We start from the raw sequence: 69,960 nt of genomic DNA, 5'->3' as shown, positions 1-69,960 counted from the left end.
GCCGCCGCCACAGAGCGAGCAGGCAGCGCCGACAAGCAAAAGATGCAAAAAGGCCATTTCCCTCCAGGATTTTCCTCTCAAACCTGGCAACACGCGGAGCCTGTTGGTGCGGCCGGGCCGCGGCATCCTCTCCAGATGGCGGTGAACAGGGAGGTGAGGGCGGAGATTAGGAAAAGAACGGTGGCCGATTCCTCGCTACACATCCGGCCCGATCTGCCCATTCTTCCGCCCATTCATTCTGCCAGCGGAGGCTACAGAGACCGGATGCTGTACCCTGTGTTTGTGCCTCAGCGAGGTGATAAGCCGTTCATTAGTAACGTGACACGAAGCCGTGGGAGGGTTGTAAAGTCAGCAGTCGGCCCGAACCCATGAAATCAAATACGACGCGCGTTGGAAGCTCCAGTTCTGATCGTTGTGGTGGCTGCGAACATCTGAACGCCTTTGATTTACTTCTCTTTGCACGTTTCCACTGCGCAGCATCCACCTGCTTGGCTCTTCTCGCATATTCTCGCTTCAGGTTTGGATGCAACGGCATCGGTTAATCTTTCACTGCACACAGCTGCTTTTGGATCGGATTAACTTTATTGCTCCCCTAAAGGGAATACTAATTTTCCACCACGGACAGCACTAAACACAAGGCGATTACAAGACAACATTTAAGGACAAATAATGGCGTGCACGCGAAGAAGAAGAGGCGCCCGTTAAAAAGACGGACCAATTTAGTCTTCCCGTAAAAGATCTGGGAAATAGGATGTGTTTATTCCCGAGTTTCATCCATCCTGTTGTCCGTAATGACCTCCAGAGAACCAGAGACTAATAGCAGATGCCTTTTAGAAAGGATTCTAAATCAGATCAATACAATAATGCGTTCAGACTTAACGCAGCCTCACGTGTTCTGCTCTATCTTTGCAACATGTGATGGGGTTTTTTTTAGATTTAAACATACTGTATGTGAAACAAGACGCCCGTATAGTCCCGCTCTCTATAGGACATCAAGCACGAACTGCCACGTATGAACAACAGTCCCCCTAAAGGCTGACGTAGGATGTGAATTAAAATCCATTGGTCTTTTATGGGAACTGCTGTGGTAGAGTCCATTATAGTTTAATTGGAGGCTCATTCTTGGGCAAAGGAGGAAAATATAACAGAATCCAGACACAAACACTTTCACTGCACACTCGCATTGGACCTAGTGACCATAAATTGTCCATCTTCAGCCCTCATACCAGCCTGCGTTTAGATGGCTGCATCCTGTCTCGTTTGTTTTGGAGAATCCTCTTACCTTGAACCTAAAAGCCCACTCTTCCATCCCTGGATTTATTGGTTTGACTTTAAATCATCTGTGGTGGCGGATAGGGGCAAAAATATAAAAACAGAGCCACCATGCAGAAGCTCGGAGAAGTAGAAGGAGGAGGAGTGGTGGAATGATTCCAAGTCAACAAACAAAAGGTACAAAAGAGTGTCGCTGCATATTTCACGTTTGGAGGCTGGCAGAAAGCGTCGTCTGGCCTAAAATGCTAAACTCACATAGCGTGGAAAGAGTTGCGTCAGCTTCTATTTTCTGAAACTTTTGGAGCGCTTTCAAGAGATGCTCCCGCCAAACTCCCGCTATGCGACGCTGAAAGAATGTTAGAACACAGTCGGAAACAAAGAATCACTGTCTTCCCTCTTGTTTGGAAAAGTTGACGATACCAGGAAAAGTGGCAACTCTCGCAGAGGAGGACTGCACGCCCGCAAGTGAGCTATAAATCATCGGAGGCAGCCGGGCCTCCATCCCCCCCCCCACCCCCCCCCCCCCCATACAGTCGTGTCTCAAGATTACGTAAATGCGAGGAGTAGAAAAGTGCAGGATAGAGTGGAAGAAGATGAGCTGATGAGCTGCTGTGTTGTTGCGGCTCTGCAGGTTGATTTATGACTCCCTCATTTCTGTATGAAACTGCAGTTCTTATGTAACAATCTCGCCACCGAGCAGCAAGAACGACTCCCATCACGTCAACGCCAGCTTTCCTCTGCCGCGTCCTTTGATTTCGTAATCATTTCACACACTCAGGTCTGCAAACCATTTACAGCCTCTGATGCAGCGAAGGACGACCGACAGCCAGATTAAATTATAGATAATATCCCAATTTCTTCAGACACGACGCGTATTAATGTTAAACACTCAACAATGGGCTCGGATAGGCAAAGCGACGTCTCCGTGTCACATGGGAGGGATAATTATTGAGTTTAAACACCTTCTGGTGATGGAAAAAGTCAGATCCTTTACTGTTAAATCATTGCTGAACATGGTTTAATGGTGACGGTTCAAACCCGACGGTGGGCGGTCCTGGAGGCGGGAGCAGAGAAGTGGGCGGAGCCTTCATCCCAAACACACCCGCTACTGTTTTACTTTGATGAAGACAAATTAGCGCTCAGTTTCTGAGGCTGTGTCACTCATCTGAACTGGAAGACAGAAAAGCCACTTTTGTTTGTAGTTGTATATCGGCCCCCTGCTGGGCCACATTCAGAGTTCCTGTCTGAGTTCTCTGACTTCTTATCTGACTTGGTCCTTAGATCAGAAATTTAGCCTGACTTCATTTTATTACTTGGGTCAGTTGGCATTTTTCTCTTTGATCTTAAGTTGGCCTTTTAGTCTTTGATCTCCTTTGAATCAAACACATCAGCTCTATCTCTTTCAGCACACGCCTGAGGAGCTCAACACTCTTGTACCACGCTGGTGACCAGCAGACGCATCAATGGCACAGCGAGGAACCCAGCAGCTGAAGGCAGAGCTCAAACCACTGGAATCATCAATGGAGACTTGGAGGGAAGAGGTCCAGCACCTCAGAGAAGCCCTGGCAGAGAAGGAGGAGCAGCTCAGCAGGGCAGTGAAGAGGCGACACATGAGGACTGTGGCCGATGTGGAGACCCTGACCCAGCTGAACAGCACACAAGCTGCTCTGAAGGAGAGCAACCTCAAATGTGCTTCTCTGGAGGAAACCCTCCACAGTCAGCAGCAGGAGAAAGAGGAGCGACACAAGAGAGAGCTGATGGAGCAGGAGGAAGGCTTCAATCAGAAGCTCCTTGTGAATGAGGAGGAGTTTGAGAGGAAGCTGGAGGAGGAGAAACAAAGGTTTGATGAAGAGAAAGAGGCCTTGAGGCAGCAGCTCTTTCGACAAGACGACAAGTTCAAGAAACTTCTTGAGGAAGAGCAACACAAATATCATGAAAAGATCTTTGAAAAAGAGGAGTCAATGAAGCAGCAGCTGTTGACTCAAGAGGAGACCCATAACAAGATGCTGGCTGATGTTTGTCAGCGGTGGGAGACGACATCTCAAAAATGGGTCCAGATGAGGGAAGAGCTGGAGCAGAAGATCCTTGAGAGCCAACGGTTGAGGCAAGAGGAGCAGGAGAGGACCAAAGAGGAGCTCCAGAGGCTCTCTGAAGCAATCCTCCAACTTGAGGTGAGATGCTTTCGCCTTTGTTCCTCTTCCAGAAGATTTCAGATGATGTTCAGTGAAATCTAAAACACAATCTCTCTTTTCTGCAGCTTCAGATATCAAAGAAAAAGAAGAGAAAATGCTTCTGGAGATGGATCTGCAAAAGGATGAGGTTCTGGAAAAGATGAAGGAAAGAACAATTCCAGAACTCCCGAAGCCCTCCTCCTCCTCCTCCTCCTCCTCCTCCTCCTCCTCCTCCTCTACATCCTGACTTCCACAGCGTCACATCCTGTCTTCAGTTTTATTTTAAAAGTATAATCATTGTTTATGTTCTATGTTTGGATCTATGATGTAGAAACAATAAAACTCAAAGTAAACTACCAGATTGTAGATGTTGTCAATGGCAGCTTTAGAAATGGCTTCATTTCATTACTGGAGTCAGTTGGTTTCCTCCAGCAGATAAACCAACCAACTCATAGCTTCAACCACACCTTAGATCTAGTCCTGACGTATGGTGTTGAGGTAGAACATGTGTCAGTGTTCCCTCAGAACCCCCTCCTGTCAGACCATTCATTGATCACTTTTACATTTCTGATTAAGGATTCTTCTATGCTCAGAGCTCAGTCTTACTATAGCAGATGTCTCTCAGATAATGCTGTAGCTAAGTTTAAAGAAGTGATCTCTGTGCTGATCCCAGGACCACCGTGTGTTTCCCCAGGGATCAATCATTATGATCTGAGCCCTGCTGAGGTCGACTCTATTGCTGAAGGTGCAGCAACCTCACTGAGAATCACGCTTGATTCTGTTGCCCCCCTGAAAAAGAGAATAGTAAATCAGAGGAGGTGTGCTCCCTGGTATAATTCACATATCAGGACCCTCAAGCAGAAAGTGTGAAGACTAGAAAGGAAGTGGCATTCTTGTAAAATAGACAGCTATCATGTAGCCTGGAAAGACTGTCTATTAGTTTACAAAAAGGCCCTCCAAAAGGCTAGAACATCTTAATTTTCTTCTTTGAGGAAAATAAGAACAACCCCAGGTTTCTTTTCAGAACTGTGGCCAAATTAACCAAGAGTCACAGTGTTGTAGATCCACGTATCCCTTCTTCCCTTAGTGGTGAAGACTTCATGAGCTTCTTCACTGATAAAGTTCTAGCTATCAGAGAGAAAGCTAACCAGGCCATCTCAACAACTGGACCATCACCAGATGTGCTGACTGTGGGAACATACAGGGTCTCCAACGAGCCCTTAAACTCCTTCACCCCTATATATTTTTCTAAGGCATCATCGCTAATTCAGAAATCCAAGACCACCACGTGTCCTTTAGATCCCATCCCAACACACCTGTTTAAGGATGTTTTACCATTGATAGGCAGCTCTATCCTGGACCAGATCAATGGTTCTTTAGTGACAGGTTATAGACCCCGGTCCTACAAGGTGGCAGTGATTAAGCCGTTGCTTAAAAAAACATCACTGGATCCTGACGTATTAGCAAATTATAGGCCAATATCCAACCTTCCTTTTATCTCTAAAGTTCTAGAGAAGGTGGTGGTGACTCAGTTACTGGAGCACCTGCAGAGGAACAGCCTGTTTGAGATGTTTCAGTCAGGCTTTAGAGATCATCACAGCACAGAAACAGCACTTCTTAAAGTTACCAATGATCTTCTCATAGCTTCAGATCATGGACTGGTCTCTATGCTGGTTCTGCTGGACCTCAGTGATGCTTTTGATACAGTTGATCACAGCATCCTGTTACAGAGACTGGAACATGTGATTGGGATTAAAAGGACAGCACTAGACTGGTTTAGATCATATTCATCTGATAGATACCAGTTTGCCCATGTCCATGGTGTTCCCTCCTCATACAGTAGGGTTAGCCATGGAGTTCCTCAAGGTTCTGTACTTGGACCAGTTCTCTTCACCTTGTACATGCTTCCCTTGGGGAACATTATTCGGCAGCATGGGATAAATGTTCATTGTTATGCTGATGACACTCAGCTTTATTTATCCATGAAACCAGAGGAGACAGAAGTTAGTGAAGCTCCAGACCTGTCTTAAAGACATAAAGTCCTGGATGCCTTCAAATTTCCTCCTCCTTAACTCAGGAAAAACTGAGGTCATGGTGTTTGGTCCTGAACCTCTCAGGGATAGATTAGATCACATAATCACTCTAGATGGAATTCATTAACATCTAGTCTCTGTGTGAGGAATCTTGGAGTAACTTTTGATCAAAATCTCTCCTTCAACTCACACATTCAATTAGTCTCTAGAAGTGCCTTTTTTCACCTGAGGAACATCTCAAAGATCAGGAAACTACTGATGCGGCATGATGCTGAAAAGTTAGTCCATGCATTTGTTACTTCCAGGCTGGACTATTGTATTGTCCAAAAAACTATTTAAGAAGCCTCCAGCTGATCCAAAATGCTGCAGCCAGAGTTCTGACAGGTATTGACAAAAGAGATCACATAACTCCTGTAATGGCATCTCTTCCTTGGCTGCCCGTTAAATTTAGAATAATTTTTAAAACCCTTCTTTTGACCTACAAGGTCCTCAGAGGCCTAGCTCCATCCTATCTGGAGGAGCTACTGACACCTTACCAGCCCAATAGACCGCTCCGCTCTCAGAATGCTGGTCTACTTGTGGTTCCCAGAGTCTCTAGGAGTAGAATGGGGGGCCGAGCATTTAGCTACCAGGCCCCCCTGCTATGGAACCAGCTCCCTGTCCAGGTACGGGAGGCTGACTCCATCCCTACTTTTAAGATCAGACTTAAAACCTTCCTCTTTGAAAAAGCTTATTGTTACTAATTCTGTAGTTCCAGTTACTATTATAGACAGACAAATTATCATACTTAGGGGGTCGTCTAATCATTAGGTCACATCTTAGCTATGATGTTATAGGCCGAGGCTGCCGGGGTCCAGAAACATGATCACCTGACAGGCCTCTGTCACCCCACTGGGTCATGGTTTCCTCTCCTCTCCTTTCCTCCTCCTCCTCATCAAGTAGACTAGTTATGCTGATTCTTGTGTAGTTTTTCTGCCCCCCCCCCCTATTCATTTACAGGTAGCGCCGCCTTCGGAGCTGCGTGATGACCTCCGGCCCCGCTGACCCACTCGGCCGGCAGCTTGCATAAATAGTGTATTTTTGTATGTGTTTCTGTGCCTCCCCTCTCCCTCTCCTCTCCTCTCTCTACCCACCCCCCCATCAGCAGGAGGGTCCCCCTACATGAGCCTGGTCCTGCTCAAGGTTTCTTCCTGTTAAAGGGGAGTTTTTCCTTGCCACTGTTGCTTGTCTGGGGTCAGGCCCTGGGATTCAGGAAAGCGCCTTGAAACAATTTTAATTGTAAAAGAGGCGATATAAATAATGATTGATTGATTGATTGATTGATGGATTGATTTTTAGGAGAGGGCCAATACACCGGTGACTTCATCGTCCATGGGCCCGTGTTGACAGCGTAAAGTAGGATTTGAACCTTGTAAACGTGCAACTGATATGTAAACAAATGTAGACGCTTGCTTGGCTGTGGGATGTTGGGGGGGGGGATACTCTGCTGTAGGCGTCGGATTCAAACGATGCTGGTGTTTTTTCCACCCTCTAGTGGCTAAACTTGATTACCTCAGCAAAAAATTAAAGTCATATTATCTGAAAAGATGACTTCCACAAAATACTGGATCATTTCTTCTCAAAAACCCTAAAGCAGTGCACAAAGGTGAGCATACATCACAAGAGCAAGATGACTGAAGATTGAACTGGTTGCCCGTGATTGACTGGCGCCCGTCGTTCTCCAACATTGGACGCCTCAGGAGAGAGCGCCAATCTGCCCAACATCATCTCTCCTCCAGAGATTCATCACCCAGGCTTCAATATGAAAAGCCCATCTCTATTATTTTAGTCTGTTTTATTTTTATATTTCCCTCCCCCCCTGTGTGTGTGAATTAGACTGTGGCTCAGACTGCTTCTCACTCCTACCTCCATCTTATCGTTTCACCAAACAGAAAGCAATAGCACGCTCGGCGGCACATTTCGCAGACCGTCCGCATGACCTTGTGCAACGCCAGACCCTCAGCTGCTCGTGGAACAGCAGTGGCCAACAAATGTATGGAAATTCTGCATTAAAATGATCGCTTCCCGCTGCGGCTAGGCTAAATTTTACCCGATTGCACGTCTGGCCCGGTGGGAAAAGAGGACCTGACAAATTCCTGCACGTTGCAAATGGGTAGGAAGTAGGCCAGCTGAGAGGGTAGCATCCCCCATCTGGGATCCTCTCTGTAGGTTATCACCATATGTGAACATGTCGGAGGCGCCCTTGTGTTACAAGACCTCATCCTACATCATCATCACCGGTGCCCTGCTTAAAGGCTGCCCCAGGCAAGTCACTCCATTCCTTTTACAGATCATAAATCAGGAATAATGACTCTGGAAATCTATTCAGAACAAAGGGCGGTATGTTCTCCTTTCCTTTGGAACGGCAAATCAGCCAAGGATTAATAAAAGAATCAAATAAAATGAAAGCTTTGGGTGCCTGCGCTCTCAAAATCCAAATATTTTTTCCATTCTTATTCAGTTCTTGGCTCTAATGACCCTCAGGCTGCCTGCTGTCGGTGTCCAGAAGGCAACGACCACACAGCACAAAGGTAACGTAAACAGCTCGAGCGCTGGCTTCCAAAGCAGGGCAGGAAGTCAGGGGGTTTATTTGTGGGTGATTCACAGAGCCAACACTGCCCGGCCTTCTAATTCCCAGATTATGCAGTCGCCCATCCAGCTGTTCCATTAAAACATGCTATTCAACAAACGGGGCGACTGGTTGGGAGAGTGTTTGTGAGTGCTTACCTGCAGAGTTGTGTGCCGTCGAGAATCCATCACGGTGGGCCACGGGTTGGGCGGAAGGTGGGGGGGGGCGAGGGAGAGGAAACAAAGGAAAATCAATGAGACGTCCGATAGGTGTTACGATGAGAATAAATCAGTCAGTCGGATCTCAATGGGTGACGGGAGGTGCTGTGAGAACCATTACAAATCAATAGCATCTGTTTACCCTGAGCCACTGTGGCCTTTTCACAATGTCCAAAGATTTCTGCCCACATACATTTTAGCCATGATATAAAATAAAATCTGGAGCACAAAGCTATTTTATCAGTCCTTATGAGGGTCTGACACCTCACAGTTGTACAATACAGGCAGTCTGGTCAGGGCATGCATATTTTCCATAGGAGGTTTTGACCCCAAATAACTATTTTTCTAGGAAGGAAAAGCAGAGGCTTTGTGTGATTATGTGTCAGAACGAGAATGAAAGATTACCATCACTTCCACACACATTAGGTTTTCTATTGCACCAACACAAATGCGCACACATATGATCAGCACGGACAGGTAGCTGTAAGGTTGCAGAGTTTTTTATGCCAATTTGAACACAAATTTCTTCCACCTTCTCCCGACAGAAATCTGCGTTTGAGTGGGTGAGACTTCCTCCAGATGGACGCAAGAGCACAAATTATCTTGGACGCTCCAGCAAAGCTCCATAGAAACGAACGGTTGACATGGAATCGGTGCGTTCGGTCCTCCGTCGTTCTTGGTAGGACTCTGTGTCCGATAACTCGCAGTCATCAAAAACCACTCCATGTTTGGCTCTGCGGTGCTTTGAGTCAGCGCAGGCAGAGGCGTTGCATTGCTCAGCACGGGTCATGTGCAACCGGAGGAATTTTGAATGAGTCACCAGCATAAGTGCTTAATTCACACAGAGAAGCACCTAATAACATGCTCAAGTCCCCTTAGAAATCAACCGTATATGTTGAGACATACGTGAGGCTTTGTCTGAAGCGACTGGACATTTCCCTGATCTTCTCTGACTTCTTTGACCCGAGGCAGAATTGAAATTTCCCGAGCGTCGTTCAGAGTTTTCCCTCAGCTGAATTACTTCATTTATCCGCACACACCAGACCAGTAGCTCAGGACAACCTCTGGGTCAAACCGCCCTCGGGGGATCCTACCTGATAAGATCTGAACTTTTCTCTGCAGACAAAAGGGTCCGTGCAGAGATAATTACCTGCACAGAGGCCACGGTCATTTCAGGAGGCAAGAGAGAGGAGAGGCGGTTATGATTGTAGAAAATTGCACAGATCAATTAAGCGGCGGTGTTAAAAAGGGAGGGAGGGAGCGGACTGAACCTCACGACCTCAGATCCTGACCATCGGGACATGGAATCACTCCAGTGCCTGCATTAGCCCCCTGTAACACTCATATGCACACAATTTCAGATGAGGGTAAATGCCTGTGTTTGGGTAAACTCCAACACACACACACACACACACGGAAACTACTCCAACCACCTACTTGTGTTACATAACAATCCCTCTGCCTACCCGGGCCCCCATCTGCAGCCCGCTCACCCACCAGAGACACCACTCAAAGATTCTCGTGAGCACGTTCCTTCTGGGGAGACTCAAGGATGGCTCCTCTGGGCTGCTGATTTGAAATTACCTGACACTCTCCTTACAGGAAACAGTGAGATTAATCAGATGGACCATTCCCAAAATCAGCTCCTGGCAGGGACATAGAGGGTTGGTGGACTGCTAATTGTGGCTAAGCATTCACCTGCCAGCCCACTAAAGTGTAGGGGGCCTAGGAGCCACATTGGCACCAAGGCAACCACGCAACCATTTGTTCCATTGCGCAAATAGACAGAAATGTTGCTTTGAATTGACTTGGGCCCAGAACGTCTGCCAATTTTTCAGCCTGACGTCCTGCCAGATTCTGACACAACGGAAGACACCTCTTCTGAGCGGAGGGTCTCTCAAAGCCAAACATGTGAAAAGCCACAATTTAGCAGTGTGGACGTGTTTAAAGGGGCCCAACGCTAACATTTGTTTGCGGGTTATCCCTTGGCGTTAACATTTTTGGTCCAACACTCCTGTAGGTCAGGAGCGCGCTGATGAAAACAAAGGCAACTGTCGAGGAAATTCAACCTGTGTTCTGCAAATGCCTTGTAAAACTGACAAAATGTGTCTCAGAGCAGCAGCAGGTTGCATCTCCAGACACCAGTTGGTCAATTGCCACGATGGAATAGGCCCAATGGGACCGAGATCCGGTCTGCATGTGGAAATGGGAGCTTTAAAATCCTTTCCTCTAGCCCTTTCCGAATTTATGTGAAGCTAGCAGTTTTTCTTTTTGTTGTTTTTTTTTTTTTTTAGTGAGCTAATGCGGAATCGAGTGCAGCGCTCATCCTTCTGAGAATGGTGTCAGCCTGCTGAACGGTGCACTTTTCACGCCAGAATCCTCGACGAGGAAAATCTCATCATCCAAACCAGAGCTGCTAGAAAACTGTAGTGACGCAGCCCTGAGCGAGAGCTGCACTGCAGAGCGTCCCAGTGCGCCGAGGGCCCGGCAGCTAGTTTACAGCGCTGTTCTGGATCAGAGGGGCCGCGCTCGAGCACCGAGAGCCCAGCCAATTCTTCATGAAGTATATGGTATGTACGAGTGACCTTTAAACCTCTGAGTTCCTGTGTTTGCCTGGCCTTCTGTGTGCTGCCTCGCTGTCGTGTTGCCCGAACACAGAGGCTTTCGTTGATCACCCAAAGCTCCTTTTCTTGACTTTATATCATCTTTTGTGCTTCCATAGGCTCTTTGAAAGATAATTACAACTTTTTGTGCATTGGTTTTAGACCAAGGGCAGGAAAAACACACGTATAAGTCATTGAAGTTGTCTTTTTTTTTTTACTCATTTCCACTTCAAATGGAAAAGAATGTCTCACTTTTGGGGTATTACATCACCTATGGTGTGTGTACTCTAGGGTCCATTCAAACACTCATGTTGGGAAAAAAAAAATCACACCAGAGAAGCACTTGGAGTGTGAATGAGGCAAAAAGTGCCACAGGAAGTGAAGCGTGACAACTTGGCACCGGTGTAGAAGTGTGTTAAAGAAGGACACCCTCCCCCCTCAGGTATCGGGTCCAAATACGAGACCCCCGATTGTGTTCCGAGCCGCTATAAATGCAGTTCCCATGGGGCCTGGGTCACGGCCAGGGGGACTCTGCAGTGGAACAGCTTAAGGTTATTCCATTTGGGGGAAAGCAGGAAACGGGGGTATAAACAGTAAACGGGGAGGGGGGGGGTCACATTACACTTCCTCTCCAGTGATTCCCACAGAATCAAGCATCCCCTCGCAACAAACCTTCAGAGCGACAGAAATATCCGCGCTCCTCCCAGCTGGAGCTGAAGAGCAGATGTGCGAGTTCGGATCCAAACTCCAAACACAAAAAAAACCACCAACTGTCTACTCTCCGTCCACAAGAGTGTTTCGGCTCCGCGATGTATTTATGACATATTTCCCCCCACAGTGTGCAACAAAAACCACTGCAAAACAAGCACCTGGCAAGCTGCCCGAGCCTTTTACAGGCAGCCAGCACCAGGCCAGAGGACAAGTCCGAACACCATTAAAACAATGACATCTACAGCAGGAATGCAGCGACCTAGTGATAACGCTCATCTGGCACGTGTTAAACGAGCCTCACAGACAAGGGGCTAACCTCGGGAACGCAGCGACCACAATGATCGCACTATCCTCGGCGAGCGCAGATGTGATAGGACGCGGCCCCGCGAGGATTTTCTATCTACAGCCGAGTGGTGGCAAATGTCAACCTGCTGCGTAAACGCCCCCGGCGTTAAAATCTACAAATACTCGTGGTCCGACCCGGAGGGGCCATCGAGACGCCGGTGCGACCGAATCGATGAGAATTTCAAACCTGCGCTCGTTCAAATGCCCAAAGCTGCTCGCACGTGTTGGTGAACACTGAGAGAAAAGTAAATGGCCCTGATGCCCCCCCCCACCTCCACTGATAAGTGGATTCTTAAAAGAGAACTTTAAAGTGTGTTCACCATTAGGGAGAGTTTTCAGCTAAACTGCATGCTGTCGTCTCAAGAATGTACTTCCTTTAAGTGACATTTCTTGGAGGAAAATGGGCTCCCTGAAGGTCAGGAAAAAAAAGATTTCACGGTTTTATTTAAAAAGGAAGTTTGCTGCTTACTAAAGGTACTCAAATGTTATATATTAGTTGGATGGTTTTTTCCCCCTATAGACTGGTCCAACTATTCCTATTCAGCAGCTACCTCGCTCTCGAGCGTGATCTTCTATCCATCCCCAACCTGGATGAGGCCAGAATCTTCCCACAGTTAGTCACGGGACTGTTGGCAAGCTGAGGGGACTTGGAGGCATATGCGCCTTTCCATCTGTTGCTCTCACTGCTTTCCAAACCCCTTCCTCTGTCGGCAGCCATCTGCTTCCAGCCCTACCCCACTGGCAGGAAACATGAGCACTTCCACCGTAGGACGCGGGACGCGCACAAACTAAAGAGAAAAGAGCCCCGGAGCACGTGATTGACCACTGGCCGGGCCTCAAAACAAAGCCAGATAAAGTTGCTGGACGGAGATGAAAATACAGAAGGGCCGCAGCATCAGAGCGCCACCAAAGATCTCGGTTCCCTTCCAGGAATTGCTCAATTAATAAAATGAATTGTTTTGTTTTAAAGAAAGAGAACGAACGTGAGAATAAAACCGCGTACGGGACGCCGGTCTCATTCAGCGTGAGGTGTAAAAACCCATTCATAACGCTGAATGTGGCTCTTTACTTCAATGAAGAGAACCTCTCCACACTGTCATTAACACTGTCAGTGCATGGCAGGGTGAACAAACACCTCTTTGCTCCCGAGCAGATGTTGAGGCGAGCGTAACCCCCCTACGCTGACTGGAGCTTTAAAACGCTAAAAAACACGGACGGCTCACCACCGAGAGAAAGGCAAAAAAAAGTAGCTGTCCGTCAATGAGAGAAAGGGGGCTTTGTTCCGTGGCACAATGGAGGACATTCTGCCGCAGAGGATAGCGTCACATTCAATAAGCCAATACTGGAACGCTGCGGCAGAGACGGGACCGCAGAAGTGGCGCTCCGACCCCGTGCACCTCTTCAGAACTGAGCCTCCGTTTACAGCCGGGGTGACCCGCGGTCAACAGGCCGGGCGCCACGCCGAGATTCAGATCAATGGAGGGTCAGAGAGAAATCTTAGGAGCTAATCACATCACGGCGAGCCCTCGCAGCGCCAGCCGTGTGCGAACCCTGTTATCTGGAGCGCATCTGTCAGGGGTGGCACCTGCTACTACGCCAATCTGTGACGCGAGCCTGAGGTGGAGTGCTTTCTCAACACGCCTCTCAAGGATCAAACACGGGCCAAACCCGAGACCTGGACGCCGGGAGGGTTCGGGTTGCAACGGGAGCATCTGAGGTCGTCCTCGGCTGAACGCTAAATCAAAAGGGAGCTCGTGTTTTCTTTTTTTTTTTTATGCGAGCGTCCACCTGGATGACAGGAACTGGTAGCTCCAGAGCAGGTCAGGCGCTCGGATCCTTCTGGTGTATCACATCAGAGGCTCGGCTAACAGCCTCGGCGAAGCGCTTGCAGACCTGAGGGACCAAAGATAAAGAAAACGGACAGTTTCCTCCTACGCTCGCTCCTCAGCAGGAATACAATTGGAAGATTGAGGTTGCGTAACCTTCAGAATCCTCCACGTATTTCGGTTTTATAGACAAATCAGACGCGCGCTTCACAAGATCTATTTTACAGGATATAATGGGAACCCTAAAGGGGGGCGGCACAGCCAGACACCAAACAGGAAATGGATGGATCGTCTTGAAAAACAACACTGCACAGTTAATGCTGTTGGTTAAATCTGGAATTCCGACATCTAAGCCATAAATAAACGCCTTTGTCTGCGTTTCCTGCCGTTACTACATGCACAGAGCTGAGAAATCATACGGAGACGTCGGCAAATCTTTCTTCAGACGCTCTGACAGCGAGTAAATAATCACCGAGCTGATCTGAGCGACAACTTTCTACAGGCAGATGTTGCCGTATCACGTCAGTCACCGTCGACTGACTCCACACAGATGGCCACAAGTGTCACATGCAATTCCTTCCCCCCAAAACACGCACATATCTTTACTTTAAAGTGTTAAACCTGTATAATCAACCGGCTTTGACTGTAGGAGAGTTGCATCATGTTCCAGGAAGCGGCTGAGGTGACACGGTGCCAGCGCAGAGCTCTGAAGCATCAGTCTTTGTGGTTTTTTGCGACTCTCTGTGTCATCCCTGCTTCCTCTGTGACCACACAAGTGTCTGACTGCGGGCTCAATCCTTTCTGGAAATCCTAATCCCTGCTGGAGTAGCTGTGGATTTAGCTGGAAATCAGTGCAGGCTTTCGCAATTAATGAAGCATCTTTTATTAAAAACACAAGCAAGAGTTTAAAAAAAAGCCATCACGATAGCTGCTCTGAGGAAATTCTCCCAACATGAGTTTTGATGCCGCTTTGGTTCCTCTCTTAACTGGGCCTGGCCTGCGTGTTCCATGTTTTCAGTTGTTGTCATTTGGAGCTCTCAAAAACAACAAATGAAAGGGTCCCCACCCTCCGGCCGTGGAAGTGGAACCCACCAAATGAACAGCTAAAAATAAAGCCCCAATCACATTACAGATGCCACCATGGCAGCTGTCTCCGTGGGTTCAGCAATCTGAATTTTAGCTCAAGGTTCCAACGCTTAAGGCAGCATAAATATGCTCGCAAGAAATGCTAATTATGATAATTATTGTGATAATTATGCTACACGAACACAGAATGGCCTACAATCTCTGACCCAAGGACCCCTGGAAAGTTCTTAAATCAAGCCTTATGGCCTACAATCTCTGACCCAAGGACCCCTGGAAAGTTCTTAAATCAAGCCTTATGGCCTACAATCTCTGACCCAAGGACCCCTGGAAAGTTCTTAAATCAAGCTTTAAGTCTCCTTTTCCAGTGTTCATGTATTCACCACTTCTAAAGTACACCCCTCTAAAGTTGCTCAAAACTATTTGGAATCACAGCAGCAGTGCCAACAGCCCCCCCGTCCCTCCTGTCTGCACAAATACCATAAACATATGACAATCATCAATAATACTGTTACATCTATTCTCCATGCCTCCATTTGTACCAGGCTTTTATTAAATTTCTTGCTGCACTCACAACTTCACCTTAAAAATGCAGGTTTTAATTGTTTTTTCCCCCATTAAATTTCCCCCAACACACACAAAATAATCCTAATGTCACCCTTTTTTTTTTTTGCTCATTAGACTGTGAGGATACCAGCCAAGTCCTGGATGTGGAGGAGGAGCAGGGGATGGTAGCAGACAGGTGCCAAGCGGCACACCATAATTTGAGCTCATCCGTTGAGTATTTTCCAGTGATGTTTGTGGTGGCAACAGCGCATACTTTCAAGTTTTCCATTGTGGTAGAGGTGGTGGCAGGGGGAGAGGAATTTTTAATGTAATGTCAGGACGGAGCTGGATAAAGTTTCAACAAATTTGCTTTTCCAGATTGAAGAACGCAGCGTTTTGCAGCTGCGTCCCTCCAGGCCGCCGCTCGTCCCCGAGCCTCATTTAAACCAGGCAAATTCTAATAAAACACGATTACTAATCAACGCCGCGACAGAGAGGCAACAGCGGAATTTCTTTTCGCGCGGCTGTGATCTCTGCTCGCTCGTTCCTCAGCATTTTCTGCGAGATGCACGAGCCCCCGGTTCCTTAGCAACAGTCTCTGCGCTGATACGAGATGGAAGGCGAGCGGCGCTGCGGCTCTGCGGCGCAGGTGAGGACTCCTGTTGCGGCTCTTTAAAGCCTCTCGGAGTTCCGGGCCCCGTGGCACGTGCATCCTATTAAACGCCGGCGTTTGGGATGGAATCTGTGAGATAAACCGCAGCGGCGAGCGCGCTCTGCCTCCTTTGGGCTGTGACATTTTGACGTCTTCCCGTTGGTTCAATCCTGCAGGTGTGGATACAGAACAGCAGCCCTCCGCAGTGGCGGTCTGGTTCCAGCACCCCTGCTTTCGGGTTTCTGTCAACAACTTGTGGCAGGTTTACAGAACATCTAAATAAAAATGATGTCACCGGGAGACCTGGAGCTGCACACACGGAGCCTCCGGAGCCTCCGGAGCGGCCTCCCGGCCCGACCCCTTCGCTCCGAACGTATTCGGCGGTCCAGCGGTCGATGGTTGGAACCAATCACCGAGTCGACCGTTGTAAATTCAAAGCGGGCCGTCGTGAATGAAGACACGAGGCGTGAAAGGCTCCAGTGTGGCCCCGTCAGGATCCAGACACATGCTTTCATGGAGGGGAAAAACTCATCCCGAGGCTTCGGGAAAATAGAAAGGTCATTGTAGCGCTTGAATTCGGAACTGTGGCGCACTGCAGCAACTGATCTGTTCACGTGGAAACCGCTTTAAGACTTTTGCACCGCCGTTCTGCTGGGGTTTAGCCAGCGGAAAAACCTTTGATGGAAATGGGAACGTCTGGAGCGTCGGCTGGATATCAACATAACAAGAAGCCAAAACTCGTACATGAAACGTCAGATCAGACGGTGCGAACGTGTGACCGACAGACACCAGCCTGGAGATGTTTGGGCCGGCGCTCAGGTCTGTGACTGGCGGGAAGAAAGCGCCGAGACGCGAGCCTGACAAACGTCTCACATACACTTCCGGCCACAGTCGGCGGTGACGGCGTTCCCGGTCACATGCCTCGCCTGCGTTGCCCGGGGACAGAATCACTTTTGATTTCACATCATGAGCATTGGTTCAAAATGTCAAACACCATCTGAACGGCACAAAGATGATCCCCTCGCTCGATGGAGTGTGTGTGTGTGTGGGGGGGGGGGGGGGGGGGGGGGGGGGGGGTACAATCTGCTGTGAGAGGGTTTCACTTCAGTCCTGACTGCAGTGGATGAGGAGCAGGGGGTCATCTATGCCCCCCTCCCAGCCTGAAACTGTGATTGTTGTCACCGTGTAATGGGCCCATGGCAGAGTAGTCATATAAGGAAGTGGACACACACACACACACACGCCAAACGACAGTGGAAAACAAAACAACAAGAATAACAATCCCCCCCTTACACTCACCTTCAATGGAGATCACATGTTCTCGGATCTGGTTCTGAAGGGCCAGGTCATTGATGCGCTCGATCAGGTCGTAGATGGCGTAAATGTTGGGATGGACCGACTCGAACCGCTGGATCTCTGCCCTGATGGCCGCTGAGTTGGACAAAAACTGCGAGCCCGGTGGGCCGGGCTGGGCAGCCTGGCCTGAAACAGTCCCCGAACCGAACTGGCCAGCCCCCGAGCTCGCAGACGATCCGGATCCGAACTGGGACGGGATGGACTGGGGCACCGGAACGGCGACGGGGACCGTGCCTGGAGTGGGCATGGCCGGCTGAGAGTGCTGCGAGATAGCGGACACCGGGACGCTGGACTGGTAATTCATCTTCTCCCCCTTTTTTTTTTCTTCCCCCTGGGAATTCTCTTGTTGGGAGCGACTGGAACTCGCGGTTCACGGCGGCGACGCGGAGGTGCGGAGCGGAATTCGGGATCGGAGCGACGCGAACAAAAGAAGTCCGCGCGAACTCGTGCAGCTGTGGCTCAGCGGTCGGCGCGCACGCATCAACGGTGGATCGCCAATTTGCGACGCAAACGCGGCTCTAGCTCATATCACCAAAACTTGACTGTGATTCATTTTCCGTCGGCGGCCAGATCTGCCCGGCCCCCCTTTGTGCGGTGGTGCAGCCCTGCAGTGCCTACCACTTCAACACTCCTTTGTGGGCTGGAGCGCAGCTCTGGTCAGCCCGTTTCCCCCCTCGGCCGCTCTGTTATGGAGACAATGGGGCTGGAGGCGTGTGCACGGCGCCCTGGTCCTCTGCCGCGAACGCGTCGTCTGCGCTGGAACCAAATCGCGTTCAGTCCTCTTTGGTCCAAGTGGTCCCTGCCCAGCGCCCTCCTCCTCCTCCGCATGCTGAAACGTCACCCATCACGTAATTGTACTTGAGATGGGGGAGGGTGTGATTGGATTCGAGGAGAAAACTCGCAACGTGCACATTTTTTTTTTATAATATCCTACCTGCGGGTTATGCAACCGCTAAATCTGCCCACCGCAACCAGCAGAAAGATGCTGTGGTTCGGGAGAACCAGTGATGGATGGGTCTTACAGGCAGGCCTGCGCGGCCATGAGTGCGTGCACGTGTTAATGATCAGCGCTGCATTCGTTCAGCTGGTGTCAGACTAAAACTATAAGGTGGCGGCGAGTTCTACCTGGAATTCAAGGTGCTTGGAAATTTGTGCACCACACCAGTGACTGGTCCTTTCAATCATTGTCAAATGTCTCTTCCCCCCTTGAAATGCGGGATAAATGTGCTTTTTAGAAGGATTTCTTCAGTGATCAGTTGCGATTTGATTCACGGGAGTCACGAGGGGTAACAGCGCCCCCAAACGCCGCTTATGCGCATTACACCAACAGCTGCCCGAGGCCGAGTCAGCAGTCAGTCAAGGTCCTGTTGGCACAGATAAGACTGAGCAAACAGCACTGAATAGGAAAAGAATGTTTTCAATCATTTCAATTTTTTTTTAAGTAAACCTGATCACTGGAAACCGTGGTGTGCTCATTGCAACTACGTCACTTTGCATTATGTTGTAGCTGTATCCCAGAAGAGGGAATCAATATCTGAAGGATACATAGGCTGTATTGTGTGTGACGTGTTTATTTGGAGAGAGCTTAAACAACAGTTAAGCGACTCTGCAGCCCACCTCAGGGTCGATCGTCTGGCTTCTGGCTCCCTCTGCTGATCACATGTTGAAGTTTCCGGGTCATTACTATGCTCATCATGTTGCTCTGTGAGCTGCATTTCCAAGCGAGGGCTGCAAAAATTTGCCTTTTTTGTTTTGTTTGAGAGGAAAAATACCACTAATTATATCTAGAAGATCGATAATGTATCATATCATCAACATTTAGTGGATTTCATTGAAGTGGCACACAGAAACCAGGTCCGAGCCCATTTTCGCCGGACATTGTCAATATTTGAAAGATATTTAATCATAATTTGAGCTGTTAGCCACTGTAGCAGCTGTCCTGTATTGACTCGAGTCTCTGTCAGAGCTGCAGGATCATCATTGATCTCTGATCTGAGCGCTGAGCTCTTGTGAGCAGCCGAAAATCAGCCCAGTAATATTTATGAAACATCTCTGAATTATTGATTTTCATTTTAACCTGCAGACAATACGACCAAATGCAAACCTCCCCACCGCCACCAGAAGTGCACTTTGAAATCGAATCACTCTGCAGAAGACAAAATGGAGGCAGGATCAAATGATTGAGCATTTAGCCATCAATTATGGATGGAAGAATTAAAAAGACTTAAAGCTTTAATGTTTTAATGAGCATAGAAAATGGGTCCAGATGCTTCAATATGTATTGTGTCGTTTTAAATAGCGACGCACTTTTGTGCGTTTGTACTGATCAAGGAAAAGGAGCCAGATGTGCCACGTGTTGGCTATAATCTTGAATTAAGTTTTTCTATTTTACTTTCTTGTATTTGTGTTCAGGTGGAGCCGTGAGTGAAGATCTGGCACAAAAGTGTTGCACAATTTTGTTCACGTACAAGATGGGGATGATTACAATTGCAATTAGCTAAGTTTACTGACTATTTTCTTGATCGGGGGCACATGTGTGATGCCCAAAATCATAGTAACTTTCTCTCATTTGAGACATTTGTGTCTATTCTCCCACATGAAAAGGTTAAACGCATTATTTATTTATGTGTGACTGTAGGACTAAAGGGTCAAATGTGACATTCCATAAATTTTATTCAAGGCAAAGCCATCAGTAACTGGTTAAAGTGATTTTCCCCCCTGCAGTGTCGAGTCATCCTTGTCATCCTTTGTGCAATAGTGTGTAATCTAGACACATACGCCTAGTGTTGTACTTTTATTTATTTTTCTAAAAGTGGAACATTGTTAATATTAAACGCTAAATTGTATTTTCCTTGGCAAAAACGTCATGGAATTACACTGCCCTCTAGTGGCTTTACATGAAATCGACGCATGTAAATATCTGATCAGTCCAAATAAATAATTGTCTGCGTGATTTTTCCGCCCTTCCTCTGTTGTTCGTGATAGTCAACCAAAGGCAAGTGTGAATTAGCTTCTGCGTTTCGATTTTGGTTTGGTAATCCCCGTAGATGTGGAGATAAACCTCAACCTGCCGCTCGGACGCAGCAGAAATGAGCTCGTTCGCTGACTGCGGCCCGGCCGAAGCCACGCCCCCTCCCTGACTGCAGCCAGGCCGAGGCCACGCCCCTTCTCAGGTTGCAGCAAAACACTCAACGCTGCTGGGTCTTTTCCCACAATGCACCGGGAGGAGGGCAGTGACGTCAGCGTGGAGGGATGGGAGATCCGAGTGCGTTTGAGGAGTCGGTACTTTTGAACCTGTGGCAACAGGGCTGCAACGTCGCACCCTGTTGCCTTTTTTATTGCCATGTTCATCTTCACGACACCGTCATAATACGATGACCATAACATAAGTTTGGAAAAAACGAAACGCTATTCCTGATTTTGTTTTTAATTCATACGGGTGGAATAAACAAGTGCAATTATATCCTTGATAAATTCTTGAAACAAACAAACAGAATAGCTAACTCTTTATGGCTTTTTCCCCCCTTTTAATTGGCTCACAGAAGCTACAAAACCACAGGAATCACTGGTTTTGGTTTCATTTCTTAACTTTAAAATGCATCCAATGTAAGAACTCTGATCACCGCGGATCGGATCGGTTCGAATCGCCCACCAGCAGATGACAACAACAAAACTGTTCCTGGGACTGTTAGCGTAGTCAGCTACCTCAGATAAACAACCCAGCGCGTTACATCATCCGTACGCTCGTTTGCCAACTCCGAGGCTTAATTTAGTAAAGTATGGCATATTCGGGCGAGTGATTATGGTTGTCATTTACATTTTTCCAGGTTCAGCTATCATTAGCCAAATAGCTTGCTAAGCTAGATCTATGAATTCCAGGCTAAATCGGGTTAGCTAGCTAGCCTGGGAGCTAGCCAGCTCGCCTCGGCGAGGTGGAGACCAAGAACGGAGGCGATGCGAGCAAAGTGAGGTGGGGAATCTAAATGGTGCGTCTAATCCATTAACTGTATAGAGTGGTGTTTTAGAACAGCAGCGAGGTTTTCATCGCGCTGTCCATTTGGTGCCGTATTCTTGTGTTTGTGAAATTGATCGACGTTTGAAAGTTACGCTAGCCCGACAGCTGTGTTAGCTAATAGCCAGTTAGCGCAGCCAGTTGCGGGTCGTAGTTCACTCGCTAGCTCGCTACAGGGCCCCTCTGAACCTCTGAAAAACAGCCCGGAGGCCCGGGTGTTAACAGGATCCCCCGAGTATTCTGTGTCTAGAAACCACAGACAGGCGCATCGGGGACACCGATTGTCTAAATATTTCTGGGAAAAGTCAAACCAGTAGTCGGCTAAAGAGAGTCTGCGGTGGCAACTTAGCTGGCGGTGTTGTGATGGTAGTTGGCGAAAGCTCGGTAGTTTGTTGGATTGTTGCTGCTCAGCCTGGATAAATGCACCTCAAAGTGCTCCCCCCCGGGGTGCTTTTACGACTTTGTCCTTCACTTCTTCAGATGCACATTTCGCACAGTCATGATCCCCACGGTGACTCAGCAGTTTAATCTGACCTGTGGGACCACAACCTGCAACTTGCATCAAACTGCTGGAATTTAAAGGTGTTGGGAGCTCAAATGTCTGGGTGGCGGCCCATGGCAACCTCCACGGCAACGTGGACGCCAAGTAGACCACAATAAGCACGGAAGCTTCACATTTGTGTCTTCTCTCCTGCAGCCTGGGCTCCAAAGACTAAATGAGCAAGGCGGGTCGAGGCGCTGAACTCTGGGAGATCCAACATGAAGTTGTATGTGTTCCAGGTCAACAATGGCAGCACGTTGACGTTTGACACCGACCTCGCCGTCCAGACGTAAGAGACACGCGCACTTTTCCGTCTGTTCTGTCCCCGCTCACACCTCTCCTCCCGTTTCAGTGTGCTGGAACTCAAACATGCCATCCAAACCAAATACAAGATCGCCATCCAGCACCAGGTCCTCGTGGTCAACGGAGGCGAGTGCATGGTGGCGGAGCGGCGTGTGTGCAGCTACAGCGCCGGCACTGTAAGTCCAGGCGGCTGGCGTGGGCGGTCGGGCCCGACCTCTCGCTGACCTCTCCCCGTTGCTCTCCAGGAAACCAACCCCATCTTCCTGTTCAACAAAGAGATGATCCTGAGCGACCGGGATCCCGCCATCCCCAAAACCACCTTCTCCATCGAGAGCGAGATCCAGGTGAAGGTGGAGGAGTCCCTCCTGATGCCGGCTGTCTTTCACACCGTCGCCTCGCGGACGCAACTCGCCCTGGTAGCCGCCGCCGCCTTCCTTTGCCCCCGCCGGCTCATTCGTGGACGCTCCCTAACCCCTCCCCTTCCCTCCCTCCCCAGGAAATGTTTGAAGTGGCCAACAAACTGAGCTCCTTCTGCGAGCGGTTGGTGCACGACGAGCACCTCCAGCACCAGGGCTGGGCCGCCATCATGGCCAACCTGGAGGACTGCACCACGTCCTGTCAGAAGCTGCTGCTCAAGTTCGAAAACTCCTATTTAAGTTACCAACAGGACCTGGAAGAGATAAAGACCAAGCTGTCAAAGTAAGTGTGTGTGTGTGGGGGGGGGGTGGTGGTGTCCCGGCGCTCATCGCCTCCCTGTCGCGCCCTCAGGTTGGGGACGGCCGTGGCCGTCATGGCCAGGATCCCTCTGCTGGAGTGTCTGACGCGCCAGAGCTACAGAGAGAGCGTGGAGCGGTCCGGCTCCACCCCGGGGAAGGAGTCCGACGAGACGGAGGAGGGAGAGAAGTCCACGGATTCGGTGCTCCGCGCCGGCCCCGGGTCCTCGGAGTCGCCCGGCGGAGGCCAGGAGGCCGGCGAGATGAGCGACAGCGGCGGGCTGAGGGCCATCTTGGACGAGGCCGCCAACCCGACCTGCTTCAACGTCACCCTGCTGGACTGGATCAACGTGCAGGACCGGCCCAACGACGTGGAGTCGGTGGTCAGGAAGTGCTTCGAGTCCATCAACAGGGTGAGTGAGACAGGCACCGTGCGGCTCTGCCGAGGTTGCAGGCGTTCACCGGAGCTTGGTCCTTGCAGCTGGACCCCCGCATCATCCAGCCCTTCCTGGGCGACTGCCGCGACACCATCGCCAAGCTGGATAACCACAACATGAAGTCCATCAAGGGGCTGGAGGACCGACTCTACGCCCTCGACCAGATGATTGCGAGCTGCAAGAAGCTGGTGAACGAGCAGAAGGAACTCGCTCAGGTAGTCGGACAGCGACCCCCCCCCGTCCCCCAGATCTCCCGTGGATCCGGGTGAAAGAGCGGCCTCTTGTCTCCCCGCAGGGATTTTTGGCCAATCAGAAGCGAGCGGAGAACCTGAAGGACACGTCGGTTCTGCCGGACTTGTGTCTGAGCCACACCAACCAGCTGATGATCATGCTGAACAACCACAGGAAGCTGCTGGACATCAAGAAGAAGTGCACCACCGCCAAGCAGGAGCTCACAAACAACCTCCAAGTCCGCCTCAAGTAAGCTAACGGACCTCCTGAGCGCGGTTCCACCCGCCCAGGACGTCATTTCTGCTCCCCCCTCCCCCCCCAGATGGTGCTGCTACGTGATGCTCCACGCGGACCAGGACGGCGAGAAGGTCCAGGCTCTGCTCCGGCTGCTGACGGAGCTGCTGGAGAGGGTGAGGGTGGTGGAGGCCCTCAGCAACGTCCCGCAGATGTACTGCCTGGCGGTGGCGGAGGTGGTCAGGAGGAAGATGTTCATGCGCCACTACAGAGAGGTCAGAGACCCGTCCCGGTTCCCCCCCCAGGAGGGATCTGCTGTCCCGCCTGGTGTCTGCTGAGCTTTAAGATGTCCGCCGTGTCTCCTCAGTGGGCGTATTCGCTGGTGAAGGACGGGAAGCTGCTGTACGACGCAGAGAAGCTGAAGAGGGAATCGTTCGGGAAGCTCTTCCGTGAGAACTCTTTATTTCACGTCTGCTTCTTCCCGGGATCGTTGGCTCATCCTGTTTGTGTCCTCTCAGGGAAATCCTTCCTCAGGAACCGCCTGTTTAAAGGACTGGATTCGTGGCCCCCCAGGGCCTTTTGTGTAAGTTTTGTGCTGCCACGTGACCGCTTCTCGCTCGCCGCTGCGTTTTAAGGGCGTCTTCCTCTGGTTTTATCGGATGTTTGCAGACGCAGAAGCCCAGGAGGTTCGACGACGAGCTTCCTGACATCTCCGTCGAGGACCTGCAGTACCTGAAATCGTGCTGCCCTGTCGAGGTGCAGCCGTTCCTAATGTACGTCCCCGTCCTTGTTCGAGTCCACGTGCGTCGGCTGTTATTGGGTTAAGGGTGACCTCAATTATGTCCCATCAATCATCGTTGAATACTGACGTCACTGAATCGGCTGTGATGCGTGGTTCCGCCACGGGGGGGCGCGGTTTCACCGCGTACGTTCGAAAGGCTTCAGGTGAAACCGGAAGTGGAACGTGGGAGAAGCACCATGGAACAGAGTGGCCGGTTTGATCTAAAATCCAGCTCCGGTTGGAGGTGGTTGGGCGACCCCAGGGTCTGGTGTCCAGTCAAACATTGTTCGGCCCGGTTCTAGCGCTAATTTTGGCAAGCTTGTGTCCTTATATGTCCGTTTTGCTTTCACCGCAGGGTTCCCGCCGTGTGTGACTTTGAACCCTTAAATCGCCACGTCGACGCCCTTCACCACCTGGTCCAGGCTGCTCAGAGTGTGGACGAGATGTCTCAAACGATCACCGACCTGTTAAGCGAACAAAGGGTAAAGGGACCGCCTGACCCGGCTCCGGCTCCGGCCCGGCTCGGAACCCCGTTTACACCCCGTTGTTGTGTTTTTCCGCGTGTCGTTCTGCAGGAATCGTACAGTCGGAGCTCGCATAGATCAACCGCCGCGACCCCGCAGTCTGAAAGCATAGCTGGGACGACGGCGTCCGCGTCCTCCAAAACCCCCCCCTCGCTCAGTCTTCAGGGAACCAGCTGCCAGGCCCTTCATGTTCCGGTCCTGGCTCCTCTGGAGGACTTATCCCCAGACAGCATCGACGCTCAGACGTTTGACTTTGAAACCATCGGCCACCCCAACATGGATCCAGTGTTGCAGCAGGGCTCCCTGGATCTGGACTCTCTGGCAGAGAGTCCAGAGTCCGACTTCATGTCTGCCGTCAATGAATTCGTCATCGAGGAGACCCTGACCTCCCCGAACCCCATCAGCGACCCCACCAGCCCCGAAATGATGGTGGAGTCTCTCTATTCCTCGGTGATTAACGCCATCGACAGCAAACGCATGCAGGCCACGACAATCCTGGAGAGGGAGAACGCCAGGGTCGCCGCCTTCCGACGGGTCATCGAGAAGTATCAGTCGGCTGCAGAGGAGACCCGGAGCGGCGTTCGGAGCGTGAAGGACGACCTCTGTCACCTGAGAACCGCCGTGTTAAAAGAGCAGAAGGACTTTGGGTTTGTCCTGAGGAGCGTGGGCGCAGAGGTGCGAAACATCTGCCACGACCACCAACTGGAGACGACGGAGCGGCACCAGAAGGAGCTTCTGTCCCTCCGGCAAGAGCTGGAAGAGCAGGTCCGGACGCTAACGGAGGAAAACCAAGTCAATCGGAACATCGTCCGGGACGTCCAGCGCGCGATGCTCGACCTGGAGGGGCTCGTGGAGCGCAAAGAGAAGGAGCTGGTCCAGCTCGAGAATGAGAAGGAGCGCTTGGCCGAGGCGGAGAGGAAGCAGAAGGATCTGATCCGGAACCTGGAGCAGGCGACCAGCAGGCAGGAGGAGGAGATCGAGGTGCTCGCGGCTTCCAACGGCTCCCTGTCCGCTCGCCTGAAGGATCTGCACGCTGAGATCGAACGCAGTCGGAAGGAGATCCGGGAGGAGCTGGAGGTTGCGGAGCAGACCCGGTTGAAAGAGCTGGAGGACCAGTTGAAGCAGGAACACCAGGCGGAGCTCGAGAGCCTCAGCGAGGAGCACCGCAAGGCCCTGGAGGATCTGGCTGCTGAGAACGGCGCCAAGCTGATCGAGACTCTGGATCAGCACGCCAGCGAGCTCGGAGAGAAGGAAAGGCGGGTGACGGACTTGGAGTGTCGCGGCGCGGAGCTCGCAGAGCTGCGCTGCAAACTGGAGGTGGAGTTGGCCCTCAAGGAGGCGGAGACGGAGGAGCTGAGGGGCTTGTTTGAGGAGGCCAGGACGCAGCAGGCCGAGGCTGTGAGGTCCCGGGTGGAATCGGAGACCAGGGACCTCGGGGAAGAGCTCGCGTGCGTCCAGAAACAGCTCCGCTTGAAGAACGAGGAGTACGAGGTGCACCTGTCCGAACTGAGGACCCTCATGAGGATCGAGAAGGACCACTGCATCTCCGAGCTGGTGGACAGGCACGAGGAGGAGGCCGTCGCGCTGCGCAACGAGATCGCCTCCCTCCGGGAGCAGGCGGAGGACGCCGCGAGGGCTCACGGCGAGCAGCAGGAGAGGCTTCGGCAGGAGGCCGAGCAGAAGGTCTGCGCTGCGGTGGAGGAGAAAGGACGGCAGTGGAGGAGCTTCCAGGACCTGGAGCAGGAGCTGAGGACTCTTATCGGCAAGTTGCAGGCAGAAAACGAGCTGCTGTCCAAAAAAGTGGAAACGGACGCGTCGCGGGCGGCGTCTTCAGACGCCTTCGAGGAACTCCAGCAGCAGAAGGACGAGATGGAGCAGAAGCTCCTCGAGAACATTCGGCACCTGGAGACGGAGCTTCAGCAGAGGCCACCCTCAAAAAGGTACAAAACGCCGCTGTTGAAACGGGCCCCTTTGAAACCAGCCTGAAACAGTTTGCTCCCGATTCCCAGTGACGGAGGGCTGTCGCTGCACGCCGAGCGGAGCGCCGACGCCGCAGCCCCGCTGTCCTTGGACTCCGCCATCCAGGAGCGTCTGCAGCAGGAGCGGGCTTCCCTGCAGTCTCAGATGGAGCTCCTGGAGAAGCAGAAGAACGAAGAGATCCAGAACCTCAAAACCTCTCTGATCGCCGAGCAGCAGGTTGGTGTTTTCGGTGGTCTCGTTCACTGCTGGGACCTAAAAACGCTCCTCAGCGTCACACACACACACACACAACATTGGGTTTGGTGACCGTCATGGAATGACCTTGAATGACCTTCCATAGACTAACTTCAACACCGTTCTAACCCGCGAGAAGCTCAAGAAGGAGCAGATCATCAGCGAGCTGACGGAGAAGCTGCGGAACGTCACTCAGCAGCAGGACAAGGACAAAGGTGAGTCCCGTCTTTGAGGAGCCCTGATCCGGGAAGCTCCTCCCACCGCCGCCGCTCACGAGCTCCTGCGTTTCAGCGCTGATTGAGACGCTGTCGGAGGACCGAGCCAGCGTCATGCAGGAGAAGAAGCACTTGGAAGAGGAGCTGAACCGCCTGCGCAGCGCCGCCTTGGTCTCCTCCGCCTTCTTCGCCACCAACCCCTCGGCTCAGGAGCTTCCTCGCGCCGGAGCAGACGCCGGAGCGCGGGCTCTGCCCGGGGGCGGGGCTTGTTTCTCCGAGCCCACGCCCGAAACCGACAGGCTGGCCTCTGTCGCGGAAGACGAAGGGGTGGATTCGGCGGTGGAAGCCAGCATGGTCACAGTCCAGTGAGTATCCTCAACACGTCCTGCAAAGGTCAAAGGTTAATTCCACGCCGTCGGGCCTCCAGTCTCATCAAATGATGCTTGTTTGAGCCTTAAATGTCTGAGGCGCTGGTAAAATGGTTTAATAATGATTCAACTCAATAACGGAGCTAAACACGACGTGTTACTCTGTTGTTGCAGCGAGAACATGCTGATGTCCGAGGAGAAACAGCGGATCCTCCTGCTAGAGCGGGTGAGTACGCCAGGTCCGTCCGTCCGAGAGCCGTCCTGCGTTTGCTCATCGGCCCGATCTTCTCTTTCAGACGTTACACATGAAAGAGGAGGAGAACAAACGCCTCAGTCAGAGACTGGTGAGTCGCTGCTTCTCTCTGTGCTGTGTCACAGCCGCGCCATTAGGGGGCAGTAGCACCAAAGATTAAAGGTGCGACCCGCGAGGAAAATATAGTCAGAACCCCAATAAAACCACATTGTTTTAAACAAAACAGGTCATCCAATCTGATATGAATTCAAAATACTTCATCCCTGATTTAAGGAGGTATAGTTTTTCTAAATGTGGCTTAGTGAGACAAATGTAACCCATGTGTCACCTGTGCACGCTGACCTGCTCCTCTCCACTGCAGATGTCTCAGAGCATGTCGTCTGTGTCCTCGCGGCACTCTGATAAAATCGCCATTCGAGAGTAAGTGTTTTATTTCTTTCCCTTCTTTGAGCTGGAGCGCTGATTATTGACGTGTTCGTCCAGTCGGCGGAACTCTGAGTATCTTTTGTTGGGGGGGCGGGGTCAGTTTCCAAGTAGGCGATTTGGTTCTCATCATCCTGGACGAGAGACACGACAACTACGTGCTGTTCACAGTGGGACCCACCCTCTACTTCCTCCACTCGGAGTCCCTCACCGCGCTTGACCTCAAACCAGGTGAGCCGCTGCACCTTCTGGAAGCTGAGACGCCGCCCCACAAGTGTTTATATGTTGTTTCTTTGTTGTTTCAGCCTCGGGGACGTCGAGGCGGCCGTGGGTCCTCGGAAAGGTGATGGAGAAGGAATACTGTCAAGCCAAAAAGGTAGCGGTAGCGTTCGTAGCGCGCGCGTGCGAGAGGGACGCCGCTGAGCTGCTCTTTAGCCTCTGATTCTCACATCTCTGCATTTCCTCCCCCTTCAGGCTCAGAACAGGTTCAAGGTTCCTTTGGGGACAAAGTTCTACAGAGTGAAAGCTGTTCCATGGAACAGGAAAGTATAGCCGAGCAACGGGCTGAAATAGTTATTTATATGGCGTCACTTTGGAAGAGGAGCGCTTCTCAAGCGGAGAGACTTTAAGAGAAGAAGAATCGCGTCAGAATCCGACCTGCTACCACTACTAATTATTATTTTTGCTCTTTAGTTTTGTTTTAAACCCCAGATTTGGTATTGTGGACCAATCGGATGGACTCTGAGGGCGCGGCCCTGGACGCTGCGGCGCCCCGCCTGTGTGTAAAATTGAACAAAATTTGGGTGTTAAATATTAGTTTTCATTTGTCCATTTGTGGAAAATACTGTTGTCATTATCAGCCTAATTAAAAAAAACCCACATTTATTCTAAATGTTGCTGGCGGAATGTTCTCGGCATGCATGTTGATCTGTTTTCTTTGATTTTTGCTTATCCAGATAAATGTCGTAGTTGGAAAATGTAGTAAACGCTCCGCGTCCCTCGCGGAGAGCCCGGCGTGACCCGGCGCCGCTCGGGACCCGAGCTCTTTGAAATGCACTTTCAAAAATAAAAAAAAAATAAAGATAAAAATACAAAAGGCTTTTATTCATTTGAAAAGGGAAGTCACCTGAGCTGCCAGATCTAAATATATCAGCCCAAACTTCCCCCCACCATCATCATCATCACCACCATCGTCATCATCAGGTTATGGAAACGCTCTGTGCCCGTGACTCACCTGTAAATGAGCCATCCCATCATCGCACATGTAACGACTGTATTGCAACAGATAGAGTTTTGAAACAATAAAGGATTGAGCCCAAACACATCCGGCTCATTTTCTTCTTCGTCCACAGCTGCAAATAAATTAAAAAAAAAAAAACTTTATTTCTGCTGTTTTGCTTTAAAATCCATTTAACTTGGTAGAAATCCACATAGAAGCAACCCCCCCCCCCCCCTTTTGTTTTCTTAATCTGATGTAAATCAGAAAATTGGGTCAGATTGGAGTGACGCAGTCGCCTCCTGACATCCTTTCAATTAATTAACGAGGATCCATTTTATTGGAACGCGTTGCGTCGATACAAAAGACAAAAGAGGCGTCCCAGACTTTAAGCGCATATATAATAAAGAGCTTTTTAATAATTTTCTGTGGGACCGCGAGTCGCTGCGGGACGGCGCGGTATAGTGCGCCCATTTGATTTAGCATTTCTGCTTTTGTGGAAACATTAATGTTGGCAGGCGGCGGCAGGAAACAGACTTCAAAAAGGCTTCAAATCGGGGCCCAAGAACGAGGCGGCCCTCATGGAGGAGGAAGCCCACCAACATCACTTTCCCAGTTCACAGCGGGGAGCATAGCAGCTCTCCGCCTGAGCACTCTCCACCATGTGGGTCTAGGGGTGTTTTAACAATGTTTAGCTCTATTTTCTCCATTTAGCATAAGCCTGTTGTCACATTTGGACGCCTCCTTCATAAATTGGTGGTGTGATTCCTACAATTTCGGGGACGGGACTCGAATGACAAAATATGCAACACAACATTCGATACCGAGGTGGCTGGCAGGCACCAGCCATGTGCACTGGACAGGCTCTTAGTGTAAATGTTTACAACCCCCCACTGAGCTCGGTGCTGCTGGGAGTCACTCATCAGGCTGAATGGGATTTACCATTGCCGCGTGTGGTCTGCTTCCATTATTAAACCGCCTTTGAGTCGCTGGCAACTTCCCGGGCCCTCGTCTGGCGTTGCTCCGGAGCTCTCCTGCAGTCCCACCTCTGCTCAGTTACAATCAGCCTTTCTCATGTCAAACTTTTGCAAAAGGCTGATTTTTTTTCTGGGGGTGGGGGGGATTCGGCGGCCGGATTTGCTCTGTAAACAAGTGATTTGGAGAGTCGATCACCTTTATTGGCGCTGGCGGAAACCAAATATCCTCCGCGTCAAGTCATCAAAAGTACAGCAAACTGTTAAAGCATTTAAAAAGGTGGTGGTGTTGGGGGGTGTGGGGGGGGGGGGGGGGGTGTCCATTAATGCAGCTTTCAAATGCCAGCTGAAATTCAAAGATGCATTCTAAAGGTTTTTCTCCGCGTGTCAACACATGCTGGAGGCACTAAATTAAGGTTTAGATGAGTGAATGCCACACAAACAAAAGGCAGAAAGGGAAGAAAGATGTCAGGGACGAGTCACAAAGAGCGCCGCGCGGCCTCAGATCTCAGCCTTTGTCGCCGATATCCCCCCGTATGTGAAGATAATGCACAAGTTGCATTTGATTCCCCGGCATCTCTGACTGGATGCAGCAGATAGATGCAGCCGCGGCGAATAAACAAGCATTATCGGCGGTGGGAAATATATGCATGAACTTCAAATGATGGATAAATAGAAATAAATGGGAAAAGCCTTAACGTAACATTTATGTTTTCAAAAAAAGAGAGAGAGAGCGATCTAAATGGAGCGAGTGCGCTGAAGAAGAGCCAAGAGGCATTAAGGCTGAAACTGCAAACCAAGGAGTAAATCGACTTAATGCCATCACATTTCCACCCTATTCATGCCTCAGAAAAGGGTGAGGGGAAGAGATTAGGTTATATATCTGCTGTCAGGGACTGAAGAGAGCAAGAAGAGAGAACTTCACCTAAACAGAGCGATGATCAAACAGACATGCTTTAACAGACATGCTTTCTAATCTCATCCCGCATTGTCCCCCTCGCCGCCGTCACCACAGGTTGAGTCGGAAATCTTCGACAGGGGCAGATTAAACGTGTGATGAAACGTCTGCGAAATATGTGAGGATGCGAGGACGGAGGCTTCTTTCTCCCCCGACCCACACGACGAGCATAATCACTATTAGTAACACACATCCGCGTAAATATGATAATTCCGAATTTTAAACACGTTTTATCGGGTCGGTATTGGAAATCGACGCCATCTGATGGCGTAGCTTTGTGGCTAATTAGCGGCGCGGAGATAAAGCCGGCGCATGAAAGCAGAGCTTTGAGGCTCGTGCACTTACTGGGAGGAGAGTGCGTAGGTTTTTCTTTCTCTTCTTCTTCTTCTTTTTTTTTTAAGTTGTGCATCCCAAGATGTGCCCGAAGGGGCCGAACGTGGGCAAAGTTTGGTGACGGGCTAACAAGCGAGCGCGGGAATCCAACTTCCACTAAAGGATCCCCGCGTCAAGTTCAATGGCACCAGTAATCCTTCCAAATATAGACCCAACTATTTCATTTCCTGTGAAGGAGGGGGGGGGGAAATAATTATCCAAACACCCTATAGCCTAAATCCCATTAATTTGGTACACGACACACTTTTTGATTTCCGACCAAGAAACAAAAAAGAAGCCGGTAAACATTAAAAAACATAGAATGCCTTGTCTTATTTTGGTAATCTGGCTGCTTCCTGACATGTAAGTAATCAATCGGAATAGTTCTGAAGTGTCTGGAAATAGACGGGCCCGTTTAAACTGTAACTAACAGCCGTGCATTCTGCAGCCGCAGTGCAGTATTGAGGAAATGACACCAGCTTTGATGGGTTGTATAGCTTTTGAGATGAGCCTCTTTATGCCGCTTGCAGTTCCATTATGGCTTTGTTGGAAAGCTTGTTTACCTGCTGATAACATACACTGGTGGATTCGGGAGCACCGATCCAAAAATCTGCTGCCAAAGTCACTCAAGTCTCATTGTTGCTGCAGGAGGGGGGAAGAATGAAATGTTTATGCGGAGGGGAATGCAAATGCTAAATGTGAAATCAAACTATGGGACCAATAAGGGATCAGAAGAACTTTGCCAGGTTTTATTTTTAGCCCAGTTGCAAGGCTTTTTCGCTTTGTGGAACACTCTTCGCTTTAGCCTCTGTGCATCTGCGTGCTTGGGTTCTGCTCAGTGGAGGACGTGGCGTTCCAAAACTCCAGATCTTTAAAAAAAAAACAATTATGTTGGGTTCCCTTTTTTTTTTTTTTTTGCCTTTTTTTTCTCCTCCTGCATATTAGGCTCCTTTAAATAAACTGAAATAACCTGACTGGAGACAAAACACAAAACGTGGCAGCCGTCTCTGATAATATCCACTATCAAAAAAAAAATAAAAAAAGAATCAGCAGATCAAAAACTGCTCATCAGATCTGGTGGTCCTACATCACTGGAATATTTTTGGATTTGACTGTTAGAAAAGCTACGGTCCCGGGTCAAAGGAATCGCCTCTTGGTTTGCATATTAAAGAGGCTCCGCTAGACCCCTGTTAGCCATGCATCCCCACACAGGCAGGTCTCCAGGGGGCCAGCAGGACCCCACAGACGGGCGACTAGGAGGCCAGGTGACCCTGTCTCTGAGGTTAGCAGGAAACACTAAAGAGGAATGGGCAGGGAGCTGCAGAGCCTCTGAGTGCGAGTGTGCAAGGCTGGTGATGGCAGCTGTCAATGGTTTGGAAGGAGAAGCAGACAGATTGTGCGTTCTGTTGGTGCAGCCAGTTCGCCACCTGGCAGGCTTTTCCTTGTTAGAACTTCTTGCTGTTTCTGTTCTCATCAGAGAAATGTTGTTTTTTTTGTTTTTTCCCCCCCCCTCTCTTATCCTCCGTGTTCACGGGAAGTTAAATTTGTCAGAATGTTTTAAAGACGCCCCGGCCAAACGCGATTGTTTAGCACGCTAGCGCGCGTTTACGCCCCTGTTTTGCGACATAAATGCCGACAAGCGCCGCGATTCAAATTAAAATATTTGCTACCCACAGAATTAGACAACGAGCTTTCTGGAGTGCTGATCTTTGTGCTTCATTATGTTTCAAAGGGAAGGATTTACTTATGGAATTTAATCTGTAACTTTCAAATCCCATCATAGCGGTAAACACACCGCTCCGTGTTGTTGAGTTGTTGGTGGGGGGGGGGATGCAAACATAAACCATGAACAGCTTAAAAGTACATTTAAAAATCAAATTTGGCAGGCAGTCCTTGTTCCAACAGGATTAAAAAAAAAAACTCTTTCATTTGATATAAATATATGCAAAGAGTGGTGTGGTGATCTGTGTGCCAGAGGTGGCACTTTACTCTGGGTATTCTGGTTTGGGCCTGTAAGGGACATAAATTACCATGAATTAACACATGCATGCAATAAGAAAATAATTAATTCAAGTTATCAGTCACCTCTTCCATTCCAGGAATCTGATTGACAAGATAAAGTAATGTGCAAACTGCTTTTCAAAGCTAACAGCCTGGAGCACCCCTCCTATTAGTTAGTCATTCCCTCAGTATCACACCCTGAATCTGTCATTTCACAATTTTCTCCTATAATGCATATGTGCCGCTCGCACCACTCCACTACAGCAACTGCCATCTCACAAGTTGACACAGGGAACGATACAATTCACGTCCAGTATTCGCTTCCATATACAGCGAGCGTCTGAGGCAGACGGGTCAAGAATATGGTACATTCTGTTCTCTCTCCGAGACGCTGAGGGGGTTCACGTGACATCCTCCAAGCGCACGAGCATCCGTCGTTCATCAAAGATAGCTGCTAAAACCGCCGTTTTAGCCTCGCATCTTCCCTCGGCAGCACGCGGGCGCCAGCAAACGGACGCGGAATCGAATATCTTCATCTGAACTTGAACGGAACGCTTTGGAATTCCGCCCTCGTGGTCCTTAATCCTCCTTTAATGTGTCAAACCTTCAAAGGCATCAGGCAAACGTGTTCCAGCTCACCGACAACGTGGCGAAAGTGTGCGCGAAATGTTTCGATTTTTCACTTTTTCCCTCAGTAAAATGCCTCTTAAATTCCGCTTAAAACCCGCGGATCCCAACGCTTCAACAGCGATAACCATGAAAACCACGTCAAACTTTTCGTTGCGGCGTTCCCGACGTCCCCAAAAAGTTGTCTGGTTTGACTGGAGAGGATGAAAAAAAGAGAGGACAACAAAAGTTGTTCTGTTGCCCGTGAGCGTGCACGGTGTCAGTCTGTTCCAGTCCCTGCAGACTTCACCGTGCAGGCCCGACGGGAACCCGACCGCAGCTCAGGACATGGGCCCGTTTGTTCCCAGTCCCCCCCCCCTCCACCCCCCCAGCCCCTGAAAAGAGTTGTGCTGTCTGTTTTGAATGGACAAGCGTTTTTCTTTGTGCGCCCGATCAAAACAGGGGGCAAAGTTAGTCAGCAAGTTGCATTCTGGTTCTTCGAACCTCTTTTGTATGAAGTTCAGCGCGATGTTTTACACGCCGCTCGACCTGAATGACACGCTGGAGGTAGGAATATCCCCCCCCCCTCCCCTGAGCCGACGGAAAGAGCTAGAACGCGCTTTTGCTTTTGAATGTTGCTCGTTTTCCAGGGCAGCGCGGGAGCGAGATGATCATGCGGGGTTAAAAACGTTAGCCGTGACGCGCAGAAATCACGGAGCGCTGTGGCGCTGAAATATTTATTTGCTTTTATCTGATCTATTTCCTAACCAGAAGGTATTTGCCTGCGAATCCCTGGCACTTTTGATATTACCTGAAGGCAAACGGTATATAGATTTATACAAGTTATTTACAACAACAGCCAAGCCATTCCTCTGGAAACTAGGCTGCAGATCAAAGGATTGTTTTGATCTCTACTTAGCATATTTGTTTAACCTAGCCAGTGATTCTGAAAAGTGCACAAGCTTTTCGGTGATATGCAGAGCACCCTTTATCCGTCTTTTTCTTCTGTTAGCGCTGGATTTAAGTACTTTCTGTATTTAGGAGACAACTGGATTTACCAGCTTTTGAATTTTTAGTTGCCCACTGCTAGCAGTCTTGGCACTCGGAAATAGATAACTAGGTATGTTCCACTGCTAATCCTGATCGGCCTTGTAATAGTATTTGCGGACTGTACTGCACTCAATTAGGGCATAATGTGCTATTTTTATTTCCTTTAGGTTGGATTATATGTGGAAATGTGTTTGTTTTTCACCCCCGATCCCCCCTTGCACACACACACACACACACACTTTCCGCCTCCTGTTTACTTTGCAGAAGTATTGTTTCATACTGGTTCCACTCTCGCCGCACTGGATTGCGAAATGTCAGGAGGGAAACAATGTCCAAACGCTCCAAACGCCACAATAGATGCCAGGGCAATCAGGAAATTTTCTGGAATGCTTAAGAGAATGCAGATGCACACAATGCCCTAATTCTCCCCTTACTTTGGGTTTGGGAAAGATGAGCCCAGGTTTACCCGGAGCCAAAAAAGGGGGCAGATGGCTCACAAGAGGGATAAACCTGGGAAGTCATGCCGTAAATGTGTTTTACAGAAAACAATGAAAGGAGCGGACAAAGCGATTGTGGCAAAGTCCTTTGGAAAATGGGAAAGCAGCTCTCTAAGGTCCAGGACCATGGAGAAGCCGGATGAGCCGTCCGAGGAGAGTAAGGAGGAGAGCCTCTCCAAGTGCACCTGTGCAGACCCCCGGCTCGGCAAGAAACCAGTCGGTAAAATCGCCTGCCTTTCCTTACTTCGGGTCCGTCTTTTGGCTTATTTTCCCTTCTTTTGGTGTTAATTATTACTGTGGTGACGTGTTGTTGTTGTTTTTTTTGGGTTTTTTTTCTCATTTGACTCTCTGGCCCGCCATATCTGGTGAACAAACAAACCACATTGTTGGGCAGGAGAATTCCTTTTGAGGCAAAGTGTGTCTCCGATGATACGGCGTTGCCAGAAAAAGACAAAGCAAAAAATAGCAAACACAAAAACAGTCACAGGTGCACGGGAAAAAGAGAGACGCGAGTGAATGGTCACCGCGGTCCCCGGGAGGTCTTTCAGTGTTAGCCAGTGCGGTGGGTGGACTTCTGACAAGGACGCTGGTTAGCAGCCAGGTGGAGTGTGTAACTGAGAATGCCTCTGTTTATTCTTTTTACATGCTAATGTGGCTCCTGTGCGACTTTAAAGCAAAACTTTTTTTTTTTTTTTTTGTAATTTCCAGCAGCTACAGACAGGAAAACTTTTGTCCGGCAGCGAGGGGGCAAAACACATGACAAAGGGGCTACGTGGCTATTATTTCTAACAACGTGTGGCATTTGTCTTATTTGCACACTATGCAGTTAAATATAGTGCGTGGATGTGGACGGCAGCACCCCCAACCCCCCCGCCCCCCATCCCCAAAAAAAGACTTCTAATAAAAGACTACATGAGGCCCAAAGATCTGAGCAAATGCACCCCTATGTGGCCAAATTATGCACAGTGGGGTATTTAGATTAAAGAAACTGGCTTCCATCTCTCTGCCTTACTGGGCCGTGCAACTTTTTAGTATAGCGGGCTATCGATATTGTGGTAATCACACTGTGAAATGTATCTTAATCTTTGCTTACAAAGCTAGCTTAATGTCAACTCGGGGAGCACAAAGGAGCGGCGCGGCCTTCCTTCACACACCTTGTAGTGTACCCTCCGCAGAGAGCTTAAAAGCCACCGCGTCTGCCATCTGCACTTCCAGGAACTCTTCTGCATAGCCATTAAAACAAGCTGTCTCAAAGGACATCGTTCGCGTTTGAGCGTCAACCCTGAATTACCGTGCGTTCATTATAATTATAAGGGAGGAGGGCTGCCAGGCTAGAGCGCAGAATGCCAGGTGCACACTTCCGTAATCTATCATTTCAAACAAATCGCAGCATTAACAACAGTATCTACATGCCTTTCAGCCATTAGTTCACTTTGGCTTTCAAACTCGCATCAGCCGTCGGGGCTTTTTGTTTGCCCTGACACACGCTCGCATCACACACTCGCACATAGAAAGTGCAACACTTTGTAGTGTTCCGTTTTTGCTAAGCCTGCTTAGGTTATGTGACTGAGCCATGCCGCTGTGTGAAATTTTATCCCGATACTGGCAACAGTATCCTTGTGAGGGAGTCTTGTAAAATAGGTTTACTTAGCGCCTTTGCTGGCATTTTCCGAAGATAGCAAATGCACAAACACTGTCCATGATCGGATTAGCTGTTCGACAGAATGATGCAACTCTTTGTCTGTCTTGTGTGGCGCAGGTTCCCCTGCGCTTAAGTTTAGTGGTCATCCTCGACAGAATAGAAAAACATCGGAATGATCCAGAAATCCGGAAATTACAAAAGACAATCGGTGACAGCCGCGATCGGCCACGCTTCGTGGCGTAAATACGGCAGGTGGCTGCCCCGAAGTGGATCGCTCCTGCGGATTTTCGTTCTTTTTATTTCTTCCTGATACCGTCTCAACCTGCAGCTGCCTGGAATCAACACAAGTCCCAGTTTTGGTTTTGAACTTAGCCCGGCTGTTCCTGTCGCCGAGCTGAGGCCCAGGATTTAAATTGCATGTGATAAGTGTGAAAGACTTCTCAAAGTGCACGTGTACAGTAGGGAGCGCGCCATGCCAAGTGCACACGGAGGGGACGCGGTTGCACCTGAGGACACGGAGCCGTGCAGCCGGAGTCACGAGGTGTGTCACGAGGAACGGTTAATTACGCAATTTACGACACAAATATCTCCTCGGATCTCGCTTATTTACATTTTAATTACAACTATTACTTATTCTTATATTTTGGATGTGACCATAGCGAGCCCAATTCCTCCCCTACACTCGAAAGAAGCAGAATGACTGTTTCCCACTGGAGGTTTAGATGCTTGTTTATCACTTTTAAATACCATCATCTTTGCTGAAATCCCCTCTCAAAAGAACCTTTCACTTGCTGGAATAAATTCAAATTAAAATTTAAATCCCTCTTTGCATTTCTTCAGCCTTTTTTTAAAATAGCTGCCTCCTTTTAGAAAGCTGTTTATGTAGTGATCTGCTCATAATCCAGTTTGTTTCTCAACAGCGAAAAAAAAAAACACACACACAGAAATCGTATTATCACTATCTTGGAGAGATGATGCGAGAAAATCAGGAAGTATAAATGTCTGGATCTGGGGAAGTTTTCAAAGTTGCAAAGCTGGAAGAGAGAGAGAGGAAGAGGCCTTTCAGTGAAGTTGCCTGCCGCACAACAATTTGACTTGCAAATGCACGGGCGCATTGTGCTCTGATAACTCCGAAAAAACATCCCAGCGACCTCCGGAATGGATCGGGTAGGCCGCGATCGTCGCGGATTTGGGTTGCAGGCGAGGCGTCGCAGGGCCGCGAAAAACGAGCCCCTGACGCCGATCCGAGTAAGCGATACCCCTTACGATAATCTTAAGGAGCGCTCGCCCTTTGAATAGGCGAACAATATCCAATCAGAAATGTAACAAACGCAAACAGAAGAAAACAAACAGACGTTAACGCGCGATGCCTTTCGGATAACAATCCGTTTCGGATCTAAAATGACGCAGAAGAGGCCATTGGGAAATTTAATTTGCACGAGCCAGATTGGATTTATTGTTGGGAAACAAATTGTAATTGTGTCTCCAGAAAGTTAACCAAGATCGAAACAAAAGGAAATCAATGACCCAGCCCCATTAATCACTCAACGCCGGCTACTCGTACCCAAGAAACTTACTTCATAATCAATTTCTTTGTCTTGCTCAAAGGGCATTAGCATTCGAGTTGGTGTCAGCAAGCTTCCTGTATCTGCCGCAATCAAACATGGCAGCCCATCCACGTTAATGCCGCTTTTTTCTCTCTCTCTCTCTTTATTCAAGTGCTGATCTCTGAATAGTCGAGATGATTTTAGCTTATTATGCAAACTAACTGGCGTACCAACATTTTAAAGACAGGCTTCCCGCGTTTGTGTGCTGGTTTTCTTTGGGCACCAGCTCTGGATGTGGACTCGGTGCTCCCCCAGGACTCCTGAGCCCAGACGGCAATGCCTCCTCTTCGTCGTGTCTAGACACACTATTAAAGCCACCAAGGTCATTATCTAACCCGCACATTACACACACCTGTTACCATTGTTGCCTTTTTGGCTGAATCTCCAGGCTCCTATCTGGCGATTTATAGGCGTGTCTGTTTCATTGTCCGCTCGCCCGAGTAGAAAAGACGGGGCAGGGACCCCCCCCCCCCCCCCCCCTCCCCCCCCAGAGATGCCCGGATCTGGACCCTAACCCCTCAATGACACGACACAATGACTGCGCGGCCTGTGAACCTCAAAGGGCGGACGTGGACTGACCAGTCACGCATCAATTTGACTCTCGATTGGACCGAGCGCTAATGAGCGGCGCCCCCTGCGGGTTCCTCAGTTTACAGCGTCCTACAGGCGTCCGTAAACATCTGAAATCTTACTGAAGTGCCTTCAAAGGACCGACATCTCGTCAGGAAGCCCCCGGTCACGCGTGCAATTCGCCTTAAAGGAGATTGCCGGGAAGTAATCTGAACGTTTCTTTTAACGGCGGCTCGGTGACGTGCGGCGTTGATAATGATCCCCATGAAAAATACCCTGCATCTTCAAAAGGAGACCCTCTGTCTGCTGACATTAACACAAAGAAAGTTCCACATCCCGGAGCCGTATCAGCAACACGTACTTATGTTGGTATTTGCATATGTAAATCAATACATACACTTATATATATATATGTGTATGTGTGTTTACGACTCTACTGGAGGAACAAGTGGCATGGAGAGTGGAGAGTTGGGCTCCACCAAGAAGGAGCCTTTTGGGCGAAGCTCAACGCATTCCGGGCGACATTAACCACAGTATGATATAGGTTTTTACGTTAAATGGATGCGCACCGCCGCCCGAATTAGCCGCGTGGCTTTTTGCCGAAATTACAGGGGCGGGGCGGCCGAGCGAGGGGGTTTGTTGAAGTTGCGCCGCTGACATTTTGATCCCGCGCTGCATTAGAAGAATTCAGTTAAACATATTTGTGTAGGTTTCGCAGGAGGAAGGTATAGTGCTCAAAACAACAGGGTGGCGCGACCCTTCGCTCTGCTCACATAATTTGCCGCGGAACGCGAAAAGCTTTTAGACGCAGATGTGACCCATTGTAATACCCTTCTAAACGCAATCAAACACTTTCTACAAATATGAGCAGGACTTTTTAAACGTGAACCCTTGTTTGACATGTAATTTCGTCCAGCCCACTCCTCTTTCATTCCTCCATCAGCTCGCTCCGGTTATGCCCACATTTTTCCGTTGATGAAACAGCTTTGAAAACAAAACAAAACAAAAAAAAAAACACCAGTAGTTTGTGTTCTAAGCCCGCTCTGAACGAGGCCTTTTTTATTTATTTTTTTAAACAGATGCTGGGGCCAAAAGAAGACATTTGCATTTTTTAAATCCAGCCTCAATATCTCGCCTTCTCATGACTTGTCAAGACCGTCTGACATGAGTTGATTTGTTTTTTTTCCAAGTGTTTTTCAAGCCCAAGACATGAAATAATCATCCCCGCAACAAGGTTCCTCCGCGTCAGCAAACAAAGAACAGGGGATTTGATAAGACGCTTAGATGGAGGAGTTTTCGTATGTGTTTCTGTGATTAACAGGCACAAATAGATGGGAAAAAAGGGGAGGAAAGCTGGCCTGCTGTCTTTGTATGTGTCTCTAACGGTGTATCATGAATTGGCTCTTGAAGACAGTTAGAAATTAGACTTTCAAATGAGGCATTAAACAAGGTGATGATCAACTGCCAAACCTTAAGTAATGATATTCTCCATCCTCGAGTCCCCAGCCTTGCATAACAAAACGAAACAAATCGCAGGAAAGAGAGAGAGAAAAATGAAAATACATTATTATTACATATTGTGTCGGCGCCTCGGTCCCCGGGGGGGCCGGAGAGGAGGAGGAGGTGTGTGTGGGGGGGTTACACATCACTATGTTTGGGTGACCTCTACCATCAGCTGGGGAAGGGCTACGCTAGGATCTTGGAGGAGGAGGAGGAGTGGAGTAGAGGGTTCGGGGGGGGGCTCTTGGGTACCACTTATTTTAAATCCCGAGCTGTGCCGTACCACCCCCTTCTCCTGCCCCGCCACCCCCACCCCTTGCCCCTGGCTCCACCCAGAAGTGTGGTTGCCTTTGTCATTGTAATTTGGCCCTGTTTGCTAAACGCTTCCACTGTTTACTCTGCGCTATAGGGGCTTGTATGAACAGGAGTCAGCAGGACGCAGGGTGACATCACTCGGGCTCAGGGGTGGGGGGTTGAAAAGCTGCATTTGCCATTTTCTCGGGGCCCCCTTTCTTCTTTTATTCTTGCCCGTCTCAATCCAGGCCTGTCGAACGCATGAGCTAACTCGGGAGGCTAACATGGCCTACAGGGAGGAATTACACCTAATTAGTTGAATAACTGCTCGGCAGCAGCCTTCCGTAGTCACCAAAAATCATTTCCAGGTCTCTGCCTTTTACTGATAGCCAGACTTCTCGTGACAGGAAGAGAGAAAAAAACCCCACATCAGACAAAGCTTTTACATTCAAATGATCCAGGAGAAATGAAACAGACTGACAGGTATAGACATTAGAAAGGGGGCAAAATCAAATTAACAGGACAAGGATTTCATATCGTCTATTTTTGTTGTTGCCGTAGCGATAAAGTCGCAGACACTGGAACTGGTCTGTTGAGCCATTGTTATCATCCCTGGCCATCTGCTGCCGAGGAGTGACATTCCCTCTCATTTGCATGATGAGTGATGTATGAGGAGCTCGGGAGGGCATATGCCCCGGTCTTACACCGCCACAAAAGCCAGGGAAAGTTTGCTTCCCCCCCCACTCCTGAACGCTGAGCACGGCGGCGCCTCCGCCGCTGACCGGGGGGAGGCGCCGCAAAAACAGCAGGTCACCTGTGTGCAGCTACCTGCGCGTGCCGTGTGTTTCCACCCGGCCACACACACACACACACACACACACACACACCCAATCTGCGGCGAGCCCGCGAGCGAGCCGGAGCGCGGACGCGGTCGCGAGCGGAGGCCGGTGCGCGCCTCTGCCTCCTTGTGCGCCTGTTTGTGTGTTTTGCGGATGTGGGAGTAGGGAGGGGGGAGGGGGGAGGAGGATGAGGAGGGGGGGGGGGGGGGGGGTGGCTGTTGATGTGCAAATGTGCATCATGTTGAAGGGCTGTGAATGGGGAGGTGTGACGTAAAAAAAGGAGCCGAACGCAGGTGCTTATCTCGAGGCTGTCAAAGGCGCAGTATGTCATATTCCTGGGGACTACCTTTCAAAGCCACAGCAGCAGCTCGGCGACCGACACACTGGGAGAACATCAAACTTTTTGGACCGCGGCAGTAGGTTGGTGTTCGAGTTCCTTTTTTAAAAAGAAAAAAAAAATATTTGATTTATTTTAATTATTTTTTTTTTCTTCCCAATTTCGTAATAGCGATGGCTCGGTCAGCCGTCGTGATGACCGATACTCTGCTCCACATGTGCACGGCGAGCGCGTTCAGCTCAGCCTGGTAGTTACTGTCGGGTTAAATCCGAAACAGGAGCTGAAATGTGCCCGAAACTTGCTCAGATTTGCGGAGATTTGCTCGGCAGCGATACTTGTGTTGCGCGGATTTCAGGAGATTATGTGAAACAGTGTCACGCTGGCACTTTGTCTGAATCGTATCGGGAAGTGTTTGGAAACTATTGCAGCCCTGGCTCCATCCGAGTCGGTGTTCTTCAGCTTCTGCCCAGGTTCCAGACAGTTTGGGAGGAGATTAAATGGCTCAAACTGTTTTTTGAGAGGCATGACCTATTTTTGATCGTCCAGATAGCATGAGATAGTGTGTGTCTAGATTAAATTCACAGCATTTCTGTGCTGTATAAGCTTGTCTTAGAAGAGCACATGTTGGTATTGTGTGCAGAGACAAAGCACAGTGAGGTTGTCTGTGGCTTTGACAGTGACAGCTGTACATACAAGACCACTGAGCCTAATGCACTTAAACATTGACTCTGTGTTCCAATAACATATTTGAACAGTCGGTCAAGTATTTTATTACATCCTGTTTGGGCTTTCTGAAATTCTGGTTATGTTTGGAAACTGTGGTGAACGCAGCTTGGCTTAAGAACTCTTCAAAAATACAATATTTGGGGGGATGGGGTGGGGTGGGGGGTGTCCTATGTGGGTAAGTTTCAAAATAAAAGACAAACAGTACATTTTTCTTATTGTTTATTGGGAACTATTTATACTTCAGATGCTATGTTAAGGGGGGGAAATGCTAATTCTGTGTTTAATGTGCAACAACAAAGGGCGAAATTGAACTTTTGTGCGCCACAAAGAGGACCTTTGAACAAATCCAGACCTGAAAAAGCACTTGACAGTTTCCAGAGCAACTATTGATTTAGGAAGATGGCTGCTGGTCACAAAAGTTCATCATTTACCAGCAAATCGTGGTAAAATTAATCGAGCTCTGCTCAATGAGCCAACTTTCTATTTCTGTCACTGCTACATTTAAAACAAGTGGGAGAACTTTAGACATTATATAGGGTTTTTATTTTCTTTTTAGATATTGTTTATTCTCAGCAATGAGGGGAAAAACTGAACCTCAGGTGGAAAATATGTGTGCAAACAAACAACATCTGTCATATCTCTCATCACATTTTCAGAGCTGTTTCGGTCTGCGACCCAGGCGTGAGCCAGTTTTTAGGTTTGGGTCATTCCAGACGCAGCCTTTTTCCTCGTTTGGACCATTTGAAGTGTTGCTCGTCACTCTTCCTGTCTTCCACCATTTAATCGCATCTTTATCGGCTTATTCCAGCCAGCTCGCCTCTCCACAAACAGGGAAAGAGCAACAAAAGGCATTAGCTGCCGCGTCACGTCTGCAAAGTTGGGCCATTCGGAGACGGGACGCGTAAGCGAGGCTATAAAGTTGCATCTCTAATCGGCGTTAATTAAAACAGCGCTTGGGGTTAAAGCAGGGACGTGTGACAAAAGAGTGATAAGTAAGGGCCATTATTCGTCCAGCTCGCTTCAAAAACAGGATGAGTTGCTACACGACAGATAAATGTGACCTGTTTGGCCTCCAGGAACTGTCCAAGGTACCTGCTGCCTGTTCAAACTGCAGCCCCAAACTCATTAAACACGCCGTTAAAAACCTCCGCCATGGGGAAGAAAATCACGCCGCTTGTTTATTTCTCTTTCTGATTAAAATAAATTAATTTTTTTAAAAAAAAAGACAATTTTGTAAAATTCTTTGTCATTTTTTTTGGACAACAGCTGCGCGTCGTCGAGTTTAAATCCTAAAACGAGTCGGACGTGATGTTACCTGTGTTTGTTTTTAACCCCCGGTCACACTTCAGTTCGTTAATCCAGGAAAATGAATTATGTGGATTTAATTCAGCCAGGTCTCAGGAATGATCCATCTGCTGTCGGGCAGCTGGCGACAGGATAAATGCAATTAATTTATTTAACTTTTAAAAGTATTACAAGGGGGGAAAAACTGGAAAATTATGAACCAGCATTGTGTGTGTCTCCATCCATGATTTAGGGATCGTGTGGCCTTTATGCTTTTATTTAAAATGCAACCGGTCTTCTTTATTTTCATCATTAATAATTTTGCATAATTCGAGTGTCGTCGGTATATTAGAAATATTCTGAAGAATTTTGCTGAATTTTTGTGTCCTATTTTAGCTGTAATAAATATAAATGTCCTGGGCGTGCTAAATTTAAATCTAATTTCCAGAATTTACTGCAGCGAACCCATCCAGAGGTTAAATAATCACCAGAGCGCCTTGAGAGCCAGGCTGGAACAGGAGACCCTCTGTTTAACTGCTTCCTTTCCTTTGATTTTCCTCTCTGTCTTCTCAGTTTACCACTAAAATCATCAGCTCGGTGTCAAATCCACCACAAATCGGGACAAAAACCTGCCTGACAGGGCAAGACTATGAAATGTTCCCAATTAATATTACATGGGATTTTTCTGCCTCCCTCCCTCCCTCCCTCCCCCACCATATTTTTTTTTAAAATAAAATATATATTTGAGAATTTACCTTGATTGTAATGTACCTCGTTGGCTGCGGTTTTGTTTGTTGGCCTAACTATAAAGGATCTGCTTATACCCTTGTGGGTTGGGAAGAATTAGGATTTATGAATTTATTTCCTCTGTTGTATTGTTTAAACAGCTTTGGTTTAGTTTTGATCCCTTCCTCTTGCCTTTGAGGCTGTTCCACGGTGTCAGCTGTTGACTGATAGTAAGAGAACTGCCTCACAGTGTGAATGAAAGAAAACTAGCGGTTGGTAAACACTGATAAGGGATAAATAGAAAGCGGTCAGGCAGAGATAGTTCTGTGGGAGCCCAGATTGTGTGCGGTCTGTTAAAATGAGATTCTGAGCCTGTCCTTTTTATTCTTCCTCCCCTCCCCTCCCCTTCTCCTCCCCTGTGTGGCGTTTGTCTGGAAAATCTCCAGTGACCCGGCTCGGCGGTCCCAGGCTGCAGTATTCTCCTTTTTGTATTTGTTTTGTTTTCTAACAAGGGTCAAGTTGGCCGATGGACACGTCCCTGATGCGTATGGACAGCTGGAGCACTTACAATGCTCCCATTTCTGCACCCTTAAAGCAGGTTAGGGGCTATAAAAAAGAGAGAGAAAGAAAAGCAAAGGACATATAGGCATATTCTCATTCCTCAAATTTACAGTGAATTCAATAAACGCATCATTTAAAAACAGTAAAAGAATATCTGCCCATCTTCTCCTGCACAGTCTAATTAGTCAAGGATCTGTGTACATGTATCACCATAATACAGTAATTACAGTGGCATAATTATGCATTTACACTCAATTCACTTAGACCCCCGAGGAATATAAATCTGATTTATCAATTAAAATCACTCTCCATGGCTGTCTTATTCAAGTCGCTTTGGTACCCGCCTGCTTCTTCCCAGTAATCAATGATTTTCTTTTTTCTTTTTTCCTCCCTTCTGGGTGGAATCTTTTATGTCACCATGTGGCGTATTTACACAGAAAATAATTCAGTCCATTGTAGCCCAGCAGCTAATGAGATTGGTTGTTAAGTGAATGACACAGAGGCTACAGAGAGAGAGAGAGAGAGAGGGGAAAAAAAAAAAAAAGCTTAGCGTTTCGGGTGAATATCACAGCGTCCCTGTACACACACGCGCGCACACACACACACACACACACACACACACACACGCCAGGCAAACACTCTCTCTCAGCAGCGAGGCTCCAGACTGCCCTGTACCCCACATCGATATCCTTCTGCTCCGTCTCCTCCCCGACATCACCATGAGATGCAAAACAAAGGCTGGAGAGGGCACGGTAAGTCGCGCTGGCGGTTCTGCCCTGTCGGACATGTTGACACGAGCGCGTTTAGATGCAGGAGACAAGTGAGTGGGATCGTCTGACGCGAGGATGCGCTGTGCCGCGCCAGCCTCGGGCTCAGATCAGTAGCTCCGTGGAAGGGTCAGGGACTGTGATGCTGCGTTCAGGGGACTCCGAATTCCAGCTCTGCTCTCTTAACTCCACATCTGCTGCTGAAACTTTTCTCTTCCCGCCACGAGGCCTCGCTCTCGTGCTGCAGGACCTGTTTTTTTTTAGGTGAGGGGGGGGGTTTATATCTCAAAAGTGTCTTTCTGCCTCTGCTGCTGTCGCTCATTTGACTGTGGGTTTTGTCTTTGAACTGTGCCATCGGGGAGGATCTTGTTGACGCTTGTTTCCGCCCGATTAATCCGCTCTTTGGTGGGAAATGCTGCCGTGGTGACACATGCTAGACCCTGCAGACACGCTCACCTTCTCCGGGACTCCTCTCCGGAGCATCATTAGTGGTAGCTCTCGTACAAAAAGGGCATTAGCTTATCGCGCTCCGCTGTGAGGCCTGAAAGTGGGTTAAAGTCCATCGTGCCTATTAAACCCTGGACTTAAGTCAAATTTACATTTGTTAAAGATTACTCCTTTTATTGATGCATATAATCATATTCATGGACCATCTGCTGATTTGGCAAGCGTGGATCAAACTCACCACACACTCCCACTAACCTTTTAAGTACAAAATAGTCTGGCTTAACTCACGCAGGGGTCTGTGTGTTTGTGCGTGGGAGATTGTATGGATAGTGGATAATACTTAATTTAGATCCTCCGGGCCGCTCGTGCCATATTTTATTTTATCGTGATGGCTTTTGGGCCCGTGTTTGAACAACTGGGCAAATAACGTCCGCCTGACGGTAAACAAATCAGGATCTTGATATAAGGGCTCTGATTAAACTCCGGGTTTGGTGTCACCGCGAGCATGGACGGACTCGGGCCCGAGCGCGAACCAAGTTCTGGCCTCGGAACTGGCCACGGTGGACAACGACGGGGATGGGGGGGGGTTGCCGTGGCAGCGAGGAATACTTATGTTTGACTCATTCCAAACAAAGCTTACGCAGATTGAGGATTCATATGCCAGAGGTAAATCCGAGTTAACACGGATTTAAACTGGCATGAGTTAAAGGACTAGAGTTTGTAATCCAGGTGGCCGAGGGATTTTACCATACAGTGGCAAAAAATCACTTAAAACTCCCCCAACAGTCTAAGCCAGTGAGCCCAGTAAGCAGACTGTTCAGAACTGATGACGGCACAAATACACACAAGCAAGTATGTGTGTGTGTGTGTAAGCATGTTCAATTCGTGCACGCATTCAAGCTGAACTAAAGGGGTAAAATAAGACCTTGACAGATTGGTATTATTTTCCTCCAACAGGGTACAGGGGAGGCGCACTGGGAATTAGGGCCTTCTATCTTAATAAAGATCAGTGGCGTGATTTAAAAAAAAGCAAAAAAAAAACAGGCCGGTCTCCGTTTTTCGGAAGGCCTCGGAATGGCGAGGAAAGCGAGTGCCCCGCCGACGGCTGTGGTGGAAACGCTGGCCGGGGGGGAAACAAAGGTGGTGTTCTGGAGGACGGAGGAGCAGACATGGAGCGGAGTGGTTTAATGACAGGAACAGCTGACTCATTTAGGGAGAGCAGTGAAAGGTAATTAACCCTGGGAAAACTACAGCTGCCACGCGGGCTGTTCACTTCGCCGCAATCTGATTAGGAATCACTGCCCCAGTCTCTCTCGCCACTTTTCGGACCCCGTGTGTTTGGAGGTAAACTTCCCCTCCCCTCCCCCGCCACCACCACCACCACCACCACCACCCCCCCACCCCACCCCACCATAAGCACCGGAGACCTGCCTTTTGTGTCGGGGAGATTAGCTGGAACGGTTACTACGTTTTCTCCGAGAATGGCGGACCACCTGGTAGCATTAATGCAGCCTCCTCCATGAAAGGGGCCTCCTCGGGCGGGAACAATGAGCGGGATTACACCGCTCATTGTTACACCGGGGCTGGAACTTCTTTTTCCCCAAACACCTGTCTTCCAAATTAGACAGGTTTGTGGCGGCGGCGGTGGTGGGCGGGAGTGTGGGGTGGGGGGGGGACCATGTCGGCGACAGAATTCAAAGAGTCAAACTAACGGGAGCGATTTGGCGGCCTGGAGACCTGCCAGCGGATGAATTGCCTGCCACTCCGTTTATTATGCTATTGATTCATAGCGCGCTGTAAGCTTTTATTTGCCTCAGTATTTTTGGTGTTAATTGGATTGAAATTCACAAATAAAATAGCATATCATCCAGCCCCCGCCACGTGAAAGGCTGGGTGGGTGGGGAAGGGTGGTGGGGGGGGGGGAGTAAAAGCGGCAGAAATTTGGTCAAAAACAGAAATTGGCCTTTGATGTCAGAAGAAACAATCTGGACTTGGTGGCTCCGTGTGGTCCGGCTCCAGATGAACTCAATTTAGAGGGAAGGCTCCGGGATGACTTTGGACGGCGATGACAAGATTCCCGGACGACCTCCGCAAAGGTGTCACCATCTGACTCTTTTATGGGACTCTTGCGAACTGGGTCCAACGACAAGTTTCCCCTGTAGTTCTGCCATCACAGCAAATCATTGAAGCCATCGCAGCAAGCCGGCCTCCTAATTGTCTGTTAAGAATTCTGTGAGCTGTGTTCTTTTATTGAAGCGTCTCTGTCTTGGAGAAGTGATAAGATGCCAATACGCTCCTCTATAAAAGTACTCTCTGGCAAAAGGCACAAACACTTTGCTTGGCCGCCGGGGTGGCTGCGAGGCTGTTACATCTGAAATCGCAGTTGACTTCGAGATTCTTTTTTTTTTTTTTTTTTTACCGCGTCTGCATGAATGTGAAAACCTTCATCGGGCGGAGAAATGCTCAAAAGTTGCTGGCAGGATGTCTTGATTTCAGATGTGGTCGGGTTCTTGTTGTTGTTTTGTTAAATTGAAGTAGGATTTGAGTTTGTTTTGTAAAGTAAAGGCAAAAAGAGGCCAGTTTAGTGGTCCATCGTTCTTCTGCCCCATGGTGCGTTCGTGGCAGTCGGAATTATTCTGCTGCCCAGCTGCTAACACAGCTAGCACGTCCCTCCATCCCTCCCTGGCCACCTCCCCGAAGAGAGAAAGTTGTTTATCTTCCTTCCCCACTCTTGATTTTAATCTGCGGGCTGGCCTTAAATCACTGGCACACCACGGGCACATTTGCATCTCAATGACGTGAAAACAATCCCCTGCTCCTTGAACGCGGCGCTACCTGCTCTCCACGGGACAGGTGTGAGCACTCCTGCAGGCAGGTGCGCTCCAGGCGGCTGGCGCTAGCTTCAGCTAGCCTCTCTTTAGTCTTCCTGCAACCCTCCGTCAGGGTAAATATAAATTACAATCCGCTCGGCGTGCCCTCGGACATTCATTACAAGGATATAGGAAAGTAAAAGCCGCTATCTCCCGTCCTCTGCTCTATATTATACATTAGCAGAGAACGCTCAGAATGCTAAATTGATGTGAAAATTATTCCCGGGGTAAACTATAAGCCACCCAAGTTACCCAGCACATTTTACCTTTTTTTCTTTCCTTCCCCTTTCTCCAGATCAGAGTGTAATTGCCAGTAATCAGGTCTGTTTGCTGCTGATAAAACCACTCTGAATGCGAGGAACCCTCTTTGTGTGATGACTCAATTATGCCAGAAGTGGCTCATCAAACCTGGCCCATCAGCTGCTTTAATAAATAAGGAGGAAAACTTGCTGCGGGCGCATTATAATTCCATTCATTCCATAATTAAATCCATTCCAGTTTTAACCCTTTCGCTTGGTGCGCTTCTGGAAAAAGGAAACAAAAAACAGGGAGGAGGTGGGCACACACACACACACACACACACACACACACACCAGACAGTGACCTTGCACAGAGCACCCATCCGTCCCCCTATAATTCAAAATGATACAGTTGAAGAAAGGTCAAAAGGTTAAAAGAAAAGAAGGATGGAAATCAGTTAAAAGGCTCCTCCATTATTTTTTTTTAAATAATAATAATTATTATTTTTTTACACATGCGTTGTTTGCACGCTCGGCCTTCGCCAGTCATTGCATTAAAAGTATAATCTAATCATAACAGTTGGTCGGTAGCGGCTCTGACATTTTCAAATCTTATTTTGTGTAATCTCATTTGCCTCTATCGTCCCACCGCCACCTGCTTTCTAAAGGAAATGTAAATAATGCCATTAATTTTATGGTCCCCAGAATCTTCCTTTGCTAGCCCGGGCCTGCTTTATTGGTTTCAGGATGAGGGATCACAGCAGCACCGCTGAGTTGTGGTTTTTCTCCCCTCCCTTTTTTCTCTTTTGTAAAAAAACTCCATCACAATAACGTCTGTGTTAATTACACGAGAGCGTCCCAAGTGCGCCGATAAGCTGGAAACAAGGGGACACAAAGACTCAAGGTCAGCGATGAATATCCACAGCAGCTGCACGGCATTAATAAGGTATTAGACGAAAATAATCACAGCGGCATCAGTAGCGGCGAGAGTGAGGGTTAAAGTCGCGCGAGGAACACCGGGCTTGTTTTACAGACATTTGCCTCGTCTCCGTTTGGACGCCGCTTCCCCGATAATGGTGCGAGGGGATGGTTATTCATGACTGCCGGACCGGGAAGGTCTCTCTCTCTCTCTCTCCCTGTGTGTCTGTGTCTCTCTGCCCCCAGTCACAGCCCATTCTCTCCTCTGTGGTGGGAACACTAGCAGATGGGGTTAGGGGGGAAATGGGCTGGGCTCAAGGACAGCTAGCAGCCAGATTAACACGTAGAAGATCTCACAGACACTAACGGAAATGGTCCTCTGAGGAGCATTATTTGTGTTGGACCCGGCGTGTGTGAGTGTGTGAGTGTGTGAGTGTGTGTGTGCAGGTTGAGGGGGCGGCGGTGCATAAATATGATTCAGCAGATGACGAACCAGCTCAAATAGTAGTGAGTCTTTTTTCATATGCTAATGAACCGGAGTGAATACCCCCTTCCTCCCTCCCTTCCTCCCTCCCTCCCTCCTTCCCTTTCTCCCTCCCTCCCCTCCCCCCAGTTTTGTTTTGCTGGGAAAGTGCTCTGTGAGCTATAATTAAGATTTTTTTTTTTTTGCCTCTTTTTTTTTTTCCAAACCAAAATAAATAATTCCATAATAAGATCTGTGAAGTGGAGAGGCTTAATGTACTCATTGTGCTCCGGCTTGTTTTCCCTCTTGGATGTTTTGTATTAATTAGAAGCAGCCAATTTGATCTCTGTCAAGCAATCAATTTGCGTCGTGTTCCGTATTCCACGCGAGGCTTTAAAATGCTCCCTCCACCTGTGTGTGACAGCCCCGTCTAAAGATTAGGAAAATAGTCCCATGAAACCACGACAACCACGCAGGGTTTTTCCTTTTTTTCCCCCTGATTTTTCACGTCGTCTGTGTCTCCTTCCCCCACTCCTGTTTCAGATAATGAATTACACGATCGCCTCCTGAAAGATAAGCAGCGTGACGGCATCAATCAGATTGGACAGTGTGGATCTGGCACCTTCTCCCACCGAGTGTTTGGAAAACTACAATCAAAGGTAAACAGAGCTTCAGAGCATCTCCGGGGATGAACGCCGGCTAAATAAGTGGCTCTGACTTTAACGGCGCCTTTGACCTGCAGGGGTCGCGACCTCTGCATGCTTTTTTTTCAACTCGTGCACAGCTGTGGGAGGCGGCTAACACCCGCCCCGAAAGGCGCCGCTGACTCAGCGTCCTCCTGCAGCTGCATTCGGACCTGATAAAACCTCCTTTGAAACATAATCAGAAGTTGGGTTCAGACCACACAGTGTTTTAACTAAGCAGCTGCATTAAAAACAGGCCACAACAGAGCACATTAAAGATGAGACAAGATGCGTCACAAAACCCGATTAGTCACTCAGCATCCATTTGGGTTGCAATAGTACACGTCCAAATATGAGCGACACCCTTAGCGTCATAAAAACGTGGCCTTATGCTGATGAGTGTTATTATGTTTTCTATCTCTTTTGACATCAGTCAGTTAAAAACATTATTTGGAAGGACAAGTGTTGAAAAAAGACTTTTTTAAAGTCCACATTGTCAGTATTTCTAAGTGAAAACATACCACTGCTAATAAAAATATCATAGCTATAGCATTAGCTATTAGCAAAATATCATATCCTCTATGATGTGACTGTACAGCAAACTTTGTGTCAAAAGGGTACAAGCATGACCCAAATAAAGAAGAATAGATTAAATCGTGATGTTAATATAATTTTAAGAGCTAAGTTGTGCTGTTAGAGGCTCTTATTGGACCCTGAACGGGTGGATTTGTTCTGCTCTGGTCAACCGGAAGTCAGCCTGTTTGCCTGCGTTGTTGCTCTGCCAGGACGACCTGTCAGTACACCAGAGCCTGCACAGACAGTGTCTGTTGTCACACACACACACACACACACACACACACACACACACACACACACACACACACACACACACACACACACACACACACACACAGGCCTCAGAAGATCTCTTATTCATATTAAACTCAAAGCTGTGTGTGACATATTGTCCAAACTTAATGACAGCAGGACACACACACACACACACACACACACACACACACACACACACACACACACAGGCACACACACGCACACTCACATCGACAATGTAATTACATCTCACTGGGTGGAACCAAAACTAATATGAGGCTGTTGTGACCATAAACACATTAGGCTAACCTTAATCCAGCCATTGAAACCACAACATGTTTAAAAAAAAAAAAAAAAAAATCAAAATAAAGACGTAAAGAAGCGGGGGCTATTTTCGCCGCGTCCCCTCTTATCTGCTGCTCGCAAGAACCGTCTTCCTGCATTCAAAAAAGATAAAAGAAAAAGGACAAGTGTCCAGAAAACTGTCCAGGCCCGTCTGTGTGCAGAAGTGTTCCAAACTAATGAGCTACACTCATTTTTACAGAATGCAATCTATAGTGTTGGGGAGTTGTTTGTCTCAATAGGCTGTAGTAATCAAAAGTAATGAACCTATTATGAGCAGGACCTCTGAGGGCCCGGCGTGGCATTAAGAGTGTGGCACATAAAAGGTTTATTAAAGGAAATTAAGGTCCATCACTGCCACACCTGCTCCCCTATTATAAATGTATGACAGGTCAGTGCCTTCAATCACAACAGCAAACCAGAGAGAGGAGTCATGTTTCCCATTACCAGGGAAAAGTAGCAGCATATCCTGTGACTCACAGATTTCACTGGCCTGTGACCACTATACGCCACCATCAGCCTGGAATAATTATGTTTAATAGGTTTTATTTGGGGCCCACGAGCAACACGGAGCGAGAGTGGATGGGTTTTAGCAACTATTTTTGTCTAAACACGCGCGGCGAGGCGCGGACCTTCGCCTGGCGTCATTATTTACAGTCATTATATTTTTACTCACCTTTGAAACTTTTAGGCCGGCGTCAGTCTCCTCCTTCTCGGGAGGGCGACGGATGCGTCCCGGAGTCTGGCTTGGTTTTAGATGCTGTAAATGAAATCTGCTTGTTTTTTGTTTTTTTTTTGTAATTTTAACGTTTTTGTTGTTTTTTTACAGATGGATTCCGAAGGTGAGGAGCAAACTCTGAAAACATACCACGGTAGCACAGGTGAGTGGGGCTTTTTGGTGCTGGATCACACACACACACACGCACACGCACACGCACACGCACATGCACGCAGGCAAGCGTCGTTTCCACTTACCGCCGTGAGTTAAGGGTATCGGTTCAACAATCCAACTTTAGAACTGTCAATTTTGTGTATTATCTTGATGGTGTGAAGAGCGCCACGCTGGCGTTTCATTATTCAGGGGGGAATAACTTCATTAAATCGGAACAGCGGCTCAAATTAGCAAAAGGAGGGAGTGTGGATCCGGCGTGATTGAAAAGCTCCACAGTGGATGTGGCCCCGCGCGGGCGCTCGGGGGGCCTCCGAGGCCTTCCTGCCGGCACCTTCGCGGCGTCCAGGGGGGGGGAGAATTTATGAAAAGCGCCTTTTATTGGACGCGCTTCGCGGGAGAAGGGGGCGGGACGCGCGAACCCGGTCCACAAAGGGGAAATTGATTTCCCCTTTTCGGATCAGGTTGTCAGCGTTGTCAGAGGATGAGCCGCGGCGGCGGAGTCGCGACCGAGCGAATTAGCTTTTCCGGATCAATAAAGAAGACGGGGGGGGGGGGACTACGGTCCGTCACATAAAAGGTTCCTGAGAGCGAGAGGCTCTATTTCACAGTGAGTTGCGAGCGAAATGCAAAGGTGACTTCTGACGTGCTTCTTTTTGTTGGTCTCTGTTGGGCAGGGCTGCAGGGCTGCACCGTGGAGACGCACAGGTGACCTTCTCAACATTCCTAAAATCAGGGAAAAAACTAAAAAAAAATCAGGTTTCACATAGGAAAACTCCCATAACAGCTTTGAAAATCAGCTTCAGACCATTAGCCTGTCTCCTTTGTTGACCCCGAGGTGCTCCCCCCCCCCCCCTCCTGTCCTCCCTGCAGCCCATATGGGCCCGTCGCGAGGAAGAGGAGCGCTCAGGAAGGGGCGCAGGGCGCCCCCGTCAACAAGAGAAAGTCCCTGCTGATGAAGCCCCGCCACTACAGCCCCAGCGAGGCTTGTGAAGAGGAGAGCGAGGACCTGGCAGCGCCGCAGGACAAAGAAGAGCCGAGGAACATTGACACTCCAGCAGGTAAACAGATGTCCTGTTGTTTTGTCTGTTTTGATGAACAATTGACGCTGAATTTTAAAATCCCATCTGTTGCTTTCATATTTGCCTCCCTCCGCCACCGGCCAGCCGCCGCGCTCATTGTGCAGTGGGAGTGAAAGACGGCCCTGCCGGGTCCACGTTAGTCGCGTCTCACGTCCGCAAATTGAAGTTCTGACAGCTGATCCGCCATGATATTTCTGGCGTGGCGTCACCCCCTCGCGATGAGGCCAGATTTCAGACCCCTCATCTGTCCCTCTCTCAATAGCCGGGGCCAAAGCCGCCGAACGACGCCCACTCGCTCGCTTTGATTTGAATTAAACTTCTTTCCATTCTTTCAAACGCCGTTTTTTTTCCTCCGCCATTGTGGGGAGCAAATGAGGCGGCGGCGTCGCCCCCCCCCCCCTCCCCCCGGCTGGCGCGCGGAGGCCCCGCCTTTATCAACTTTATCAATCGCCGTTGAAAGTGTTTACCCTCGCCGACGTCGCTCCTCTCCTCAAGAGGGAAAATGTTTTTGTTTCTTCCTAATGAGCCGAGTTTCTTGCGTTTTGGCAACGGCGCCGGCGGCGTGCGTGCGCGCGCATTCGGGCCCACTATAATCTACCCTGATTTGGTATATTTTTAACGATGTAACCAAGCAACAAACAGAATTGTCCCTTTCAAAAGCTTTTGTTAGGCCCTCCAACACAGTCTAATACATAATTAGGCATAATGTCTACAGCTCATTATAGTACACATGTGTGTAGTTAAATGGACCTGGAGAGGAGCGGACTGGATTGTGTGGTTTCACTGGAAATGGAATTTGTTTCCCGGGTTCATATTACGCTACAATTATCCGAGTAATTCACGGAGCATCGTTGTCGCTGTCGTGCCGGACCTATTTTTCCTCTTCATCCTTTAACATGATTTGATTGATGGCGTTTGGACTTGAACCAGTTTGGACCAACAGGGCGACACCAGGCTGGCGTTTTTCAGGACGCGTTTCGCCGACGTTCCCCCGATTTGTGTGTGTGTGTGTGTGGGGGGGGGGAGTAAAAACATTTGGGAAAAGTAGAGCTGAAGCAGCGAGAAGGTTTGCAGCGGGGGAGCCGCTCGTATCTGCATTTTAACAAAAAAGGGAGGAAAAATAAGCCCCTCGTTTGGTCAGGCCACACTGCCTTCAGCTCCAGCCAACTGCAGCCCTGCTGCAGAGTGCTGGTAATGGCTATTCTGGAGTACAAACTGTTCACCTGTTCCAACACACAAACCACAGCAGGGATCCAAGTTTTTTTCCCCCTCCATCGCTCTCGCTCTCTCTCTCTCTCTGTCTCGTTCTCTCTCTTTTTTCCCTGCTGCACGTCTGTGTCTCTGTGTTTGGATGTGTGTACGAGTGTGTGCTCGCCTCATTTTTATGCAGCTATGTCAGGCCGGGGAGTCCATCTGGACCAAAGACAGAAGCTCGCGTCGCTGGTTTCCTAAATGTAAATACGTGTAACTGGCGCCGTTGTTCCCTCCGACGCCGGTTCGGAGCGGATCTCTCTGCAGGGCCGAGCGGCACCGCAGAGAAAGTCAGTCTGTCTCTTTCGGCGGCATCAAATAATTGACGTTAAAGCTCTTTGGCTGAGGATTAAGTTTTTTTGTGCCGCTCTCCCATTAATAAGTCCCAGCGTCACAGTGATAATGCTCGTGCGCATCAGCCTCAGCAGTGTGATCTGATTCGGACCGTCCATCCCCTCCTCAGCCGGCCAGATCCCCGCTTTCGGTGCTGCTGCTGTCTGCTGCAGCCACTTAAGAGGATCTGGGCCCAAAGTCCGGCCTAATGAAAGTAAAACAGCCCAAAGAGCCTTAATCGAGCATAACTTCGCACCGGTTTCGGGGGGATCAGGGGAGATTTGGTCGAATCAATCCAGATGATAGCTTTCTCCATTGTTAATCACTGACCGCGCACGTCATGGGGCGGCGTTAATAAAGCTCGGCCTCTTATGGTTTTTCAGCGTTAACCTTATCCTCTTTGTCCGCTCGCTCGAGATTAGTTCACTTTCTGGATTTATACGAAACATTAGGTGAAGAGAGGGAGGTTAATGGGACTGATTTAGAGCGTCATTTTGGTCAAATTAAAAAAAAAAGACATTGTGGTTTAACCTTTATCGCGCCGTTTATTTCACCTACAGATTATTAATAACCCTCTTATAACCTTCTGAATCAACACAGCACTTGACTGCTGATAGTTTTTCATGATTTATGCTAAAAGGCGGCCTATAAAATCAACCAAGAGATGTCTCACCGAGTTTTTCTGAGGCGTTTCGCCTCCGTCTGTGTTTCCGGGACTCTCGTCCCCTTTTTCTTGTTCTCTTTGATGGGAACAACAATGTCGTGTTCTTAAACCGCTGAATCCTACAGATGACAACATGTTGCAGCTCCTCTTGCTCTCACAAATACACGCAACTAATTAAGAAGCTGATCTTTGCTGTCACTAAATCCCCCGATTCTCTTGTCCTAAATCTATATTTTCGCTGCAGTTCCAACTAAAGAAGGAAAATAAATGTGTTTCTCATCTCCAGGTTTTATGTCGGGCCGGCGAAATGAAGGGTTTTATATGTTATTTAAGATTTCTTCCAGTTTCGGCGTGTTTTTGACTTATTAATCCTCCAGAAGGTTGTCAAAGAAAACATGTTTTTCTCCCAGCATATTAATTTTCTGAGAAAGTAAGACAGAATCTAAAACCTTTACAGGATTTGGCGAAGATTATCCGCCGCGTTCTCCTCAAACACGTGAAATCATTTGTGTTTTTGTTGTCTCAGATGGAAATTTGCGAGCGGTCAACGGAGTTGCCCACAAACATTACGAGCTGGCGGCGAAGTCCGGCGATTCCGCCGGCTGGTCGGAAGTGACCTCCAGCGGCTCCCCGCAGTGCGAACCGGACGCCACCGAGCGCCTGGTGGACGAGGACGAGGAGGAGCTCCTTAACAATGAAGAAGAACACCAAAGTCAGGACAGGATGAGCGGCGCGTCGTCGCCGCCGTCGCAGTACGACGAGGAGAGGGAGGTGGAGTGGGAGCCCCTGTCCCTCGCCGCCAAGGTCAACGGGAGTCTCCCCGAGACCCCCGAAGACCTGACCGGAGGGAACGGCCACATCAAAGAAGAGCCTCCCTCCGACCTGAGCGGGCTGATGGGCAGGGCGGGCGTGTTCCAGGTGGAGTCTTTCAGATACAGGCCTCTGCCCGCCGAGGAGGACAGCAAGGGCGAGGCGGAGCGGCCGCCGCGGCTCGACGGCTGGGCCCTGGGCCTCCACGAGATGAGCCGAGGGCGGGTGAACTTCAGCCTGCTGGAGCAGGCCATCGCCCTGCAGACGGAGCAGAGGCAGGCCCTGCACCACGCCTACAGGGAGATGGACCGCTTCCTGATGGAGCAGATGAGCCACGAGAGGAGGCACCAGAGGATGATGGAGATGGACGGCAGGCTGAGCTACCACGGGGGGAAAGGTAACCGTCCAGATGGAGGCAAAAAAGGAAACAACAATAAGATAAGCGCCCGCCGAATCATTTGATTTGGACGATGGGGCGCTTTAAAAACATTAAAAAGAAGAAAAGAAGCATATGCGGCGGGGTGGGAGGAGGAAATCCTCTTTGGTGCCGAAAACATTTTGGCACAAAGTAATAAATAAACAGACTAAAATAAAGAAGCGTTTTTCCCGATGCAACTACTCAGAATATTGGATTTTGCCCGGAATCAGCCGGATATTTAACCGTGACCATAAGTCTTAAATCCCCCTAAAGTACCTCTCGTGGTTCTTGCGATGACCGCAGCTAAATGTGTAATCCAGGGTGTAATCTTTCGATGGACGGGCATTAAGACGCGGACGTGCGCCGCGCCCCGCTGCAGATTAAGAGATGCGTTTTGTTCCCGCAGAGTCTCCACGTGCGGATAAGAAGGACGTCAAGTGTCCGACTCCAGGCTGCGACGGCACGGGTCACGTGACCGGCCTGTACCCGCATCACAGGAGCCTGTCTGGGTGTCCCCACAAAGTCAGGGTCCCTCCGGAGAGTAAGTAGAGCACCGGTTGGTTGGGGGCTCCTCCTGCGCGAACTCAAAAGATTCGCACGGCACTTTTCAAACGAACGCAGGCTCGTTCGGCCCCGTTGCTTGTCGTCGCGTGTGAATATTGAATCCCCCTCCCCCACATTGGCGATTGTTAAGTCATTTCAATAAAACTCACCAAACATTGGGACATTAAACAGCAATGTTACAAAAGGAACAGAAAAAGTAATTAACTTTTTCAAAAAAGCGCGTGCTCTCAGTCTGGAGGCAGTATTTGCAAATCAAAGGGCTAGCTAGCGCAGCATTCAAAAATAAATAGACAACTCCTACAAACTAATTGGAGAACGCGCTCAGAGAAGAAGTTTCTAAGGATACAGCGCGGAACCTTTAACGGCGCGGTTGTTTTGAAGAATGTAATCAGCTGTCTTATTACGCTCTTCTTTGCACTAAGCTATTTACATTTCAGCCACATTACAGAATTCCTCACAATGTGGGAGCCTTTTACTGCGGGGTTTTTGTTTTTTTGTCTTTGGAGGATCTTTGCTCTGTAGGCATTAATGCACCAACCAGTATTTAAGTCGTTTAATGCGCTCATTTTATTCCCAAAAGTGCTGCATATGTATTTATCGTTGCTTATTCTCTACGCTTTTGTCTTTCCCTGCTGAATGATGTGTTTTCTTTTTGGCTTTCTTAATATCCTGGACGCGTTTGTCTTCTTATCTCCTCTGTCCCTCCCTCCTCAGTCCTGGCCATGCACGAGAATGTCCTCAAGTGCCCGACGCCCGGGTGCACAGGGAGAGGTCACGTCAACAGCAACCGTAGCACCCACCGCAGGTGCGTCCCGCTACAAAACCTGCACCTTGTTTCCAATATCAAGCTAATGTGTTTGTTTCCCCCCCCAAAACAGCCTCTCGGGCTGTCCCATCGCCGCTGCAGTGAAGGTCTCCAAACCTCAGGAAGAGAGCCTGAAATGCAGACAGACGCCTGACCGCTCGCCAAGGTATACTGCCAGATAACCCCCCCCCCCCAAAAAACATTAAACCGGCAAATAAAGTTCCATCCTCAAGTTGTTAAAGCTTTAAAGGGCTTATGCGAAAATGTGATGGGGCGAAGGGGGGTTGAATGTTTTTTTTTACTCACTGATCCCAGCAGAATGCAGCCGATTTCAAGCCTTCCAAGCAGGCATAAGCAACCGTTGCTGCTCCTGTGAGTTCTTCTCTATTAGAGACGATAAAAGAGCAGAACTCTTTGTTCCCCGTGGATATATCACGGGCAGGATGCCCACTCCTACTATATTAATTAGTCTGGCAACCTGGCTGGGGATCTACAACACATCAGATCCCAGACTCTATGTGTACAAAAGCACTGGCGTCCCCAAATGCCTCGGAACAATGTCTATACTTAACGGCTTAATATGAGTTTGCTCTCCTGCAAGTTGGGCGCGCTAAAGGCCTCCGTCTCCTCCGCAGAGCCGTCGGCTTGATGAAGAAGTTGGAGATGAACCAGCTGAACTACAGGCTGTCTCATCCGGCAGCGGCGCTGCAGAGCACCCTGGCCAAAGACATGGACAAGTACAGCCGCATCCGCTTTGATTACGCCAGCTTTGATGCGCAGGTCTTCGGCAAACAGCCTCTGATGGGCGCCAACCCGGAGCAGGAAATGTCGCCGTTTTCCGACTGTGAGCCTCTTTTTTTTGTTTAGACTAGGCGGACGATGTTTAGCCGAATCTATATGCAAAGGGTGGGATTTGCTGCATTTATTTCCAGGGTTTTTGCATGGGTAATTGTGGCTAAAACCCACAAATATCGCTTTAATACGTTTGAGTGGAACACCTGGTGTCTCTGTAACTAAATTATTCACTAATTATTTGTCTTTTAGCACCTCAACAGTATCCTGGCTTCCTCGCTGCTCCAGGTGGCTGCTTGCCCACCTCTGGTCATCACAGCCCGTCGAGTCAATTCAAAAAAGACGACGGCCTCCAAGCCTCGGCAGCCACCGCCGCCATCCTCAACCTCTCCACCCGCTACCAGAAGAACACGGAGGCTGTCGCCGGCCGGCCCCTGGCAGCCCCCGCAAAGGTAATCAAATTAGACCCACTTGGAACGGTATTTAACGTGGTCATTTTAAAGGAACTCTGATTTGTGTATAAAAAGGGAAGACATCAAAAAAAAAAGAAAGAAAAAAGGCTGAATTTGGCAACGGGAGCTCGGCGCTCTGATGGCAGGCAAACAAGGAGGTCTTCCTCCATAAACCTTTTAATGTAAACAAATGAAAATTAGTGTAATCACATCAAAAGGCAAAATACAATCAGCTTTCTCCCCCCCCCCCCCCGCATATTTTTTTAATAAAACATGTGGCGGCGTGTTTTTCCTTCGCCATCAGCTGGCACGTAAAGACCCTGAACTGGTGTCTGAAACTGCGGCGGGCGCGGCGCAGATGGCGGAGGATTTTCTCCCGCTTCGTTATGTGATCCAGCATAGGCCGCGCGTCTACACCAGGCGCTCTTTAAAGGCATTTTCCGGGATTAAGCCAATCAGCTCGAGGAGTTAACACTGGAAAAGTTTAATTCGCTCAAAATCCAAACTCTCTTTGGAAAGGCGGCGTTCCAGCAGCGCCCGGCTCCCTCCGCGCTCGCGCTATGATTAATGCCGAGCGCGTTCTGTGGGATACATACGTGCGCTGCAGATGATTCAAGGTCTCCACACCTACACAGCACAGATCCTTGTCTCCCAGCTTGTGGAGCTGAGAACGTGGCCCCGTACCAGGTAGCAGCCCACTGAATGAATAAAACAGTGTTAGCAAGTTAATCATCTGCTCTCATTTACAGCTTAGTTGTCTTGGAAAGAGGTAAAAAGCAGAACAGCTTTCAAAGCAGGAAAAAAAGGCTCCATATTTAAAGTGTTATATTCTTTAGCCTGCATATGTGCGTCGCACATGGAAATTTATGCAGACGATAAAATAGCTGTGGCCTTTTGAGCGTGAATACACGCTTATTTAACTTGAATTATTCCATTAAATAATAGTTTTAAATTCCTTTTAAAAAAAAATAAAAAAATAAAAATCCAGTCCAGAGTTTTCGTCTTTAGGCTGAAACCATAATTAAGATGGCGATATTTCACCCAAAGGCAGAGTGACACCGGCGTTATTTCGATTAGGTACACACATCATCAAGTGGTGGGATAATTAAAGTGGACAGCCGCGTTCAACGCGCATGTAAATTATCCCCTTTAATTAATTTTTTTTTTAAAGGAAAAAAGCTCCCCCTCTGTTAGAACCAAATAATAATGATGTATAGGCCTAAATGCAACATATGCATGGAGTAATTGGTTCCTTTTATGGGGAGGGATTTCAGCCTTTAATGAGGGAAAACTTTTAATGCCCTGAAACCGTCATCACGCCATTGAACGTCTGCGCGGAGACGACGCACACATCTGTCAGCCAGGAAACTTATGCCACATTAAGCTTTTTAATTTTTACCATAATAATGATGACCTAAAACCCACCGACCAACCCACCCCCACCCGTCCACTCCACCCCCCTCCCCCACAGCTGCCATCTTGGTTGTGTGTCCTAGAAAACACATGACACAGCTGTCACAGAGAACTACACAAAAGTCATTTGTGTGTGTGTGTGTGTGTGTGTGTGTGTGTGGCAGAATTAACACTGGCTTAGTGCGGTGCCTCGTCTGGAGCGAGATAACCGCGGCGTGCACGATTTAAACGCATTGTTTGTTAAAAATTGGCTTTAATGTTCGGTGCTGGCGTGTATTGTGGCGAGACGTGCGCGGTGTTTAAAGCCTCCGTGCCCGCAGGATATGCTCATCGAAGTGGACGAGAACGGCACCCTGGACTTGAGCATGAAGAAGTGCAAAGAGAACGTCAAGACGCAGGCGAGGACGCCTCCCGGGGACTCACTGGGCCCTTCCGAGGCCGCGGCGGCCAAAGGTGGGAGCCTGCTGATTGGCCCCGCCTTCTACCAGCCCCTGTGTGACAGAGACAGCTGGGAGAGCCCCCTCAACTTCAGCAAAGCACACATTTTACACGACCCAGAGGTGAGAGTTCGCCAAAAACACCCGCGACCGACACCGGCGACGTCTGATAACATTAGAACATCATTTCCTGCCTTAGAAAGGTCCCCCCGTGCGGCGGCTGAGTGACTCGTCTTGCACTTATTAGCATCTTTGAGATTCCCCAACAGCCTCTTTGAATGGCTCAGCTTTGACAAATGTCAACCATTTTGGAACTGTTGCACACGAATCCCTCGAGCAGCAGCACCTTCAGTTTGATCTTTAAAGCTTCTTTTTTTCTTTTTTTATTCCTTTATCTTTTTTTTTAGCACCGTTGCTAATCTGGTCTACACATGCTGTTCTTGCCCGGGGGCCCCGAATCGATCTAAATGTGGGTTTAAAGGTTTAAAGGTCCCCTTTTATTTTACGATCTCACAGGTATCATTTGTAGCCGATATCTCTTATCCCATTTGACCTGCTTTCAGATCAGAAAATCCACATGTACTGACTAAACATGATAAATACTACATGGATTAAGTGTGACTTTAAATCAATGTATGCTTTTCTACTGTATGAGTATCCTTATGCATAATCTCTTCCCACTGCACTCCAGCCCCCCGGGGCTAGTGTTCTTTAAGAGTATTATGCAGGATTTCTCATTAATTATTCACTTTTAGGTCACAGTAGATCACGGTCAGGTCTACTTTTTACTGTTAAAGGCATTTTTTTCCCACTTTTTCTTCTCCCCCAGGAGGATTACGACGGCGTCTCCCTGGAGGACCAGCACTATAAAGGAGACGGCAGCATGCTAAGTCCCAAAGCCAAGGCGCTACTCCGAGATTCAAAGAAAGAGCTTTTGAGGTACGCGACATTAAAGGGCGAAACACCTTGAGACATCTTCATTCGGCCACTTGTGAATAACCTGGGCCTCCGTTTAGTCGGCGTTTTTGGCCACAAAAGGCCGAAAACAGGCGTCTGTTTGAACGGGACAGTCTGAGTTGACCCTGAAGCTCACTCTGTTACCGATCACTGTAACCGATATGTCTGCAGGTTCATGTGGAGCACAGATGTGCTGGAAAGTGAGTTTCCTCCATGTATGTCACGTACAAGCTTCCAACTCTTGTAGCTAGCCTGCATGCTCTGCCGCGTCTCCACAGTAGGACCCTGTAGTTCTCGCAGCACAGCACCTCCTCAGCGCCACTCGGGCAGCGTTCCGCCGAATGTCCGGCAGCATAATCACGACTTCTCTACTAAACTTCCCGCTATACTAACTCTTTAACGCCCGTGGAAGGGCTGTCAGTGCATAAAAAAAAACAAGTCGACACAGAAAGAGAGATAATAACACACAAAAAAAAGAGTTGAAGCTCAGCAGAACGTCTGTGGGATGCAGAGTAATCCGTGCATTGAGTGCTTTGTGCTCTTCCGCAGTTGTCCGACCCCGGGCTGTGACGGCAGCGGCCACGTGACGGGCAATTATGCATCCCATCGGAGGTACTGTAATTAATTACACCCAGCAACAGCAGCTAGAACATGTGAGAGATACATGAGGAGGAAACCGGGTTGTTTTTGCTGCTAAAACTTGTCAAAAAATGTTTAAAAACCCCAGGAGCGAGGATGCGTAAATGCGCAGCGAGACATTGTATTAGGATTGTTGAATTGGGCTGTGATCAAAGAGTGCGTTGAAATGACTGTTAGCTCTTTATCCTCTCCAGTGTGTCTGGATGTCCCCTGGCTGACAAGACGCTCAAATCGCTGATGGCAGCCAACGCTCAGGAACTGAAGTACGTGTTTGTGTCGCTAACGGATCCCTCGCCTCGCGCTCGTTTTCCTGCCCCCCCCCCGCCCGAGGTCACCGCTCACCCTCTTCTCTCGCCCCCCCTCCCCTCCCCCGCAGGTGCCCGACGCCCGGTTGCGACGGATCCGGACACGTGACGGGGAACTACGCCTCGCACAGAAGGTAACGGCGAGAACGGAGCTGCTCGGCGTTGACACAGATGGCGGAGGTCTCACTCTGCGCCGCGAAACGCGCCGCGCTCGTCAAGTTCCTGGAGTTTATTGATTTATTTGGCCGCCTCTCTCTCTCCCTCGTACGGGCAGATTATCCGGCCGACACTCGGAGGCAGATTTGCCTTAAACTCTGTAGATCGGTGGCGCTAACTCCCGGATTGTTTCTGTCTCCTTTTGTCTCCCCGCGTCGCCGCCGTAGTTTGTCAGGGTGCCCACGTGCCAGGAAGGGAGGACTGAAGCTGACGCCAAACAAGGACGACAAAGATGAGCAAGAGCTTAAGTAAGAGACTTCTTTTTTTTCCTTTTTTTTTTTTTGCTGTCACGTCCTCTTTTGTTTCACAAATAAAACAAGAAGATATTGTGAACGTGCGCATGTTATCAGGCCTGGGGGGGGGGGGTTGTACCTGCAGGCCATTAAGTTAAACAAAGAAAATAATACTTCTCCTCTCGTAACATTAGTGAATTATTTTACAGGGATTAGCCGTGTGTTTTGCGGGATTTCCCCCCCCCCCCCTTTCCTGACTGAATATCTGGCTTGTTACTTTGCCCACTGAGTGCTTTCTTCATAATTATAGTATCTAAAGAAAACCCCCGAACGGACGCCATTGAATCACTTTGCAGCTTAACCGCTGCCGGCGAAAGTGCGATTAAAGCAGAATAATGTAATTGATTTGAGTTGGAATCCAAAGTCAGATATGGGAGCCTTTGTTTACTTCTACATCTGGACACAGATTTTTATTTTTTTTTTTATTTTTAATTACTAATGCAAGGGTCACGAGCTTAGGAATTAGACTGGAATAGATCTCATACACATTAAGAGAGAAAGGGCGAGGGGTGGGGGAGGGGCCGGGAGCAACTGTCCCTAGATTATTGTAAATAGGGGGCCATATGGCGCGCCTCCATTGTCCCGGTGCCGTGCATCCAGCCACCTACCTGTGCTCGCTGGAAGTAATGGCGCCGGTGTTGTTTTGGCCCTCTCGGTGCTGCGACGGAGCGCCCAAACGGGCTTTTCTTTCTCTCTTTTTCGACCTTTCACCTTTATCGATAAGAGAAAGGGTCGCCCGCCTCCAAATTGCCTTCTCCAATAGGCGACAATTACGTGTAATTCGTGTCACTCCATTACTGACCTGCAGAAAACAGGGCTCCAGCCTCGCTGATGGGGCTCTCCAAACATCCCGGCGCCGCTCCGCCTCAAGTTTTCACGGATTAGTAACTTATAGCCGAAGCGATTATTCCCAGTTTGGACCACTTTGTTTTTAATCAGCATTTGCCTGGATTAATCAACCTAATGGTTAACGGCTCTTCCGGTCCAGTTGTCGAGAGGCGAGCGTTTTAACCACGCCGACGCCGTGTTTTTGTCTCGTTCGGGATCTGTTCCGCCCCCTCAACGTCACCCTCTCTTCGCTAGGTGTCCGGTGATGGGCTGTGACGGCCAGGGCCACATATCGGGAAAATACACGTCCCATCGCAGCGCCGGCAGCTGTCCGCTCGCTGCCAAGAGGCAGAAGGAGTCGTCCATCAACGGGCTGCCCTTTGCCTGGAAGGCCAGTAAACAGGAACTGCCCCATTGTCCCCTGCCTGGCTGCAACGGCCTCGGACATGCCAATAATGTGTTTGCCACTCACAGAAGGTGAGCTCCATTGTCTCCCAGTTTATCAGCGCGCACTTCTGCCAGGCTTCACGCTGGCTTGCTTGGAACGGCTCTTCCTTCGTTTCTGCATTCATATTTACGTTTTTTTTCCCCTCCCCTTCCCCTGAAACCCCACGGCCAGCTTATCGGGGTGCCCGCTGAACGCGCACAATATTAAGAAAAAGCACTCGGAGGAAGAGATGACTATCAAACTGAAGGCCAGCAGCGGTAAGCTAGCGGAGACGCTTCAGACAAACGGCGGATAATCGAGCTGACGGCTGGTTTTGTGCGGGAAATGTGGATGTTTTCAGTTGCAACGTGGAAAATGAGACGCTGTCCTTCACGCAGGTGTCGAAAACAAAGAGGACATCAAACATCTGGATCATGAAATCGAGGATCTGAATGAATCCAACATGAAGATCGAGGCGGACATGATGCAGCTTCAAACGCAGGTAAATATCCAGTCTGAGGTCTGGACGCGAGCGCGAGATCCTCAGTCAGTCTGAATCTGCTGGTTTCTCTCCTCCTCCTCCTTCCTCTTGTCCTTCTGTACGAAAGCAGATTTCTTCTATGGAATGTAACCTGAAGACGATAGAGGAGGAGAACAAGATGATCGAACAGCACAACGACAGCCTTCTGAAGGAGCTCGCTCGCCTCAGCCAAGCTCTCATCAACAGTCTAACGGACATTCAGTTGCCTCAGATGGTACGCTCGTCCCCCCGCTGCCCTGTCCCTCGCTCTGCCGCGCTGCCTTCACTGACGGTCCGCTCTCTTCTTCCATTGCAGGGCCCCATCAGCGAGCATAATTTTGAGGCTTACGTGAAGACTTTAACCGATATGTACAACAACTCGGAGCACGAATACTCTCCAGAGTGCAAGGCCCTCTTGGATAATATCAAACAGGCCATCAAGGGCATCCACGTGTAAGCTGTGGAGCGGCCCAGAGGTTCCTTCCGCTCGGTGTGGTTCTGCTCGAGAGCTCTGCTGTCCTGGAGAGCGCCGGCTCGGTTGGCTGCACGGACGAGACGAGGCTTTCGGAAATGTGTCTGGCATCCTCCCCCCCCCCCCCCCCCCCCCCCCCCCCCTCCCCCAACCCATAAATGCACTGAGAAAAATTACCAGCCAGATTTGTAAAACGCTTTCACTCCCTCTGAGTTCACTCGTCTACCCCGGTGAGGTCGTGACCCCCCTCTTGCACTTAATCATTTCGTATGGTTTGCTTGATTTTAATCTGTATGTGTTCCTGTTCATTCTTATGATATCACTATTTATTATTATATTTGTTCATCAGCGTATTTATTTCCCCGATTTTTATTTATTTCCAGAGTCAATATTTGAGAAATCTGACTTTCTGCACATTGTAAATTACATATAAGCACATTCCGTGGCATAATATCGCCATCTAGCGTTGGAAATTATTATTATTATTATTATTATTAATGTTATTATTATTATCATCACTTCAAAGTAAAATCCTACCAAAATAACACTGATTTTTATGCGTTAATTTTGCTTTGTTATTGGAAACTGAATGTATAGGAAGACAGAGTGAAAACTGAGATGGGGAAAAAAAAATGCAATGTAACTGTACTGTACCTTTCTCCTTTCACGACGTCCGAATGCAACCAGGAAGAGAAACGGAGCACAAACGTGGGATCTTTGGGGGCGTTTGTGTGCAACACGAAGGGGGGAAAAAAATAATATGAGAATTCCACTTTGTCACGATGTCTTTTTTAAATATAGATACTGTATTAAACTGCCTTCTGTGCACACATTTTGAAGTGTGCATATAGTATGTGCCTAAATGTATATGAATCCATAAAAAAATATACGAGTACTATGTTTTGTGGTAGGACAGTATTACGTGGATGGTGTATTATACAGTCCAATTATTTTCATAGAGGGGAACCTGATGACTGTTTGAATACTGTTGTCTGAGTAGCCGTCATCTCAAAAGACAGGTTTTCAAAATCTCCAACAGGTCCGGGGTTTGTTTTCAACTTTGTTGGCATGGAGAGGGAAAAGGAGGCGAGAAGAACCTCCTGTTTTAACTTCTAACAAGCCTTAAACCAGTCTTACACAATATTTTTGCCATGCTTGGGGCAGATTTGAACAGCAGCTACTTCAACACAGAATTGGTCACAACATCTGGGTTCGATACCTTAAATGTCTGAAAGAAATGAAGATCGAGGGCAAAACAGAGCCGGGCGATGGTTGCTGGCGAATCCGCTGTTAGTTTGCATCAAAAGCACTTTGTATTTTTGAATGATTTGTGTTTTAAATTCACCACACTGCCCTTGAGCCCAGCAGGAGGAGGGATAACGGGAGGCCGTGGTGGCGCA

At 48.9% G+C, this 69,960-nt stretch overlaps 3 protein-coding genes across 13 annotated transcripts in view; 2 read left to right on the top strand and 1 right to left on the bottom strand.

Moving 5' to 3' along the window:
* agap3 (ArfGAP with GTPase domain, ankyrin repeat and PH domain 3) overlaps positions 1 to 18,893 on the bottom strand; it is an 83,458-nt gene extending 64,565 nt beyond the window's left edge. Inside the window, exon 1 of the mRNA XM_029831347.1 lies at positions 17,368 to 18,893. Within this exon, the coding sequence (XP_029687207.1) occupies positions 17,368 to 17,728 (361 nt within the window). The 5' untranslated portion in view covers positions 17,729 to 18,893. The remainder of the gene's footprint in view (positions 1 to 17,367) is intronic.
* Positions 18,894 to 21,075: 2,182 nt separating this feature from the next.
* Positions 21,076 to 29,995, top strand: rb1cc1 (RB1-inducible coiled-coil 1). 4 transcript variants are annotated; one of them, XM_029831345.1, is made up of 24 exons: positions 21,076 to 21,394; positions 21,917 to 22,018; positions 22,134 to 22,266; positions 22,330 to 22,456; positions 22,526 to 22,696; positions 22,777 to 22,979; positions 23,049 to 23,406; positions 23,475 to 23,645; positions 23,726 to 23,910; positions 23,984 to 24,170; positions 24,263 to 24,344; positions 24,414 to 24,478; positions 24,565 to 24,668; positions 25,032 to 25,158; positions 25,252 to 27,140; positions 27,210 to 27,396; positions 27,521 to 27,629; positions 27,706 to 27,994; positions 28,172 to 28,223; positions 28,294 to 28,341; positions 28,612 to 28,670; positions 28,777 to 28,904; positions 28,979 to 29,049; positions 29,148 to 29,995. In XM_029831345.1, the coding sequence occupies exons 3-24, from the start codon at positions 22,196 to 22,198 to the stop codon at positions 29,223 to 29,225; spliced, it is 4,761 nt and encodes a 1,586-aa protein (XP_029687205.1). In that variant the 5' UTR covers positions 21,076 to 21,394; positions 21,917 to 22,018; positions 22,134 to 22,195; the 3' UTR covers positions 29,226 to 29,995. The 4 variants fall into 4 exon arrangements, with proteins under 4 accessions (XP_029687205.1, XP_029687204.1, XP_011614395.2 ...); XM_029831344.1 differs by having other exon boundaries at positions 21,076 to 21,410; XM_011616093.2 differs by lacking the exon at positions 21,917 to 22,018 and having other exon boundaries at positions 21,076 to 21,410.
* Positions 29,996 to 35,313: 5,318 nt separating this feature from the next.
* Positions 35,314 to 69,455, top strand: st18 (ST18 C2H2C-type zinc finger transcription factor). Of its 8 annotated transcripts, none has more exons than XM_029830615.1 (23): positions 35,314 to 35,367; positions 36,393 to 36,567; positions 52,681 to 52,796; positions 54,823 to 54,874; positions 55,560 to 55,590; positions 55,756 to 55,943; positions 58,739 to 59,419; positions 59,847 to 59,981; positions 60,719 to 60,809; positions 60,883 to 60,975; positions 61,445 to 61,653; positions 61,854 to 62,053; positions 63,787 to 64,026; positions 64,733 to 64,842; positions 65,410 to 65,472; positions 65,694 to 65,762; positions 65,876 to 65,938; positions 66,188 to 66,268; positions 67,397 to 67,618; positions 67,761 to 67,846; positions 67,967 to 68,070; positions 68,180 to 68,323; positions 68,405 to 69,455. In XM_029830615.1, exons 1-23 carry the CDS (start codon positions 35,314 to 35,316, stop codon positions 68,543 to 68,545), a joined length of 3,348 nt encoding a protein of 1,115 aa, XP_029686475.1. In that variant the 3' UTR covers positions 68,546 to 69,455. The 8 variants fall into 8 exon arrangements, with proteins under 8 accessions (XP_029686475.1, XP_029686474.1, XP_029686477.1 ...); XM_029830614.1 differs by having other exon boundaries at positions 68,177 to 68,323; XM_029830617.1 differs by lacking the exon at positions 65,410 to 65,472.
* Positions 69,456 to 69,960: the final 505 nt, after the last annotated feature.

This window comes from Takifugu rubripes, chromosome 22, assembly GCF_901000725.2.
Source record: "Takifugu rubripes chromosome 22, fTakRub1.2, whole genome shotgun sequence".
Classification (NCBI taxonomy): domain Eukaryota; kingdom Metazoa; phylum Chordata; class Actinopteri; order Tetraodontiformes; family Tetraodontidae; genus Takifugu; species Takifugu rubripes.
This window is presented reverse-complemented; position numbering and strand designations above follow the sequence as displayed.

Bases quoted from the DNA above. Each gene is read 5' to 3' on its own strand.
- rb1cc1 (XM_029831345.1), top strand. From the start codon at position 22,196: ATGAAGTTGTATGTGTTCCAGGTCAACAATGGCAGCACGTTGACGTTT. The intron at 25,159-25,251 runs GTAAAGGGACCG...GTCGTTCTGCAG, and splicing joins ACCTGTTAAGCGAACAAAGG to GAATCGTACAGTCGGAGCTC. The intron at 28,671-28,776 runs GTAAGTGTTTTA...GGGCGGGGTCAG, and splicing joins GATAAAATCGCCATTCGAGA to TTTCCAAGTAGGCGATTTGG.
- st18 (XM_029830614.1), top strand. From the start codon at position 35,314: ATGAAGTTCAGCGCGATGTTTTACACGCCGCTCGACCTGAATGACACG. The intron at 59,420-59,846 runs GTAACCGTCCAG...TTGTTCCCGCAG, and splicing joins GAGCTACCACGGGGGGAAAG to AGTCTCCACGTGCGGATAAG. The intron at 60,976-61,444 runs GTATACTGCCAG...TCTCCTCCGCAG, and splicing joins ACGCCTGACCGCTCGCCAAG to AGCCGTCGGCTTGATGAAGA.